The sequence below is a fragment of the Carex rostrata genome, chromosome 1 (assembly GCF_964058835.1).
Source record: "Carex rostrata chromosome 1, lpCarRost1.2, whole genome shotgun sequence".
Classification (NCBI taxonomy): domain Eukaryota; kingdom Viridiplantae; phylum Streptophyta; class Magnoliopsida; order Poales; family Cyperaceae; genus Carex; species Carex rostrata.
Window position 1 is genome coordinate 5519307 of NC_135918.1, and position 72089 is coordinate 5591395.

At 33.2% G+C, this 72089-nt stretch overlaps 4 protein-coding genes across 5 annotated transcripts; 2 read left to right on the forward strand and 2 right to left on the reverse strand.

Moving 5' to 3' along the window:
• Nucleotides 1-10933: 10933 nt before the first annotated feature.
• On the forward strand, nt 10934-14892 carry FRO8 (ferric reduction oxidase 8). 2 transcript variants are annotated; one of them, XM_078302141.1, is made up of 8 exons: nt 10934-11180; nt 11393-11483; nt 11888-12091; nt 12252-12489; nt 12598-12925; nt 13012-13270; nt 13722-14389; nt 14646-14892. In XM_078302141.1, the coding sequence occupies exons 1-8, from the start codon at nt 11021-11023 to the stop codon at nt 14819-14821; spliced, it is 2124 nt and encodes a 707-aa protein (XP_078158267.1). In that variant the 5' UTR covers nt 10934-11020; the 3' UTR covers nt 14822-14892. The 2 variants fall into 2 exon arrangements, with proteins under 2 accessions (XP_078158267.1, XP_078158276.1); XM_078302150.1 differs by having other exon boundaries at nt 10961-11180; nt 11894-12091.
• A 1004-nt stretch (nt 14893-15896) lies between these two features.
• On the reverse strand, nt 15897-18030 carry LOC144553981 (uncharacterized). Its single transcript, XM_078302156.1, has 2 exons — nt 17613-18030; nt 15897-16538 (listed from the first exon to the last, which is right to left on the reverse strand). The coding sequence occupies exons 1-2, from the start codon at nt 17877-17879 to the stop codon at nt 16359-16361; spliced, it is 447 nt and encodes a 148-aa protein (XP_078158282.1). The 5' UTR covers nt 17880-18030; the 3' UTR covers nt 15897-16358.
• Nucleotides 18031-35282: 17252 nt separating this feature from the next.
• On the forward strand, nt 35283-36207 carry LOC144553956 (uncharacterized). The gene has a single exon (XM_078302131.1). The coding sequence runs from the start codon at nt 35460-35462 to the stop codon at nt 36012-36014; it is 555 nt and encodes a 184-aa protein (XP_078158257.1). The 5' UTR covers nt 35283-35459; the 3' UTR covers nt 36015-36207.
• A 20764-nt stretch (nt 36208-56971) lies between these two features.
• On the reverse strand, nt 56972-59547 carry LOC144553991 (uncharacterized). The gene is made up of 2 exons (XM_078302167.1): nt 59133-59547; nt 56972-58351 (listed from the first exon to the last, which is right to left on the reverse strand). Exons 1-2 carry the CDS (start codon nt 59196-59198, stop codon nt 57251-57253), a joined length of 1167 nt encoding a protein of 388 aa, XP_078158293.1. The 5' UTR covers nt 59199-59547; the 3' UTR covers nt 56972-57250.
• Nucleotides 59548-72089: the final 12542 nt, after the last annotated feature.

Here is a 72089-nt window from a genome sequence, read left to right on the forward strand (position 1 = left end):
TCCAATAGTCGTAATATCCAATTGACCTTTCAAATGCATTAACACGTAGGAGAATGCCACCGATCCATAGACGTTACACATGTCACCCACGATTTCCAATCACATCTCATAACATAATCACCCTCCCTCGTCCCAATCGGTACTGGGAATATCGAGGGCCGTTCACCTAAGGCCATTTAGGATCCTGGGAATCCAAGTCAGCATACAGCCCGACTTGGCAAATTCATTGGATCCAAGTGCTTAACTTCGTAAATCCATTCACATACATATCAAATCAAATCGTGGTGACTTTCAATCAAATCAGATCATAATAGATCGACACAACCTACAACCATACCAGCATGCAAATCACTCAAGTCACATCAATTCGAGTTTAATTTGACTGGGCTATGCAAATGCTATACACAATTCAATGATGCAATCAATGATATTCAACATGTCAAACGAAAACACAGTTTAATTCCTGAAAATAAAGTATCAAACAAGTCCAAGAATCCCGCACCTTATTATGACGAGCGTACCGCTTAGTTACGGATCGGGCGTCTCGAATTGCCTTGCTAAGTTTTGCTCGACCGAGCCTACACCTATATTATACGTATACTTGGTTTAACATTGGTTCACTATTGGAAACATTTACTCGAGTTACATCAGGCTTACACCTTAATCAATTTCCTATCCTTTGGTACCAATCCGTTCAATTCCTGATTTCTTACTTACAGCCTTTCAAATCACACCATTTACCTCGGGTTCCTTCAAACCTTACACAATTATAATTAGGTAACCATTCAGTCACAGGTTCACTACTTTGGTTCTCGGTTCATTTCAATTTACCGTTTGGTTAACCCTAATTTGGTCAAAACCTCAAATCAGCCGTTAAATGTTCTAAAAATTCACGATCAGGAGGAAACCCTACCGATTACAAGTCTAATTGGTTGGGTTAAGCAAATCAAATCACGATTATGCCAACTTTCAATTTTGGCACGAAACCCTAGAAATCAGATTTCACAAATCGGAAGAAATCGGGAAAAAGATTGACAAACAAACTAGTAAGGAGTGTAGAGGAACTAGTCCTCGAGAAATTCGAATACAAATCTCGGGTTTAAAACGAGAATCTGAGAAATCGAGAAAATTCGAGGTTTCGAAAGAAAGAAGGAGAGAAAGAAATACCAAATAGGAGGGTTCGGAGAGATCCTCGGCTGCTTTCTCGGTTCCAAACTCGATTTCTCGCAACAACCGGAAGTCTGAAAGAAACGGAAACTCACGCGCTCTTTTTCTTCTCTCTTGGACGAAATCACTTGAAAAATGGTGAAAATATGAAGTGGGAGAGAGAGAGAAATCGGATTTGAGTTTTAGGGTTAAATTACCCTGAATGCGGATGCACCCATCCGCACTGCGGGTGGCTTGACCCGCACTCAGCACTTAGTCGATTTTCAGCATGAATTTTAACACAGAAATCACCCGCACTCGGGACTTAGGCAAGAGGTCAGGAAAAGTTCGAGCGTAGTGCGGATGAACCCCACCCGCAGTGCGGGTCAACCTCATCCGCACTCAGTACTTAGCCGATTTTAGGAAATTCAGTTCAATACAAGAATTCATGAGTGCGGCTGAACCCATCCGCAGTGCGGGTCACTCACCCGCACTCAGTACTTAGCCAATTTTTCAGAATTTCAAATCAACACATGTTTGCATGAGTGCGGACGCACCCACCCGCAGTGCGGGTCAACCCATCCGCACTCAGCCTATAAAATCTCAAAATCTCGAAATTTCAACGCGGTTTTGATTCATACTTAATTTACTTATTTAGGGGAACCTTAATTAAGGTTTAAACTTCTATTTTGTTAACATGATTTATCGATTCTTTCTTTTAAATCATTTGAATTTAATTGTAAAAGTTTCGTGACGTAACACCACTAATGGGTAGTATAAATATTATATTTTTTATTATAATTTTGGATAGATAAAAAATCATTTGATTTAAAATTCTAGACATTTAAAATAGTATTTTCAATCTAAAATAATAGTAAAAAAAATTAAAAAGTGAAAAAATTGATCTCCAAGTACACTTTAATTTTATGATCAAATTAAGCAGTTTTAATTTATTATTTGGACTTAAAAATAAAAATATTAACATTTAATATAGCTTGATCTGCAAATTACAAATTACAATAGTCTCACTCTAATATCTATAGTGACAAATGAATAGTTCGGATTCAGTTCGGCGAGATCAAAAATGCGTGATTCGGATATAAATCGGGAATGATTTGGTATAATAAGAAAGAAAAAAAACAAAAATAAATAAATAAAAGTTCCACGTTTTTTTTTTTGCGTTTTTCTCGCAAATAATTTGTGACTCGCATTTTATTCACGAATAAAACGTATTATACGTTTTTTTTTAATTTTATTCATAGTTCGATTCGAAAACGTGAATTATTCGCGTGCATTGTTACCATGCTAATATCTGATTATTAGTAACTCGTTATACAGTAAACTACATATAAAGAGTGTAATTCCAGTGAAACGGAAAGACCGAGTCCGTCTTTTTGTAATTATGAATATTCCGGTTCAATCTTCCCACGTCCCTGTGTTTATTCTTTTAATTATTTATTTTTATGAGACGAAGTTCAACTTTTCCTTGTCAAGCAAAATTATCCCCGTTAGTTTGAGTGGGTTGTGTTCACAACCAATCAAATTGAAAATTTGACAATTATTAAGAATAATTTAAAGTTTCAAAATCTGAAATTGCATTATGATATAAATAAAGTGAGTTTAAGATTTCTCCGTTTAAGTATCTCTATTATGTTTTTATTTTTAAAATTTGTTGGATTTATTAAATAATACGTCCATTATGGGAAACCCAAATCCAATATCCGACCCATTATGAATAGATGACAACCCTTTATGAAGAGGTGCAGACCATTTATGAATATGTGCATTGGTTTTATATAAACCATCCATATATCTCTCTCTCACATAATCAGTACAAAAACGTATGTATAGTGACTGCCAAAATAGAGAGAAAAGATAGAGAGCATCAAGGAGCACTATGTTAATACTTGAAGGTCTTAGGTCGTGGAAAACGTAGGGCTTCCTGCTTCGGCTTGTGATTCCTTGCAGAACCAATGATACTGCTACGCTTGCAAGATCCGCTTCCGCACGAAGATTAACGGAGTAATTTGTAAGTTCTATCCGTTTATTAACAAAATTTTAATATTAAAATAAAACCATTAGATATTATTTATATTTGTATACAATCCGATAAGTTAATCAAAGAAGCACACATTAGTTTTTAGAAGCGACTCTAACCCATATTTATAATGAGTGTGTTCGTAAATGATAAGATTGGGCATATTAATTATTAAGAGAAAAGGTAATGTCCCCCGGGCTACAGTCCTCCAAAAATATCTGTGTATAAAAGCCTTCCTTTTTTAGCTTAGTTCTGACGCGTTTTTAACTGCCACAACTGTCATAATTTCAACTGCTATAATTTCAAGTACACTATGTATGTTTACAGAATTATATGTGTATGTTTATAGGATGATATGCGTATGTTTACAGGATAATATGTGTATGTTTACATGATATTATGTGTATGTTCACAGAAATAAAAGGTAATGTTTACAGAATTATATGTGTATGTTTATAGGATAACATGTGTATGTTTACAGGATAATATGTGTATGTTTACAGGATATTATGTGTATGTTCACAGAAGGTGGTCCCCAATAGCTGTCACGCGTTTTCAACAGCTGTCACGCGTTTTTAACAACTTTCACGCGTTTTTAACAGCTTTCACGCGTTTTTATGTTTACATGATTTGTTGAATTAGTTTACATGATTTAGTATTAATGTTTACAGAATTAGTTGAAAATTTCCGGAGATTTTTGAAAGACTGTTAGCTGCTTCCAATTCTTAATGAGCTTCAAGTTGGTATTTTTCGTAATTAAGATGCATGTGACTCTACACACATTCTTAGTGGAAACTCATCTATACGAGAATATTTGTATACAGTCACAAACTCGCAATGCAGCTATGGATAAGTCTCTAAAGACTCGTAAGTAAAAAGTTAAGATACTTGTGTAAGATTATTAATCTACAATCCGTGACGAGAACCTTCGTATTGGGTATATAGTGGTACAATTTTGATCAAAGGAACGATTTTTCGTAACAATTATCTTCGTTTTCTTCAAATTAAAGCCATTATTAGTAATTAAGTTCAAACTTTGTAAACCTCTTCATCAATACACAAGATTAACATCTAGTAATTTGATTAAAATTTTAGTACATATTATTTCTTTTCAAAAATAAGAGCATGTCCATTTCATAAACTTTTAATATTTTTAACTTGATGTGGCGATTTCTATTTCAATTTTAGAGATGTGTCCTAATTTTTTTATTTAGAAACTATTCGGCAAAGTTTCTTATTAAGAAATTGTTTCTAATCACCACACTGACCAAACGATTTGCTCAAATTTCATAGATGTATTCCAATTTCTTATTTAGAAACTCTAAAATTTAATTTCAGAGATGTAAATATTTAGAAATTAAGAGATGCTTAAATTTCTAAACAGTGGTTGATAATTATTTAAACATTTATTTTGATTGTGGAATGAAGATGCTCTAAGTACATATTATATTCGAATTATCCCGTTTGTTATATATATTTCGTATCTGAACTTGTGAGATTAAAATGTTTAGTAAGTAAAACTGAAAATTATGTAACTTAATCTGTTTTTCGTTGTTATCATTTAATTCATTCCGTTAAAAAGAAAAGATAAATAGAAATCGCACCAATTCCTTTTCTAAATGTTAATAATGAAATTATATAAAAGAATGAAATTGAAGAGGCGCTCTCGGTCTCTAATTTGTGAAATTCAGATCTAGCAATACCTGACCGAGTAAAATTTTAAAATATATTTATCTAATATCTATCAAAATAAATATCGTATTGCTTTTTATTCAGCAATCAGCATTTGGCTCTCTCATTCAGAATTATTAAATAAAAACTGTTGACCGTTATCTCAAATTCTCTGTTTTGTATCCGAAGTAAAATACAATTTTTCTCTCTGATTCGTACCCGAGAAGAAAAAATATATATTTATTTCCTTTCATTCGCTTCCCCCACAATTTTTTGTTATTTATGTCCATTTGATTAAATTTTAATTAATCATATATTGCAGTGTTACTGCCGCTTTCATTAGTCGTATTCTAAAAAGCGACAACTCTAATTTTATTTTGATAGCGGTTTTAGATATTAGACAATAAAATTAAATACGCTTAAAAACAACAGTATTGCATCCGGATACAATTTCAATTTAATTTATTTACTGTTTCAATTTTCCATAATTTTACCCCCAACAATATATCTCAATTTGTCTGTGGATGCACTAGCCATTAAGTACATGCTGGTGTCTGCAGTGGAATTTGGTTCCATCAACTAGGGGTATTTTTTTTTCCTTTTTAGCTTCTCTAAGCACAGTATAAATTTTTCTTTGAGGAAAAAAACCACAATATAGATTAAATGAAACATATTTAAGATTAAATTAAATTTCCATATTAATTATTATGAGTTTATATGAAGTTGGTGGTGATGTGTACCTGATTTAAGATGCCCAGTTTGACAGCCTCAAGCATCGATAGTCGATGTTAAGGAATTAAGAGTGGTTTGATAGATATTGAATTAAATTTAATCTGATGTCTGATCAAAGTCATCCGATTAGTATCAAGATTTGTGTGGACAATTTTAGAATTCATGCTGATCAAATTCGCACAAATCTGTGTACAAATCAGTCGATTATGTTTAAACATAAAATAATTTGATTCAATTCCCATCAAAATGTCCTCCACTCCCGCGGTTAATTGCATTTATGAGTTTAAAGAGGTCCATGTATTCCATCTCAAACTGAGGCTGTGATCGGAATAAAAATTAACGAGAATAGATTTCAATGGAATAGAAAAGAGAAGAAAAGAATAGAACCAGAATTGAATTTTATTGATTGAAACCAGCCATTAAAACAAAAGAATTCAATGTTGACCAGTAATAAACAGCCCAATTAATAAGCTTAATTTACAAATGATGCCATTGATCTAGATCGAAGAAAAAAAAATAAGAAGAGAGAGGGGCGCACTGAAGTTCCGAAAGGAGGGATAAGCTCCAGCTGAAAAGGAGGAAGGAAATCTTGCACGCTTTCTTTGCTCTAGCGCTGAGAGGCTTGACAGTGAGGCCGAAGAAAAAAAGAAGTTGAGAAAATTTAATTTAATAGTGCACCTAGCGATGTGAAAAAAGAGAGAGACGAGGGTAGATACGTACTTTCACTGTGGAGAAATCGTTTCTCGCCAAATCTCTACTCTTTTGGCATGATTTCTTCGCATGATTTCCGCCTCTTGAAATCGCATTGACTGAAATCGTTTTTTTCACTTTCACTGTTTTCGATCACGAAGACGACACGAATTTTGTTTCCATTTCGCGTTTTAGGTTTTTTGGGTTCTTTCCGATCACAGTATGAATTAGCTCAAATTCTGAATTGGAAGGTTCAGATGTAAACTCAAAATTTGGGTTACTTTAGGGAATCCGGACCCGGGAGGATATGGCCCTTGAGGCGAAGGCCCATGGGCCGAGATATCTGGTTTTCGTGGATCTTGATTTTTTTGTTAGAGAATAAATTTAAAATCTGTCCGAATTATCAATCGAGTCGTTAACATAATTCCTATCATAGTATTATCATCTCATCCGCTCATCGTGAAGATTTGACAGCTGCTGTGAAATATTCTTGTGACAAGCATATAGCCACTTAATTAACAAGTGGAGGAACCCGAATCCAAAATAGACCAGCAGAGTAAATTTATAATCTGATCCGAATTATTCAATTGAAATTTAGTCTTTTGGTAATGAGTAAGGCAATAATATTTTGTAATGTGCAGATTGATATTAAGAATTTATATTTTTTGTCTTACAATTTAAATGTCGATATTTATATGAAAATATACTTACATATTAAATTTTCTATTTTTGTAAGTTTTTTACTATTTATTTAGATATGTAAAATATCGATACTTTCGCATGAGTAATAATTTTAAATAGGATAATTTTTTACTTATTTAAAAAATATATAAAATTTAATTTCCAAGTATATATTTCTATCTAAAGATTATGTTGAATAGTTTGTATTGATTATTTGAATTTTAAAAATAAAAATATAAATTCATAGCGTATACTTATATACGCATTATAAAGTAAGATTCCACACATTTTATAATTCCTCTTTATAGTGCAGCAGAATCCTGGCCATATGATAAGTTGACTATAGGCATTAGGCACTTAACGAGCTAGTGGAGGAAACCAAATCTGGAATGGGATATGTCATATGTAGTGCATGTTGACAGTTGGCACTGTAGATGATCAATCCAAAATTCCAAATCCTCTTTTCATCATTGTTTACAAAAGTTTCTGTTACAAATTACTTAACTGCATGTGTAGATTGGAAAAAAGGGTAACACATGTTAGTTACGTGTCGTGATTCTTGTGTCTGATGTTGTGATTATTCGCGTGTCGTGACTATCTTTTGAAATTTTAGCACAGCACGTCACGTCACGTAAAAAATCTAGTGACAGTACGACACAGCACGTGGTCACACGAGTCACGTGTAATTATGACCATTAGATATTAATTAAATGATGAATTTTGAATAAACTGCCTTAAAATTATGATCAAATAGTCATGCTATACACGTTTAAACACGGCATGTTATCAAATAGTCATGCTAGACACGTTTGAACACGGCACGTTTGAGTACGACGTGATTCACGTGGCGTTACCACCCCTTGACATTTTGGTCACGGCACGGTACGGTACATGAAAAATTAACTTAGTCACGACACGACACGGTACAAAACAAAATTTATAATGTGTTAGTCACAGTACGTTTTTTCCACTCTATGCATGTGTACTCAATATAACTCTACAAAATAATAGAAGTTAGAAAATTGCTTCACTACACTTATAAGTTTTTATTAAAGACCTATTTATGCATATAATATGACCATTTCAATTGTACGAGTCGTTGTTCATATCCTCTGGAATGCCCCATTTACGATACGAGCTCAATTTGAAGAGAAATTTTAGGAGGGACTGTCAGGAAAGTAGTCAGGATTTTTGTTAAGAACAAACAAAAATATATATGATACAGCTTAAAAGAAGAGCATATATAGTTGCCCAAAAAAAAAAAAAAATTGCCAGTACATATCATAATTTAAGAGTTCTCACAAATTTAAAGAAAGACAATAACAAATCAAAACATTTTCTATATTACAAATAACATATTTTAAATTACTAATTGGTACTAAATTAGAGTTACCTTAGCAAATTAAATTATCAAATTATGGTTACCAATTAGCTTAGCACTTGTCATTTCTATTGAACTCTGTTCTTGAGAACTACAGTCTCTCAAAAATTTGGATGTGTTATTCGTAAGAAGAAATCTCTCTCCAATCATAAGATGTTAAAATTTAGACTTCGTTCTAGAAGGAATCACGTGACGGAAAGGAATGAGGGCAAAAGGAAATGATGGCCTCACCAGAGGCTAGAGCCGATTACTTGTTTTAGAATCTTAAATTTCGAAGGAGAGAAAAAACAGGGGACGTGAACTTTGCATAATAATTAAACAACTTAAGCAATTTTGTAACCCTGAAGTAGAATATAAAGGAGAACTCAATGCTTTCCGATTTTTTTAAAAAATACCCATTAAAAAAATTAATTTAATAAAATAACCAGATCTGAACTGAAATTTTAAAACTACCCAAATTGCGTATTTTTTCCGCGACCCAGAATTTTTATTCCGGACCGCGGAAAATATCCGCGCCTCAAATTTTTTATTTTTTATTTTTTATTTTTATTCCGGGGCGCGGATTTTTTCCGCGGCCCAGATTTTTTTTTTTTTTTATAGTGGAGAGAAAGAAAATGTTGTTTTTTTGGCACAACTTTGTACCTCTGGTTAACATATCAAAACACTTTCAAAAATCATGAAAATTTACCGACATGCATTCTTGACTTCATAGAATAAGACTGTGAAGTTTCATACAAAATCTCAAAACAGATCGTGAGATATCGGCTCTCAAAAATTGCTCGAACTGCTGAAGGAGTGCTTATGAGTTCTCTGAGAGCCGATATCTCACGATCTGTTTTGAGATTTTGTATGAAACTTCACAGTCTTATTCTATGAAGTCAAGAATGCATGTCGGTAAATTTTCATGATTTTTGAAGGTGTTTTGATATGTTAATCAGAGGTGCAAATTTGGGCTCAGAAGCACTCCTTCAGCAGTTCGGGCAATTTTTGAGAGCCGATATCTCACGATCTGTTTTGATATTTTGTATGAAACTTCACAGTCTTATTCTATGAAGTCAAGAATGCATGTCGATAAATTTTCATGATTTTTGAAAGTGTTTTGATATGTTAACCAGAGGTGCAAAGTTGGACCAAAAAAATAACATTTTCTTTCTCCAAACTCAAATAAAAAAATAATAAAAAAAAAATTCGAGGCGCGGATATTTTCCGCGGCCCGGAATAAAAATTCTAGGTCGCGGAAAAAATCCGCAATTTGAGTAATTTTAAAATTTCAGTTCAGATCTGATTATTTTTATTAAATTAATTTTTAATGGATATTTTTTAAAAAATCGGCAATGCTTTCTCTCCTCCGGAGTACCGTATGAATAAATTTCTCTCACACATTTCAATTTTTTTTATAGGCCAGAAAACTTTTTTACTTTGTGTAATCTCTCTTCCAAAATCGTGACGAAGCCCAAGGGCTGCATCCGTCAGATGCTACAAATTTAATAACAAACCTCTTGTCAGGACTCTATTTTTTTCCATTTAAAAATATATATATATATACCACAAAACCTGCAACAGAAGATCATGACTGTTGGAAAAGGTCCTTTAAAAGTGGTAGACCCAACTAATACTCCTTTTGCACAATATGATAAGTAAATAAATGATTTGAAGGAGGTCAATGTTCGTCAATTATTTTGTTCTATAATGTTAGATTGCACTATTTATGTTTCTTTGGCATTTAGTACAAAGATGGAAAATATCTCATGCAAAAAAATTATAGGGGAAACAGAGGTTTTATTTTTGAAAAATAAATAAATTACTAAATATATAAATAAATATAGGTCATTTGGTTTCAAATTAATCTACGGGTTTTCTCCACTTTTATCAATAAAAATAAAATAAATAATATAAGGACAGTATATTGTAAGATATTAATACGAGTGTAGGATTTTGGCAGAGTAACTGTACTTGGTTTTATAATTTGCTAAAACTTTTATGGCTTAATATGTTTGTTGAACTTCACCTGATTTATTAGCCTCTAGAGATTTATTTTAGGACGAAGACAAACTGACAACAAATTAATTTGACAATTTTAACAACTGTAAAAAATAATTTTTATTTCAAAAATTCAACAACTACAATATAAATATATTTATAGCACTTCATAATAAAAATATTAAAATAATGCAAGTTTCAATATTCATCAAACATTAACTTCAATTGATTAATTATTAAATGTTATTAAAATTGATACAAGATGTCTATAAATTTTTATCCACTTTTTAATTTTTTTTTACTTGATATAAGAAAGCTTTGTCAAAATAATTAAGTTAATATGTTGTGAATCAACCTCCAACATTTTTTTTTTGAGTAAAGGTTGGATATCAAGTCACCCAACTATTTAATATCCTTGTAATACAATAAAGGATTTCCCCCATCTTTTAGTTACTAATTTTAATTCGCTTCTATAAACACCATTCGTTGGAATTTGATATATCCTCAATATCACCTCATCGATTAAAATGCTGAAAGATTTTGGAGATAAGAGTGACATAGACAGCCACTTTGCTGATGCTGATGATTCCTACAAGCAACCTCACTGCTCTCCTCTATGACCTATAAGAGCTCAAACCATACCATCAAGCAGTGTCTTTGTTAATACACATACTTTACATATCTCATAAATTGGTGAACTCATGGCCCATGATTCTGCTCGCTCGCTTGCTCTGAAGCTCTCTATGGGAATTTTGATCGCGGCATGGATCAGCTTTTGGATTCTCAAGCCAACAAAAATCTGGAAGAAAGCTTGGCATTCTGCTGAAGACTTAGCTAATGCTACCTTTTTGCGTGATTCTGGTAATAGTCGAACCACTTATATCGGACCAACTGAGCAAATTCATTCGAAATAACAGTTGGAAAGGAAAAAAAAAATAAAAAAAATAGAAACTTTATCATAATTAAGTTTGCCTTCTTATAATGGGAACTTTCCCTACATTCTATATGTGCCTTGTTAATGGGAAAAAGAAATGAAAACTTCTTCATCTGATTGAACTGATTTTCTAACGTAGGTCTCAATGTTGTCATCTTTTGTTTCCCGGTAATTGGTTTTGCTATATTGGCACACATCTATATGCATTTCTCTGAGAAGGAAAAGAGAAGGTAAACTCGGTTTTCATTTTGGGATAAAAAAGTTTGTGTTCATTAAAATTTTGGCCAGAAATATTAGTTCATATTTAGATTATACGTAGATGACATGACCAGTATGGTACCACGGTGGTAATTAGAATACCTATGCCGCCCTCACGATTACCCTATTCTCGACTTAAATTAGTAATTTGGTGCTTCAAATAGATTCAATTACACAACAAAATAACCAAGAACAAGGAAACCAATACCAAAATGGCCCGAGTCCTTCACTGTTTGGTATATGCAGTACCTGGTGGACCTCACTGATACAAAAACTGGTATCAAGTTTAGTACAAATCAAGTTGCAAATCCTTTTCAAGCTGTCAATTCTATAATATAACAATACAAATGATGCTTATTCTTGTGGCGGTAACCAGTAACAGGAACATGACAAGTTTGACAACCCACTTGAGAGTTGCTTTTTCAGCACCTATGATTATAAACAGCCCAATTGGTGTTGTTTCTCGCGGTGAACTTTTTGGGTCTTCACTTTTTGTGGCGTTTCTTGTCTGGACCTATTACTCTAATGTTTCAAGTGATTTCAAGAAATTGGCACCTTATGCTTCTCTAAAGCTAAGCAGGTATTTGTAAACGGTAAATTTTTTGTAGTGTCTTCACAACTTCTAAATTCTAATATGGCTTTATCATCCCCCTCTTTAAAATAAATAAATTGCACACATTGTTAGACATGTAAGAGTGTGATCTTAATTTAATACGTAGTATTATTATTTTTTTACATAGGCAGCAGCTGAAAGTTATGCACATGGGTGTACGTGTCGGTTCCTTGAGCGAAATTTGTCTGGCTGTTTTGTTGTTTCCAATTCTGAGAGGAATGTCACTGTTCAGAATATTTGGAATCCAATTTGAGGCAGCGGTTCGGTATCATACCTGGATTGCAAATACGCTTGTTTTGTTTAGCACCTTGCATGGCATAACCATCATGTCAATATGGGGTCAAAAGAAAAGACTTCTAGCAGAGGTAAATTGCAGTAGAAGTTGAGGAAAAAAAGAGCAAAAACAAGTATACACAAAACAAGATGAACAAATAAATGTATAACTTAATTTAAGTCCATTTCATGAATTACAGATTACAAGCTGGCAAAGAATAGGCCGTGTAAATGTTGCAGGTGCAATTGGCCTGATATCTCTACTGATAATCTGGATCAGCTCTCTTCCCGTGATTAGACGGAAGTATTTTCAAACTTTCTATATGACTCACTATCTTTACATAGTTTTCATCACATTTTACCTTTTGCATGTCGGGGACAAACACTTCTATTTGGTGTTATCTGGCATACTTCTTTTTGCACTTGATAAAATTCTTCGATTGATCCAATCAAGAAGAGAGACTTGCATTGTTTCTGCAAGTGTACTTCCATGTAGAGCAGTGGAGCTCATTTTGCCAAAAGATCCTAGTAAGTCCACAGTACTTTAATTTGATTCATTTTAAGCACCTTATCGAAGACTTTTAGATTTTAACCTCAGTCAGTATTACTTGCAGGCTTAAAATATCGACCGATGAGCACAATATTTTTGAAGGTACCAAGCATATCAAGGTTCCAATGGCACCCATTTAGCATTACATCAAGTTGTTACAAGGATGAAGAGCATATATCAGTGCTGATAAAAAGCCAGGGGCAATGGACCAGTGCACTGTACTCCAAGATCAGCTCCATGGGAGATGAAGAAATGGGTCAACTCAAAAGCCTAACAGTTGCAGTAGATGGACCTTATGGACCCGCAAATTTACTGTACCTAAGGTCCGTTCATTTTAATCTAAAATTGTTAATATTGGTATAAAGTCTGTATGCAATGATTGGTATAGGCACTGCACTGGTTTGGATCAGTCAGGTTCAGTCAATTCAATTTCAGCTTGTGTAGGTCAGATTAGGGCGAAATTTGATCTAGGTCAGGTTGGGTTTCAGTTGGTAGTTTTCAGAAAAATCAGGATCAGGACAGGTTTAGTTTTTCTCGCACCATTTATTTTTCATTTCCAGTTGGTTGACTTGGTTCAGATCATATTAGTTCTATATATGTATCAAGTACGGTGTACCTCGTTTTTTAACCACAAAACCGTATTAGAATGTCATTTTTCTGATAAGAACCAATGATAGTGGGCTATTTTTACTCATTGACTTAATTTAAAAGCTGAATAGATTCAAATGTCTACTTGTATATTGTTTTTAACACTATTAATAATTCTTCTACCAGGTATTCCAATTTAGTTTTGATTGCCGGTGGATCTGGAATTACTCCCTTCATGAGCATTCTAAATGAGATATCTTCGAAAAACAATACTTCAAATTGGCATCCTACCAACATACAACTTATATACTGTGCGAAACAGGTACAAGATATCAGCATGCTCACGCCGATCTTGCCAATACTGCATGAACCTACTACTGAGCTCACAAATTTTAAACTGAGAATTTTTGTGACTCAAGAACAAGGATTACCCATCTCGGCATTTGAAGTACTGAACAAACCACCTCGAGTCGTAAAAATGCTGCTGAGCACAAAAAATAGGTCATCAGTTGGTATAACTCAAGAAGGGCTTATTTGGAGAGCCATTATTGCTGCCTTAACATTTGTTGTTTTCCTCATGTCGCTAGTTTTTCTGACTGACATTTTCATACACCAAGTGCAAGGAAAATCCTCTAGAAAAAACAATCCTTCATGGCTCAATGACTTGCTTGTTTTTGCTGCCTTTGTTATTGCTACGAGTTGTTCTGCAGTTGCTACCGTAACTTGTAATCCAAGAAAATTTAGTGACAACAGAGAGAGGAAAATTCCTAAAAAGGTCACGAAGGAAACTAAAAATAAAAATGGTCTCCTATTTGAACCACAGATATACTTTGGAAAGAGACCCAACTTATCAGGTAATAGCATTTTCTTTTTGTTCTCTCTTCCTTTGTTTTTAATGCAATTTATGTAATCATTTGAGCTTCTCTAGTTTTCTTACGTAATATCACCTTAATTCAGTTCTTGACATTATAATTTGGTAAATCCATTTCCAAAGTATGAAAATATTAGCTGCAGTCCGAACTGGTACCAGAAACATTACTACGTTTACTGGCATAGCCTGATTTGAAGCTAATACTAATCTAGTGACAAAATGTGAATTGTTATGTACAGATGTGCTTTCAGACTTAACAAGTGAAACAAGAGATGAACGGGTGGGTGTATTTGTCTGTGGTCCTGAATCGATGAAGGTCTCTGTTGCATCCTTTTGCAAAAACCACACCAATCTCAGTTCTACGAATGGTGTTAATTGTTCGATTGATTTTCATTCAGTTAGTTTTTATCTGTAATGGCAATACTGTGCCCCTATTTATGCTAAGGTTAATATATTATATGCTAAGCTTCTATTGCCTTGTGATAACTTTTGCATTATGCAAGTGTGCATGTTAAACATAATTTAGTGAAGCTTTATTACCAAACTAGAATCTATCCATATATCACAAGTTCATGAAAATGAACTTAAGCTTATTAGCTACTTTGTACTTTATTCTTGATCCATGATCGATGAATATCATACTCTTTAACTGCTTGACAACCTAAGAGGTTAACTCAAAACCTTCAAGAAAACTTTACTGCATGGGTGATTTTAGATGCATGAAAAAAAAAACAGCATATGGTAATAATACGGGCTATGTGAGATAGCATGCTGTATGCTATTGTTGGACTGAACTGGACTCGTCCTGCTAGAAGTCGCAGGCCGAGAGATGATTAACTCGAAGAGATCAAGGAATGATCTCGGATACCAAATATCGGAAGTCGGTAAATTACTTCGGAGATAAGAGAGAGAATCTCGAAGATATCGTACTCTATCCTGCCTGATATCTCGGAGAATGTGTCTGTGTATGTATGAGAATATGAAAGTGTATTTCTCTTGGTTCGCCCTTTCCTTGTGAAAGGAAAGGCAGGCCTTATATAGTAGATCCATGTATCGCCTCCCCCCTGCTAGGGTAAAGCAAAACGTGGATTGGTTATAAAGATATGCGATCATGACCACGCTCAATCGTGTGAACGAAATCGGTAACTGACGTGGTTGCCGGTTACGAGCGGTTAATGACTCGGGGCCGACTTTGGGCCTTACAGCCCCATGCGTAGGCTATTTCGTCGCAATTGGGCCGACTTATCATGGACCCCTGCATTGTATCTCGAATTGGCCTCGCAAAACGAGGTCCTAATTCCGGCCTTGTTTGTGGTTCAGATTGAAGCTATATGGACCGGGAAACATGGCCCTATCAGGTAAAGTCACTCTGTGAAGTACAAATCTAATGGTTATTTACTGTACAAAAGAAGGCAACTTCCTTGAACATTCTTGCAGGAAACAGATACTAAATTTAACTAACTATTATAGTAATGGAACAAAAATGAAAATGAGCTTTAAGAAAATCATTTGAAAAGGTGAGACAATAACAAGAACCAGAAATCTCAAAATTTAAATAATATATACATGAACCACCTCAGCTCTCACAACTACAATAGACGAAGCAACAAACACACATCCATACAAAAAGAAAAATGGAATCTTACCTATATATAGCACTCTTCAATTGAGTTTCTTAAAATTTAAGAACAAAACTAGAATAACAGCGCATAAGCTGGTCGTGTCTAGAACCCCATGCTGATTCACAAAATTTCACAAAATTAGGCTAAAACATATTAGAATCATGGAAAAGGATCAAAAATGACCCAAGAGAAAACTTTTACCATCTTACAAGCAGATTTGACAGGACGAAAGACCAAGAATGCCAAAGTATCCCATATTCATTCAGCACCTGCCTTCATCTGCCAAAACAGTATTACAAGAACACCACTGACATAATATGGTCTTACCGATCAGTCATACTTCTCACGCCATGAGTAGATAAGAAAGAGAACCCAAGAGAGGCCGAGCACAATGTCTCCGGCCAGCTGGCGTGGCCAGTCTCGCGCCAGATCCTCTAGCCGTCGCTCAAAGTAAACCCGCCAAAGGCCCATCATTGCATGAAGCAAGATGCATCCCTTCGCAAAGAAAGACTGCAAGTATTGAAAGCATAAGAGATTGAGAAATAATTTAGGAAAAACTGATCAAAAGGCACAAGTTTGGGTTTTGGTACAGTCCAGCCACAGCCTCACAGGTACTGAAATTGCACAAGTGACCAGGGTCTGAGTTACCACACAAAATCCGAAGAGTGTAAAGCTCAGTTGTAGACTTGTAGTTAATAACCAAGCTTGCAAACACATTTTTTAAGTCTGTTAGATCATTTGGATCAAATGAAATCTTTAATTTTACAACAAATGACTGACATATAACAAATGCAAGATCAGCATGCTTATCCCTTAAAAACTAAAGTATTTATTTTTCCCTGGTTACAGGAATAAGAATAAATTAATTAATAAAGTGAACCAGGTTATTGCTTTTTCAATTGAGCAACAAGCTGGCTAACTTGTGGACCAGTCTTCTTTTGAACTAGAACAACTTTAATTGCGGCTATCAACATTGAATTAAATATCTTTTTTAACAAGGCATTCTCTTAGAGAAGCTTCCTAAGATGCCCAATTCTGCCCTTTTTTTCCCCATTTTCTCCTCAGTGAATTCTCATATCTAAAAAGCTTCCTAGTGAAAACCCGTATCATATGCCTTTCGAGAATTCAAACCTGGTACTAAAGTAGGAAAGTCAGTAGCACTGATTGTCCGTATTAGACACCATGCTACCCCAAATTACAACAAATATGAACACTAATGGTTTATAATTTTATCAGCATATTCCTCGCTCAGTCCCCAAGTACCTAAACTACAAAAAGGAGGGCTTAATATATTCAAACGAAACAAACAGCTCAGATACATAAACCTCAATCCACAGACTTGGATTGCTTATCAAGGACAAGATCAATTCCTTAACCTTGCTTAGCTTATAATCAACTAACCTAATTATTATTATATTTTTTTACTCGACCACTTTACTCTAGGATGTATTCACTTATGTTTTAAAATTTTAACTAATGAATTAGTCGTTCCTTTTCTCCGGCCATGCTTTTCTCTCTTCCAACAGGAACAAAAAAAATATATATTTCTACAGGACAAAGGGTCCCGCTAATATACTAAATTACCTGGAAGTCACGATCTTTCACAAAGGAGACCATGAACAGAAGGAAACCGATTGCAAAAAGGAGCAACCCAGCGAACGAATCAGAGGTCTGGATCAGCAATTGGTCATGAGGCGTCGAGCCCAGGAGCTTGCGCGCCGTTTCCTGGCCCAGACCAAAGACGGCCATCTCGTTCAAATAGAACATCATGAGGGTCCCACATGTCAGCGCTACCAAGGAGTGAACTAGACAGATCGCAAAAAACCCTGACGAAGGGGCAGGAGATGCCATTTACCTTCAAACTTAAGCTTAATAGAGAAGAAAAGGTTGAGGAAATTGGGAGAGCATGGAATTGGGGAGTGATGAGAGGAGCACGAAAAGAGAGGGGTTTGGGAGGGGGTTGGCGGGACTGGAGACGACAAAGGAGAGGCGAGGTGTAATAATGAGGAGAGGAGAGGAGAAGAGGGGGCACGGGTGGGGTCATGAATGGGCAAGAACTCTTACCGAGATAGAATCGGGTCGGGTTCGTTATAGGTTTCTCTCCAGTATTTCATGCCTTGACCCACTTGTCAGTTAAAACGGAGATCTCCTTATTTTGTAAAAATGGAGATAATAAGATGTCGGCTCGGATTTGCTTGATCATCGAGACTGCAGTTTTCTTAAGATAATCTGCCAGCTATCGTGGCAAGTTTTTTTTTAAGTAGACTTGGTCTACCAATTGGAATAGGGGCTTATGAAACGGCTTTGGGAAACATTCGTCTTTTTCACTCTTAAATGCCAAACAACGAGAGTACATAATAATTAATAAAGGCATTTTTTTTTGTTATTTCATTCATATTCTGATTCTTTCCAGAACTTTGCATATATTTGTTCACTTTTCAGAGATTTCTTTACGTATTTTTCAATAAGAGCATCTCCATTTTATTTACAAAATAATCACAGATGTTTATTTGATAATTATAATTTTATTTGCATAAATATATAAAAATTACCAATTTAACAGTCTTACTAAATTAACAATCCGTCTAAAAATATTGGGTCGACTTGGAAGGACTAATTGCAGAGATATAAGACTTAAAATTAAAAAGTTACTATACACAATTGAAATTATATGAATGGAGATGATATAAAATTTATTAAGAGATAATTGCTAACTATTGATGTGTCAAAGATATCACTTTTTGCTATTTTAGAAACGAAGATGCTCTAATTTCAATAAGGTATATTTTATTAATCAAAAGGTTGTATAATTGAAACCATTTTTAACATTTTGCAAGTATTTTCAATAAGGTATATTATTTGTTATTTGGATCTTCTAATGACTAATTTCAATAAGATATATTATTTACCTATTTCCATTTTTACAATGACTAATTTCTCTCAGCTATTTGTTGTATCTCGTATGGTAGCTTTTAAAAATATCAGTGTTTTGTTGTACTTTTTCCTTTTTGGCTATATAGAAAATAGGAAAAAAAAAAAAAGGAAATATCAATTACATTCCAAATTATTTTCTGGCCTAAATAAATTAATAAAAGGTTAACTCAGACGGTAGTTATAGAAATAATTAATGATCATTGATATAGAAAAAACGCATTAAAAAAAAGATGTGGTATCTAGAGAGAATTTAAGCAAGGATAAATTTTATCATACAAGTAAAAATTCTAAAAATTTTGTGTTAATATTTAATAAAAAAAAAACAATTGTTTTAATGTGAGCCTCGTAAAAAGGGATGGATACTAGAAAAAAATAATATGAAAAAAAAACAAAAGAAAGTTAATGTGCATTATTAAAAAATGACAATGAAACTACTGATGAGGGAGTCCAAATATCTTTAATGACAGTACTTTTGTGCAATGATTCACCGCGCTTGATATATTTGTTATTCTAACGACATTTCTTTTATATTCATTGATTTTTTTTTTTCAAATTTGCATATTATATGTTGTTGTGGTATCGCATATTTTGTTATCCGTGACAGAATTTTCTTTTAGTAACAATGGTGCAGAAGCAGCAGAACGTGACTCAATCCTTGTTCTTAGAAAATCATAGACATTTATATGAATATTAGTATCGCGTTGCAACGGAAATATATTATAAAATGAAGAAGTTTAAGAGTTTGATTTACAATTTGAATTTCAAACTTTGATGCAAGTAAAGAGATTTGATTTTAAAAAAAAAAAAGACAAATGGCTTGTAGAAATATGTACATCCCATATGCGAAAGCCAAAAGAAAAAAAAATATTTAATGAAAGTGAATTTCTATTAATAAATTAGCTGCTCTATTTTGTGATACTAATTATAGTTGATGTTACTAAAATCACTCCTTAATATATGTTCTCCATATAATTAACAATTTAAACTAAGAATGAACCTGGATGTACTAATAAAAAATAATATATTTCATCTTATCAAAATTGAAGAAGTAATATTGTAAAAAAAATTACTACAGCTTAAATTGAGTAATGTATTAAATTTGGAGATATCAAATAATTTAATAAGATATCAAATGCTGATAAAATATTGTTAAAAGATGTAAGCATTTTGATATCACTTTATTAGACCTATTATTTCGACTTGTTTCCATACAAAAATCTATGTTTTGAACCAAAAAATGGTGCCTTTTACATTGAATATACATAGAATGTGGTACTGCTATGTTTTGGTTCTTACTTTGCAGGAATCAGGCGAAAACGGGCAAAATCAGGGAAGTTGCTGAATTCTGAGACATCTGATGCGACCCTCATCACATCTGACGCGACCCTCATCAGAGCCGATGCGACCCTCATCAGAGTCGATGCGACCCTCATCAGAGCCGATGCGACCCTCATCAGAGCCGATGCGACCCTCATCAGAGCCGATGCGACCCTCATCAGACCTGATGCAGGTCGCATCGCGAGCTTCCAGAGCAGACAGCAAAGCCCCAAGTCAGATCCGTTGCCTATATAAGTAGGTCCTATGCCAGAATTTCGGGAGCTTTTTCCCCCTTGACATTTCCAGAACACTTAGAGAGCAGAGATCAAGAGAGAAGAAGGAGATTGGAGCTTACTTGAAGAAGAAGAGAAGAGAAGATTGCAAGATTCTCTCCAATCCACCTTGGATCTTCGAGCTTCATCATGATCTGCCTATTCTATCTCTCTTTTATGCTTTGTTTCATCATGACTGAGTAGATCTTTAGTTCCTAGGGTTAGGATGTAGTCTCATAACTTTGTCTTTGAGTTGCATGTTGATTTGATCTAAGTTTGAACTTGTGTGATTCTTTGTTTGAGTATTCATTGATTGCTTGATTTTGATTGCTTGATTGATTCTTGATTGTCTACTGTTAGATGTCTATAGCATCTCTTCTAGTAATTTGACCTTGATGTTTCTTGCAATTGAGATTTAGTATTTGAAGTAGATTTATGATCAATAGTAGACGAGAGGTGAATTTTCCATAATTGAAAGGTTGTGGATACTTCTAGCAAACCAGACAATCGATTTAGGTTAGATACCAGTAGGTGAGAGCCACAGGTCGAAGCCTCGCACAAGAAATCAACTTAGATACAAACACATGTCAGCTCTGCTCGAGGGCCATGCGACCCGCATCAGAGATGATGCGAGTCGCATCATACGGGTCGCATCAGAGATGGTGCGAGTCGCATGATAGGTCCAGAGAAGGCAAGGTTTGGGATGAAACCTGAAACCCTGGGAGCACCTTTTATCATTGTTCAAAACCAAAACCTTTAATTGTTTTCATTCACTATTAATCGAATTGCTACTTGAAATTAGGAAATATAGACAAACCAAACCCAACTCTTCACACTTCTAGTACCTAACTCGGATTTGTAGGAATTTAGAATTGAATTAAACCGTCCCTGAGGATCGATACCTTAATATACTATACGGATAGGGTTGTGCACTTGCAACCCTAGACGAAAGTAGATTCAAGGTTTAAACTGGTATAGCTTGCTGTACCTGAGACTTTGTAGCCTACCTTTGTAAGCGAACACATTTGATATTCTTAAAAATGAATTGATCATCTATCATGATTCTTAAATAAGTAAAATAAGGAATGGGAGATCTATAGCTGGAGAGGAGAAATAATGAAATGAATAAATTAATTTTCTCTATTCAATTTTAATTGTAACATATCGTGTACAGTATGTGTGGCGGTTATACTTCTAACTAAATTTAGACTTTTACACGTAAAAAAGATGCATTTAATCAAAAGAAAACATATTATTCGATTGGAGGGCTGATATTAAATCTAAAATTTCACATAATATCAGAATGGAGATAGCAAATGAAAATTTGTGAAGTTTAGTTATTAATTTATTATAGAGCATTTAAAATAGAGTTTTGATGACGATGATAAGATCTGAAAAGGCAACACTGCATTTTAGTAAATTGATCGGTCATTAATTGAATTTGATAAAGAATGCTGAAATTAGAAACTCGAGCGTTGAGTTATGTTCATGTTATGTTTCTTCATCAGAGATCATATTTTTGATGAAAATATCGTAGTTTTTACTTTATCTAACGTCTTAGACTTTCATATATAGAAGAGATGTCTCAGATAAATACACGTAGATAAAAGATATATTTTAAAAATAAAATAAATGTCTTAGAAAAAATAAATAGAGATGCATTATATCAGGAAGACATTGATCAATGACGTAAATTATTTATTTATTTATTTCATCATACATGGATCATACAAGAAAACCGCATACAATTGTTGAGAAGCATTTATATATGCGCATCCGAAAATACGCTCTAACATTCATACACGATTTTTAATAAAGAATAGTGTACAATTGCGATTGTATAGAGTTCTTTATTAAAAAAATATGTATAAATATTAGAGCACATTTATACATAGTTATTTATTTAAAAAAAAAAATAGATGAGTGTCGGAGCTCATTTTCGGAAATATGCTTTTTTACTGTAGACACATATTTAATAAAAAAATTGAACAAACATGTATGATGTACAATTTATAATTAGTGTTTTTGTAGTAGTGATCGTTTGTTTTTTCTTTTATCATTTATCATTTATCATTATATTATTATTCATGAAATGTTGTACAGTTTTTGTTGTAAATACTTTTGACTAGAAAAAAGATTAAATCTTAATCGTTTAATTGATACTGTATGTAGTGCAGATTAAACAGTGAAGGATAATTATAGGTGAGGGGTGCTGATAAGTTTGAAAACGATATTTAAAAACGACTGAACATACCTAACGGATGAAAAGATTTTTAAAATATATTTCAATTGCCTTGTTCATCCTTTAAATTCGTGAAAGATCTACTCTTAAAATATACAAAGTCCATCTTTTTTTAGCACAAAGTGTATAAATCATGTTTTGAACGAAATTTGAACTATTTTTCTTTGGACGAGCAAAACCGAAATTTTTATTAATACCATTTATAAAAAAAAATAAACCAAAACATCCTCAAATTAGAAAATTCTATAAATATCCGGGCTGCCAATTCAATATGTGGCTCCATTTTTGGAGGCTACAGATTGAATTGGAGGCCTCTCAAAAACCTAAATATCAGTATATTACAGTGCATTTTTTAGGTTTTTTTTTGGGGGGGGGCTCCATTTCAATCTACGGCCCCTCAAGAATGGAGCCGCAGATTGAATTGGCGGCTCTTGTGAAATTTTCCAAAAAACATGATTTTTTTGGTTTATTTTTATTTTTTGGAATATGATATAAATAAAAATTTCGGCGAGCAAAATCAATAATATTTCCTCATAAACCCGTTAGACTCATCAATTACTGCATGTCTGCATGCCATAATTTAAATTACGCGGAAAAGATTTGAAATTAGTGGCTGCAAATGTAAAATAAGATTCTTGAGAAGACGCCTTGAAGGAATGGATCAGGTGATAGATATAGTCTTGAAAACGACTCGGATTCTGTATTATTTTTTTATCACCACTTGTAATCTTTTATACGTCTTGTGTAATTGTGTTATGCTTTTTCTAAGCATCCGCGACCTAGACGCTAGAGTAGATATTTTAAACAACGCCATTCAAGATATTAAGATAAGTTCTAAGAAGTTATCATCAACAAATGGATCTATTCATCCGATTTTTTTAATTTGAAGCATTTAATTTTTTTTTTCTAAAAGTAGCACGTCATTGAAAAAAGTTCGAAACCTAGCTTAATTGCATATTGAGTCTGTGTTTTATCCATAGTTGGAACTAAAACTTAGCATGCATTGCATCAATGATGAAACTCAAAATGAGTCTGCACTTCATCACCATTTGAGATTTTTTTTTTTTACTGATTTTTCTTAATTTGAAAAAATTATGCATTCTTTATCGTTGTAACTAAAACATTTACGTACTAATATTATTGTTTTTAGCCGTTCAAAATGGTCTTAGAGAAAAAAAAAGAGTGTGTTTCTGTTGGGATTTCGAGTAGGTTATAGTGTAATAATTTGAAACAATACAAGATTTGTTCACTATCCGAAAATTAGAATTCATACATAAAATTAATTTCAAGATTAAATAAAGAGTTTACCACTAGACGCGCAGCGAAAACTTCAAATCTAGCAGTAGCCTTCTTCTCTTTTCCTTCCGTCTCCTTTCCTTCTCATGTCAGATTCACGCAACAGTCCAGCAGTCACGTCTCTATCAGTATTCACACGAATAGGCTGACAAACTACTGTAATTCGGTATGCTAGTACCAAACTGACAGCCCCGTCTTTTGTCTTTCTTTCTCTCTTACGTTTTCTGATGTATATAGAACAAAATTTTTGGAACACCCAAAAACCGAACTCTGCATGTATATTTATAACACTATGCACCTGTTCAATTGCACCCATTTAGAAAACGTTATCTGATCTGATCAGATCATATGAGAATAAGAATTTGGGCCTAACCCATTAAGACTTGATCCATATTAATTATTAATATGGCCTATAATATTCTGGCCTATTAATACATTTCTAACAGTTTTACCCTCAAGTGAAACGCAAATGCAGTCTGCATTTCTGTTAGGTCTCTAGTTTTTTTCCAATGGTCTTCACTAGGGCTGCAAACGAATCGAACCGAATCAAACTTATCCCAATTTGAGTTTGATTTGAATTAATTTCAAACTAAGTTTGGTTTGAATTAATTTCGAATCTTTTACGAACTTTTTTACGACAGGGAAGAGTGATCATAGTCGCCGAAAGCGAGAGGTGAAAGTCGTCTAGAGTTTTATAACCGAGAGCGAGAGTTACGACTTACGAGTTATGACTTATGGCTGGACGGCCTTATGTTTTAATTTTTAAGTCATCAGCGAAAATCAACGGTTCATGTTACTTTAAGATTTGAACTAAAATAGTTCGCGAACCTATTTCGAACGAACTAGGTCCAGTTTGAATTTGGTTTGAATTAATTTCAAACTATTTTGAATTGAACTTTTTACAAATTTTTTTGAATCAAACTCGAATCGAATCACGAACTACGAATTTTTTGTGCAGTACGTCCTAGTCTTCACTCCTACTTCTAAAATTTTAGAAGTTTTAAATGCTACGAATAAAAATATCGGTCTATCACCAACTTGCAGGTACGGTCATACATTTCTGAAGCAAGCTTAATCAGAGTATCCTAATCAATGGTGGAGCAAAATAAGACAGGCGAGATGAGAAGTCTCTATCTTCTGTTAATTTATCCTTTAACTGTAGAATTTTGTTTAGACGTCTCATTTTAAAATAAAATAAGGAGACAAGTTATGTATATCTTTCAAAATTTACAAAATTACTTATTTTTCTCTCTAAAATTCACAATAACATACTAATCATTCTGAATTACAAAAACTCACAAATTTATCTAATTTATTGTATTTTTGTCAAAACTCATTTTAAATTTATATTGTTCAAATTTTATCCTTTATATGAAAATAAAATAGGTAGTTTTTGCAAAAAAAAAAAAAGAGTGTTCAGTATTCTACTTGGTTGGTTTATCGATAATAAATAATTTATTTCTCTATTTGTGACACATACAATAAGAAAATAAGCAATTTGTTCTTACAATCAGCCAAGGTTTTAAATAGTGATAATCGCATCTTCGCGGGAAGGCTAAAAAATATTATAGCGCCGAAAATAGCTGATAGCGCTATAGCTTTTAAGTTCTGAAAATATTATAGTGCTGCTATAGCTAGTTAATTAGAACACAACAACCAGCTAATGAAAAGATTAAAAGGTTCTCTTAAACATGTTACATGTTTTGTTATTTTGTAATGGAAGGTAAAATGTGTGTTTATAAATTTAAATTTTACAGAAAAGATAATAAATTGAGTAAATTAGAATTGTAAATATGATATTATGAATTTTAGAGTGAGAAATACGTAATTCTGAAGTTTTTGAAAGAGTATACATTAAATTTTCTCTAAAACAAATATATTGGATTGATCCGGTGACATTACTTGGGGATGAATTTTGCAATGACGTCGGCTAATTAATTCAATACATTTGTTTTAAAAAATTGGATGGTCCAAATTGGAAAAGCAGGTCGTGCAATTCGAGTTAGGAATATTAGCAAAAACAAAGGGGGTTGAATTCCTCTCAAATCTGAATTAGCTTGAGTTAGAATTTTCATTTTCATAAATGAAATTATGATGCCCCCACAACCAATTTTAAAATTTTAGTTATCCCACAAACGAAATTATGATACTCCACAACCAATTTAAAGGAAATATAAGAGGTGTGAGAAATTTAGACAAAAGAGATGGAATGGTAGCACAGTTGATTAGAAAAAAAAGTTTTAAAATTATAATTACTAGGATTAAAAAATTTGCAGCTTCTACGGAAAGGGAAAGGTGTAGGTCTGATGCCCATCGGACCTAGTTTGGTTCCGATGGACAGATCTACCGTCTAATTTGTTTCAAGATTTGTGTGCACGAATATTAAAGCAGATGCGAAGTTCTGGCGCGAATCCTAAAGCCAATCCGACGGTGAGTGAACCGTTGAAACCAAAGTAGATCCGATGCTCATCGGACCTACTCGGTTTCCCTACGGAAAAGAGAAGCTTTGAAAAAAAAAATAGACAAAGAGGGATTTGTTAGTAAAGGAAAGAATAATTGTTGCTGCAGACGATCAGAATTTTAGATTTAGTATTGTGAATTTTTTTTTACTCGATATTTTTAAAGTATCTTTTTCAAAAATGAGAAAGAGACAACTAAATTATGAGCACTCCGATCAGATCCCTAAGAATTTATTTTTTTAAATAGATGAAGTAGCTTACAATTTGAATGTACTAGAAGAACCACGATAATTTTTTTATTTACTAGAACTGACTTTTGAACTGGAATCAATAATTCAAATTCAAAATATTTTTATCTTTTTTTCAGTAACACACAAAGAAATAGTTTAATTTTTTTTACAACCGAGAAAAATACTACCTGAAAAATATTTCAGTTATTCTAGTACATCTAAATTATAAGATGTTTTGTGTATTTTATTTGATGTTCTTTCAAACAAATTCAAATTATTAGTTGTTCTTTCTATTTTTGAAAATTATTAAACAAATCTATTTAGATAAACTGTTTTGGCGTTAGTTTTTTTTTGTTGTTGCTGGGCCGTAACGTGAAAAATAGATGGAGTGTCTTACAATTTGAATGTACTAGAAGGACCACGATAATTTATTTATTTATTTACTAGAAGTGACTTTTGAACCGGAATCAATAATTCATATCCAAAATATTTTTATCATTTTCCAAAGAAATAGTTTAATTTTTTTACAACCAAGAAAAATCATGCCTGAAAAATATTTCGGAGTCCTTCTAGTATCTCTAAATTATAAGATGTTTTATCTATTTTATTTGATGTTTTTTTTAACATATTCAAATTATTAGTTGTTCTTTCTATTTTGAAAATTATTAAATAAATATATTTAGATAAACTGTTTTGGCGTTGGTTTTTGTAGAGCTGCAATGTGAAATGGCGGCCCTCAAAGAACGGGACCACCATTTCATGTTGTGGTTTGAGTAAATTTTGAATTTTTACAAATTGATAGTTTTTTGGGTTTTTTTTTTTGACAGAGGTAATTTTCGGTATAAATTTTACCACTTTATTATGAGGATCCACACCAAAATTTGTATTAATAACATTAAAAATCAATCAGATTAAAAAAAATGACATCACTATTTATTTAATTTGATTGATTTTAATATTAATAAAAATTTCGGCGATCCACGCATATCATCAGATTTTTCACTTGAATATATGCATGCATCTCAATATTAGAAGTTGATAAGGGGATCACAACTTATTTGCTTAAAATAATTTTCTCAATAGCGAACCTGTAACTTTAATCCTTCAACTCAACGAATAAAGTTTGTGAACTTAATTTAATTGCTACCTACCCTGAAGAAGTCATCTTGTTTTCTCTACACCACGCCATCTCATTCTATTGGCATGTATGGTAATTGACACATGTGAACATAATGGGGTGACTGGTGAGTGACAGCCTAACTGTCACACCCCGGAACAGGGGGTCGCGCAGTTTTCACCAGTGTTTTAAAATGCGGTTTTGTTCATGCATGCGGAAGACCACTGCATACCGCATATGCGGTATGCGGATTTATAATATATTGTTATGTTTATGTATGCGGGCCTGATTCTAGGAGTATGCGGGGGGTGGCAGGGGGGCGGCAGCCCCCTGCGAGCGTTGTCTGAGGTTACGAAGCACCTTTAACCGACGGTCCAGATTAGTCCTTTTTCACATAAATTTTAATTAAAATACAATCATACTATCATATGATTTGATTTAAAACAAGTTTGGTTCAAATCCGATTTAATTTGGCTAAGTTATACCCAAAACAGCATTTTTCAGAATCCACATTGCGGCCCGCAATAGGGCTGTTGCGGCCCGCAACAAGTTCCAAAATTTCCAGCCTCTGCAATTCGTCTCTGCCTCCATTCATTGCGGCCCGCAATGCATGTATTGCGGCCCGCAATGACCTGGTTGGTCTCTGCCTCCATTCATTGCGGCCCGCAATGACCTGGTTGGATTTTAATCCGCGATTTTCCCTCTGTCTACTCTCATTGCGGCCCGCAATAGGGTTATTGCGGCCCGCAATAAAAGTACTGTTTTTCATTCCTTTGCCCATTTTCGTGAAATTTCACCTCGTTTTCAAACCCGATCAAATCCCCGTATAATTAAACAATTATTCCCCATTCACTAGAAATTTTAATGACATTTAAACATGCAATTTCAACATTTAAGTCATAACAACAATTTAAAACATACCGTTAGGGTTTTATAACATAATACGGTTCGATAACAACCTATACATCAAAATAACCGACTACAGGTTCAACTACACATTCAAAATGGGCATAAAAGGGGTTTGGCATAACCTATTAGCCCGGCCTATACTCACGCGTCGAGCCCGAGTCCCACTTCACTCGCGTTTACCTACACATATCAATACAAAGGGAAAAATTCCCCGAGGGGAGGGGGTGAGAAAACCTGTCATCCGTTTTCTCAGTGCGGAATTTAAAAGGGCTACTGGATTTGTGAGAAATCCATCACCCAGAACTAAATACACTAGAAAAAGGGTATCTATTTATTTATTCACCAATAATAATAAATGCACATGTACCGGGAATAGATTCAAACGGATTTCAATTCACATCTCATCAACATCAATCAACGAATTTCCAGAAAGATTTGGTTTCACATATATAATATATATAAGTCTGGTTATGAGGTACAGATATCAACTATCGATCACCCCCGGCTTAACAGTTCTATTTTCTGGTTTCACGTCATACAATCTCATCAATTCATCACTTAAAATATACACGGGCATATTCCGCGAATATGCAACAGAATACCACTTTTCTCAAAAAGAAATCACTGACACTTTCACTGAATCACTGAACCACAGTTCTACCTAAAATTACACTGCACTTCCCTTACCCAACCGGTACTGGGTTCACTAGGGCCATTCTCCAGATGCGCATAAGGGTCCTGGATGAAAGTCTAGTAGCTAGCTAGACTTTCCACTATGATACACTGTTCACTTCACACAATCAATCCAAGTCATACTGTGGTTCCACTCACTTATTCAAAACGACAGATCAACAATCGATAAACCGTACCAACATGAGAATCATAACAGTTATACAATTCAATTACTAATATCACAATTAATGCAATGCGGCAACAAATGCTTTCAATGAGAGATTCAACATGCTATGCACAGTTTATTTAAATCAAGCAATCAACATAAATATAATAATATGCACCGTTATTTAGTTCTACGAATAAACCCCAAAACAGATGTAACACTGTGAACTTTTAAAATTCAGATTTAATTAAAATTATAAGTGGTTAAATCGAATAATATATATATACGTATATACGAAAATAGTGACGTGGATGGTGAACAATAATTATACGATTAATTGTGTTAAGAAAGAGGAGCAATAGGTGTTATATAAATCATTTAATCAATATCGAAAAAGTGAAGGGTTTATTTTGCAAAAATACCACTTACAAGTGGGGGCCCTTGTCATTCCCTCCTCTTTCCCTCCTTCCTTTCCTTTCCTGCACCCCCACCCTTCTCTCTTTTTCCTTTGTTTCCGCCAAGAGAGAAAGACAACGAGAGAGTGAGAGAGAGACAACCCCGGTGACCATATTGCCCGAAAACGGAGATTTAGGAAGAGGAGCTCAAACCTCGCACATCCATCCGTTCCATTGGTAATTCCCCTTTCTATTTCTCTCTCATTTCTTGATTCCGTGTTTTTAGGGTTTCGGTGAAAACCCGTAGAATCATACCAAACTGATTATTCCGTGCCTTTGTTGTTTCTATAGTGTAAATTGATTGATTCTGTGTTCCAAAGTGCAACCAAATTTCCAATTTACGGATTTTTCCAAAAATTGATTAGGGTTTAAATTATAAAAGTGCCGGAATTTAATAAATTGACCTATGGATAGATCCTAACGAGCACGGCTAGCGGGATTGACGAGCTTACCGAGTCGCGAGATCGCGGACCCTCTACGTGCCCTACGTAACCAGGTGCGGGGGTTCACGGGATCTGTTTTGGGGTTTATTCGTAGAACTAAATAACGGTGCATATTATTATATTTATGTTGATTGCTTGATTTAAATAAACTGTGCATAGCATGTTGAATCTCTCATTGAAAGCATTTGTTGCCGCATTGCATTAATTGTGATATTAGTGAAATTGAATTGTATAACTGTTATGATTCTCATGTTGGTACGATTTATCGATTGTTGATCTGTCGTTTTGAATAAGTGAGTGGAACCACAGTATGACTTGGATTGATTGTGTGAAGTGAACAGTGTATCATAGTGGAAAGTCTAGCTAGCTACTAGACTTTCATCCAGGACCCTTATGCGCATCTGGAGAATGGCCCTAGTGAACCCAGTACCGGTTGGGTAAGGGAAGTGCAGTGTAATTTTAGGTAGAACTGTGGTTCAGTGATTCAGTGAAAGTGTCAGTGATTTCTTTTTGAGAAAAGTGGTATTCTGTTGCATATTCGCGGAATATGCCCGTGTATATTTTAAGTGATGAATTGATGAGATTGTATGACGTGAAACCAGAAAATAGAACTGTTAAGCCGGGGGTGATCGATAGTTGATATCTGTACCTCATAACCAGACTTATATATATTATATCTGTGAAACCAAATCTTTCTGGAAATTCGTTGATTGATGTTGATGAGATGTGAATTGAAATACGTTTGAATCTATTCCCGGTACATGTGCATTTATTATTATTGGTGAATAAATAAATAGATACCCTTTTTCTAGTGTATTTAGTTCTGGGTGATGGATTTCTCACAAATCCAGTAGCCCTTTTAAATTCCGCACTGAGAAAACGGATGACAGGTTTTCTCACCCCCTCCCCTCGGGGAATTTTTCCCTTTGTATTGATATGTGTAGGTAAACGCGAGTGAAGTGGGACTCGGGCTCGACGCGTAAGTATAGGCCGGGCTAATAGGTTATGCCAAACCCCTTTTATGCCCATTTTGAATGTGTAGTTGAACCTGTAGTCGGTTATTTTGATGTATAGGTTGTTATCGAACCGTATTATGTTATAAAACCCTAACGGTATGTTTTAAATTGTTGTTATGACTTAAATGTTGAAATTGCATGTTTAAATGTCATTAAAATTGCTAGTGAATGGGGAATAATTGTTTAATTATACGGGGATTTGATCGGGTTTGAAAACGAGGTGAAATTTCACGAAAATGGGCAAAGGAATGAAAAACAGTACTTTTATTGCGGGCCGCAATAACCCTATTGCGGGCCGCAATGAGAGTAGACAGAGGGAAAATCGCGGATTAAAATCCAACCAGGTCATTGCAGGCCGCAATAAATTCATTGCGGGTCGCAATGAATGGAGGCAAAGACCAACCAGGTCATTGCGGGCCGCAATACATGCATTGCGGGCCGCAATACATGCATTGCGGGCCGCAATGAATGGAGGCAGAGACGAATTGCAGAGGCTGGAAATTTTGGAACTTGTTGCGGGCCGCAACAGCCCTATTGCGGGCCGCAATGTGGATTCTGAAAAATGCTGTTTTGGGTATAACTTAGCCAAATTAAATCGGATTTGAACCAAACTTGTTTTAAATCAAATCATATGATAGTATGATTGTATTTTAATTAAAATTTATGTGAAAAAGGACTAATCTGGACCGTCGGTTAAAGGTGCTTCGTAACCTCAGACAACGCTCGCAGGGGGCTGCCGCCCCCCTGCCACCCCCCGCATACTCCTAGAATCAGGCCCACATACAAAAACATAACAATATATATATATAAAACCGCATTTTTAAAACAGTGACACAAAACTGCGCGACCCCCTGTTCCGGGGTGTGACAACAGATCCCGTGAACCCCCGCACCTGGTTATGTAGGGCACGTAGAGGGTCCGCGATCTCGAGACTCGGTAAGCTCGTCAATCCCGCTAGCCGTGCTCGTTAGGATCTATCCATAGGTCAATTTATTAAATTCCGGCACTTTTACAATTTAAACCCTAATCAATTTTTGGGAAAATTCGTAAATTGGAAATTTGGTTGCACTTTCGAACACGGAATCAATCAATTTACACTATAGAAACAACAAAGGCACGGAATAATCAGTTTGGTACGATTCTACGGGTTTTCACCGAAACCCTAAAAACACGGAATCAAGAAATGAGAGAGAAATAGAAAGGGGAATTACCAATGGAACGGATGGATGTGCGAGGTTTGAGCTCCTCTTCCTAAATCTCCGTTTTCGGGCAATACGGCCGCCGGGGGAGGGTTTAGGGATGTCTCTCTCTCACTCTCTCGTTGTCTTTCTCTCTTGGCGGAAACAAAAGAAAAGAGAAAAGATGGGGGCGCAGGAAAGGAAAGGAAAGGAAAGGAAAGGAAAGGAAGGGAAAGAGGAAGGAATGACAAGGGCCCCCACTTGTAAGTGGTCTTTTTGCAAAATAAACCCTTCACTTGTTCGATATTGATTAAATTATTTATATAACACCTATTGCTCCTCTTTCTTAACACAATTAATCGTATAATTATTCTTCACCATCCACGTCACTAATTTCGTATATACGTATATATATATTATTCGATTTAACCACTTATAATTTTAATTAAATCTGAATTTTAAAAGTTCACAGTGTTACACTAACTAAAATATTTTATCTGGGACTCTCACCTAGATATATCTTAATTTGTTGCCAGAAGTTCTATGTGCGCCAAGGAATTCCCCCAAATAGTCAAATACTTTCTCATGGCATCATACGTATAATTTTATTTCAGCCTCAGGTTAACTCGATCGCCAGCACGTGCCAATATATTCGCCAAGCATGCACGCATGTTCAACTGAATTCGTATCCTCTGAATTAACTCAAAGAAGAATCTTTTGAGTTAATGCATCCGAACTATTGATTTACTTTAAAATCTGCATTAATATTAAAGAGCTTCAACTTAAAAGGTTGAGGTCAAATTGATTTCATTTATAGTTAGATCCACATTTACTCAAAAGATACTCTATCCCAAATTTATATAGATTAAAATTCATTCTTGTCTTGGCAATTGGACATCCTAGTCTGGTATCAATGGGCGAATTTTAGTGTACTTTAAAAGTAATTAAGCTATCTTATGATTTTAATTTTTTTAATAATAATCTTCATAAAATAATAAATATTTACTTGTAGTTTAATGATTTAAATTTGCTCAATAAGTTGTGAGACTTCTTAGTTTCAAATTCATCTTTTATATTATGTATTTTTATCTAAATTTTCTAGTTTTGTCCTTATCTGACATATATGGGCACATAGAGAAAGAAGGCTCGTAAATGCGGTGCGATTCGGTTCAATGCATGCCCAAACCATTTGATAAAGGAATGTAGTTTAGGTCTGATGTGCTTTAAAATTCGTGTGCACGAATCTCAAATTAGATGCGCACGAATTTTAAAACACATCAAATGGCTCTTATGCTCATCGAACGTAAACTTACGTCCAATAATCATCAAACCTACACTTCTCTCTTTATTAAGTACCTTCACAATATCACCAAGCCAGTAATACACTTGTCATACTTGTCAAATCAGGACAATAGAACTAGTATGTCATTAACTAAACCAACCAACCAAGATAGATAGAAGCGATCGAGTCAAGAACTCAACAAAATAACTTGTTTAGTCCTTATCTCACTAGTTTGCATCAGACAAAAACACTCAAAACAGATAGAGATTGTTGTCATTGTTATTATCAGTGGCGTTGTCATAATTTGAATTAGGAGTGGGCAAAAATATTAACATTCAAATTTTATTAAAATATTAAAGTACAAATTTCGAAAATTAAAAATTGTATCATGCACTGAAAAATAAAAAATCCAGAATAAGGTAGATGTCCGACCCTTGACCATAGTGGCTCCGACACTGGTTATAACGTAAAATCATGGTCCCCTGAGGAACCAAGCCCTTCTCAGGCATTATGTCGGACATCGCCTATCATTCACGCTTTGTGTTCATACATAACATTAATAGAACTATGTAAGTCCATAAGGCAGCACAAACAAAATATATGACATGTGTAGTGAAGTAATCTACTATGCCTGAGAGAGGTCAAAATCTGAAAGAAGATGTCTGTATATGTAAAGAGAGATCGAACCACAAAAAGTCATTTTGTTATAGGATTGAATAATGGTGTTGCGAAATCACGAAGAAAGAGGAATTGAGAAGTTGAAGAATTAACCATAGAAGACAACAAGGCACAACAAAGGGGAGGATTGGTGAAGGCTGGCTATGGTTTTCTTTCTTTTATCACAGGCTATGGATGTTCAATACGAATATAGATTTATTTACCGTGCTATTTTAACTTCATACAACACACATAAAAGTAATATATTTTTCTTATTTTAATTCTATTCCGCAATGTCTAAGTCTTTTGAAGTTTTTACGTTGTTAATATTCTTTCCCTTTATTTTAGGCGGGAAGGATAATATCATAATCAGATCACATGACCGGAATGATGTTAGACACGTGAGCAGATGCAGATCTCAGATTGGCGATCGGTTTGTGGTTTCACCGTTTCAGTTTCATACAAGGGAACACTTTACAGTTTACAAGATGCATGAGTTGTCTTCACGGCTCTATCTTTGGATTCCGTCTCACGACGACTGAAATCACCGACAAATTAATTCTAGCGCAATTATTCGCTAGAGGTTTTTTAACATAAAGTAACGACTTTATACAAGTGAGCCCAGCCCAAGCCCATTTAAGAGCTACAGCAAAGAGTTTAGCTTCTTCCACTCACCTTCACGGCTTCTCCTCCTTTCCCTTTTTCATTCCTCCACAAAATCACTAAATCGGAATCTTGCCTTAATTCAAAGCAAAATAAACAAACAAAACCAAACCCCACACACTAATGGCAGATCCATCACCATCTCCTCCTAGGTCTCCGTCTCCGCCTCCATCTCTCACCTCCTCCTTTCCTCCTTGGAGCCTCCTCCTATTAACAGTTCTCAGCAAGCGGCGGACATGGGTTTGCCTCTTTCTCCTGGTCTACTCGGTTCTCATTCTCTCCTCTTGGCGTCTCCTTCTATCCATCAGATCATGGTACGCCGCCTCTCTCGCCTCCTCCAGCTCGCCTATCCCTGCTCTCTACGCCTCAGTCTTGTACGGGGCAGTGTTCGGCCTCCTCTCCATGGGTGCTGCGCTTGCGGTGGCCGTGCCAGCTACAGTGGTGACGTGGATAACTGTGTTGGTGCTTCTAACCTTCGCTGGGAGGAGGCGTCGTGCGCTGGTCGAGGAGGGGCAACGCGCCACTAAGGATATAGTGGTGCTTGTGGCTAGGGTTTTGTTGAAGGAAGGGAACCTGGCCGCAGCACTGTGTGCTTTGGCGAGTTTCGTTGCGTTGATTGTTAGGAGAAGTGGAGGAGGAGGCAGGGAAGAGGGAACTGGAAGCGGCGTTGATCTATAGTTTGTTTTGGCAAATTTTGATTTGGTCGATTGTTTTGTGTATATTTATTGGCTAAATTAGGGAGGTTTTCTCTTTTTGATTGGTTTATAAGATGTTTTCTTTCTGAATTTTCTTAATTTTGGCGAGCACATGGTTTAGCATACAAATTCTAACCGTGTAAATTATCCAAATCATAACCGATTTATCCTTTCTAGTTAACTGTAAGATCTGAAAGCAAAAATGAAAATGTTAGTCAGATAGTTAAGTTTGTTAGAAGCTGTGTGACAGATTCTTTACTTGTTGGCTAGAACAAGTATATAAAAGCACCTTCATAACAGATTCTTTACTTGTTGGCTAGAACAAGTGTATAAAATAATAAAAATACCTTCATATGTGATTATACTAAATACATTACTTTTGTTGGTTGTGATTAGCTAATAGAATTTTGTAAGTCCCAATCTGGCAATTTCTGTCAGCATACTGACTGTTGAATTCAAATTAGTTTACCTTGATTCTAGATTATATATATGTCCAGAATCCAGATGTCCCGAATGACAAACTATAAACAGAGTAGCTCCAAATTATCCAGGTAATCAAAACCAGTAAGATCATGTCGCTGCGACACTTGCCAGGGCACATGTTTTCATTTTACTCGAAAGGACTTAAAATCTGAAACAGGAGCTACGTGTTTCCATTAGCTCAATAGGACGTAAACAGAGGAATTAAATTCACAGAAAATAACATGGTAGCATCTGTAGAGGCTACGGTGCTTTGTAAAGGACAAAACAGTTGCGGAGATTGTTATGAATACCCCTTAAAAAAAAACAGTTTTTACAAATATGCCCCCAATTTTTTTTTAAATACCCTAACCGCCCAGCAAAGGGGCGGTCCATTATTCCACATGACCGCCCGGGGCACAGGCGGTCCACTGAGGACCTAACTGCCCACAGGCCGGGTGGTCCTCTATTTTATTTTTAGAGATCTCAATATTTTTATTTAAATAATTTTGTAAAGTTTTAGTTTTCTTGTTTATAATGTATGTCAAAAAATAAGACATTTGATATATTTATGAGTGGTGTCGTAACTCTTTATAATTTTAACTTGATTTGTCAGTTGGATATCACAAGTCTAAATATAACACTAATTAAGGACTTGACATTGATTCTTATAATTTATTTTATTTAATATACACAAGGAAATATGGTTAGATTGCCTCGATAATGTCAACTTAGAGAATAATTGGATTATTTGATTATTGTCAATATATACCATTTGCCTGAATAAGCAAACGCACATAATAAATAGTAAATGCATTTTAAAATAATTATATGGATAATTCTTGAATAATCTCTTAGGCGTTTGACTAAATAAAATACTAATCGTTGTATGTCTACCGTTGATACACGCAAATCGTATTTTCCTAGCCAAAGTTATGGTTTTTTAGTCACACGGGTCGCATACGAAAGTAAGCGAATCGCATGGAAGGTCCAAAGAGGCAGAGTCAAAAATGAAATCTGAAACCTTGGAAACTCCTTTTTATAATTGAGTAAAACTAAACTTTTAATTGTTGTCATTTACTGTTATTGAATTTAGGAAACATAAACAAACCAAATCAACATTTTCTCACTTCTAGTACCTAACTAAGCTAAGTAAGAGTCCAGAACTGAACCGTCCCTGTGGATCGATACCTGATTATACTATTCGATAGGGTTGTGCACTTGCAATCTTATTCGGGAGCTAATTCAAGGTTTAAAAGGTACAGCTCGATGTACTAAAACTTTGTGTATACGCTTTGCGTAGAACATGATACATTTTGTTTGTTGGCACATCATCTGTTTTCTCTATTTTGGCACAAGGTTTAATGCTACTGTTACTTTGGGTTTTTAGGGGTAGTTTTATATTTTTCTGGTTTTTACTCAAGACTCTGTATGATTTTTTCTTATAATGGACGGGTTTTTTGCCTATTTTTCCAAAAAAAAATTTAATTGAAAGAAATTGTACAAAAGAAAACGAGTTATGTATAAATTAATTATATATCTTAGAGAAGTACATTGTATTTAATGAATCTTATTTAATTAAAGTTATATGTGTACTAATTTATTTGTCAAAAATGTGTTAAGTTGATGAACAAAAAATTTATTATTTTATAGTACAATTTAAAAAATATTTTATTTAATTATTTTCTAGATTACATATTTTGTTAATTTAGAAAGTTATGTCATTTAAAAAAAATATTGATTCTATAATTGATAAAGTTATAAGTTTCATAAATGAAAAAAAAATTTGCTTATTTTATATTTCTTAAAAAGTGATTAAAAATAATAAAAATCATGAAAAGTTAGACCTTATACTCAATTAAAATTAAACCATCTAGAGAGGTGGTTAGTTTAGGTCAATTTAGTCTGGTCTAAATATCGGCTTATTTCGTTTTAGTTCGACTCAATTAAATCACGATGATGGAATAAGTGAGGCCTAAAGTTCTTATTCCACTGTTTAGTCCACAACCAAACATGACCTAGGTTAACGCAAGGGAACTGGAGAGATTGGTCCAAATCCGAATCCAATTGGCCAGGTTAAGGAAAGAAAGGGAGACCAAATTTTCTGGCTCCCTGGGGGCAGGAATTTTCTGCCCCCAGAGTTACTGTCGGTGGACTCTCAGTTAAAAATTAACAGTAACCGACCCCTTTAACAGTGACTGGCCCCATCCAATAATAACTGAGGGGGCAGGATGCACCGCGTGGGGCAGGTGATATGCTTATGAAAGAAATGATTAATGAAGTAGGCTTGCTGTGAAAATTTATTTAGAACATGATTAAATTTTGGACCGACCCCGAAATACGAACTTATCCTGTTTCCTTGTTTCCAAGGCACAAAAGCTGCAAATGAGACCGAATTGTCTGCCCCCAGAGTCTCTGCGGGTGGGGCCCATTTAAAAACAGTAACAATAGTTAAACCCTTAAACAGTAACCAGTCCCACCCCGCAGAGACTCTGGGGGCAGGAATTTCCTGCCCCCCGGGGGTCTGACGATTCGGTTTCGCTGCGAATAAAGGAAAGGAATCTAGTAGTGGTACTGGTACGAGAGCATTTGCATTTTTGATATGACAGAAAATATGAATCCTGTTTGTTTATTTGATGACAGAAAATATGACTCCTGTTTGTTTACTTGATGTGAGAGTTTTTAATTTAGTTTTAAAAATATAAAAAAAAATTCTATATAGAAATTGTGCATTAAAATTTTTTCATATGAAATTGTTTATAAACTCTGTGTTGATGAAAAAATTAGCTCAAATTTTTTTTTAATTTGTTACTGATGTAATTTAATAAAAATTTTAAAATTAATTTCAGTTGAAAACATTACCGACTTTAATTTTTTAAATATAATTATCAGTTATTTAGAAGTTCATTTGAGTTACCGAGATAGGATGTAGATGCTCTGAGTTTCTTCTCTCTACATAGAGATCGCATGTTCAATTTTTGAAAATAATATTTGATGTTGAGATATAGCAGGAACTCTTTATAAAAAAAATTAAAAAAATTAAAAATTCTAAAGACAGACAATATAACTTATTAAGATGTGATAGTGAGTCGACGGGATTTCTAATCGATTCAATTTTTTTTTTTAAATAACGGTTTGAAATTTTGATTAATTCGATATATTGTACTCCGCTCAGTGACCAGAGGCCCACAAATAAACAGTCCATTCTCTGTCGGGTCATTTCAAATTCTTTCAAATACAATCCGAGGACGGGATTTTCAATGGGCTTAAATATGATAATAAATTATATATCCAGCCTAAATATTGCCTTCATTGTTTCATGGGTTCAGCCCAATAAACAAAATCTGGGTCTCAATGTGTTATTATCATTAGAAGGGGCTTTATTATAATCTTCTGGCTAGAATTAAGTCAAACGGACCTTATGTATAATGTATCACAACTAGGGCTGGCAAAAAAATTCGATGTTCGTGATTCGATTCGGGTTTGATTCGAGTTTAATTCGATTCGAAATGGGTTCGAATTGAAACGAACCAAATCAGGTTCGGTTCGGAATTAATTCAAACCAAACTCAAACCTAGCCTGGTTCGATCGAAATAGGTTCCTGATTTTTTTGTGGTTCGAATCTCATAAAATCACCGGCCATCCATTTACCTGATGAAATTAAAATTCATGCCCCCTGGCAGCCGCTGCCTGGTTCTTTCAAAAAAAAAAAAAGAAATTAAAATTCAAGATAAGTCATAATTTAACTTAGCCGACACTCTCTCGCTCTCAAATCTCAATAACCTAGTTCTCTCTCCACCTCTCCCTAACTCACTCTCCCTCTAGCTCTAAAATCTAGCTGACGCTCTCGGTGACTGGCTGTCTCTCCGGCTGTCACTCCTCTCTCCGGCCTAGATGACTGTCTCTCCTCTCTCTTCGGTCGTCTCTCATAGTTCATACCAAGAAAGCCGTCTCTGATGTATTTTTTGATGAACAATTTTTTCAACTTAAAAACACTTATTTCACAGTTCATACCGGTAAAAGGAAGCCATGTGAATTTTGTCCCGCGAGAAAAAATTAATGTATAAACTACCGGTATAACTAGGGCTGCTAAAAAATAATTTAGTTCGTGATTCGATTCGGGTTCGATTCGAAAAATGTGTAGTTCGCAATTAATTCGATTCGAAATGGGTTCGGTTCGAAACGAATCAAACCATGTTCGGTTCGAAATTAATTCAAACCAAACTCAAACCTAAGATAAGTTCGGTTCGGTTCGGTTCGGTTCGTTGCCACCCCTAATCACAATACTTCTTGTAAGAAAAAAAAAAAAAGGACCGGTGCACTGGACCTATGTATTATAATCTTCATGCTCTTTCCATGCATTAAACGAGAGAGAGTAAAAAAGTAGTAGACTAGTAGGTTTCCGTAAAGCTCACACGAGAAGTCAAAAAGTACACATAAATTAGTTTTTACTTTGCTTGTGAAATTTGCACATAGAACCTCAAATATTATAGATGGTTCAAAAGAATCAATTATTTGTAGTATAAAAATAGGCAAATGCTTCTGTGCATACAAGGACCTATTTGTAAAATGAACATATTTTTACTTTCAAAGTTCAAACAGTCGATCCGAACCGTTCATCTTGTTCTCCATATTAATATGTGCTTGGAGACCAAATTTTACATTTTTCTGAATTTTTTTACTATTTATTAAGATGGGTACAAAATTCAATGGTCTGAATTTGATATTTTTTGTACTCATCTTAATAAATAGTAAAAAATTTCAGAAAAATGTAAAATTTGGTCTCCAAGCACATATTAATATGGAGAACAAGATGAACGGTTCGGATCGACTGTTTGAACTTTGAAAATAAAAATATGTTCATTTTACAAATAGGTCCTTGTATGCACAGAAGCATCACTCATAAAAATATCTATGGTGCATATTTATTTCTTTAAAAAAGACAAATCTTACTATTTTATTATTGATTTTAGTTTTCATAACTTTTTTATCAAAATTGTCTGTGGATAATCAAACTAAAATAAATAAAATTGAATGATTATATTTTTCCCTATAAGAAAAAATATTTGATCTTTTTTAACAAAATATATATTTTCATTATTTATAAATATTAAATTTTAATATATATTTATTATTTCGATTTAATATTACATTCTGAATTACGACAAATGCAATATAAATGATATGATTTATAGCAATTTTCATATCTCATATATGTGTTAGTATTAAAATAAACCAACAATTGAACTAGTTAACCCGTCGGTCCGACAGTAAACTGTTGATTCGAAGATTTACTGAATTGATATCCGGTCCGGTTCTGATACCCTAGGTACCCTGCATCAGAGCCGGGCCTGATTATTTGTGTGATATTATGTGCTTGCGTATCTTAGTTTTATGTTTCTATTAAATAGAGAGTAATCATCTTCAATTTATTTATCTTATCTATTTCCTTGTCATGCCAAGTGCATAGTAAGCTTCGACTTGGATAGATTCCAACAAGCTTACGTGGCTTATGATAAAGAAAAAATCAATTCACGATTTTTTTCTACCGTAAATGTCATAATCTCATTTTTTATTTATTTTTAAATTTTAAAATCCAAATCTTGAATATAAGTTGTGGATATTGTTCCTTTCACGAGCATTTTATCCGCCTAAAATTTAATATCTTCTGAGTTAATTTTATATTATATGAAGTGGTCAAATAAAATATAGCTTTTTTTCTTAAATAAGAATTTTCATTAAATCAGGCATCCATTTCTTAACATATTCATATTGTGAAAATTGAGCATGTGTTCCCTGTACATAGATGAGACCCATAATCTGAGTTAAGCTTGATTTATTTTTAAATTTTCCAATGAATGAACCTAGTTAAAGTACAATACATTAATTTAAGAATGTGAGGATTTTTTTGCATCTCTATTTGGGAACCTAAAAATTATAAAAGTTTACATGGATGCATCTCTCGTGAAAATAAACAAGACTAACATTTTGGTTTGATATTTGGATTTTAAATTCTAAAGTATAAATGGAAACGTAAAGTTGCAATATTTTCTAGAGAAAAAAAAAAGGTTATGGCACCGAAACTCTCATCCTGTCTAGCTATCTAAATTATCAGCGTTAATTTGACTTCATGCAACGTACAAATTATGTATCTTTTTTTTTTTTTATCATTATGCATATGCGCACGAAATCAAAATGACGCTATCAACACTTTTAACATAAAACCAGTTCGAAGATCACCAAACTCATTGGCCCATTTCCAAGCGTTCGTATGTGGAAAATGGGGTCAGGAATCAATAAAGGTGTAAACACAACTATTCATATGTTAGTAGTCAACAATTGAACAAAAGAAAAAAAGAAACAGCAGGCTAAAAACAAACTTTTGATATATTGTTGCAAGTTAGGCAATCTGTTCTCCTTTGGGAGGTGCCTTTATTATATCATTAAATTAAGGGTGAGGCTATGGTATGATGCATACATAATGCACATCAGTGTGTATTATATATTTGTATTCCTATTTTTACAGTTTAAATAATCAATTCAAACAGCTAGATATAAACCTTATATGAAAATGTACTGGATAACATTACATTATTTAGAATTATTATTATTATTTTAGTGGACCATCCGAAAGTAATGAATTTTTTTAAATATCTAAAATATATATATAGAGTACGGCTAACGCGCTTCCTCTAGCATATGGGCCGAAATGCTTCCGGTAGAAATTTGAAATTTCAAAATCCAAAAAATCGATCTGAATCGTTCATCTTCTTCTCCATATTAATATCTGCTTGGAGACCAAATTTTACATTTTTTTGAATTTTTTTACTATTTATTAAGCCATTTTGAAAATCGCTGATCCAACGGTAGCTTCTGATTTTTACTGTATATATAACTTGACATTCTATTACATTTTCATGTACTAATTGAATGGTTTAAGTCACTATTTTAACTTTAAAAATTAAAAAAAAAAATCTATAGTACAAACTAATAATGTGGGTTGTACTTGTGCATGATACCATGGATCCGTATCCTCCCAGGTACCTGACACAACACAATTGAAACGAATGGCCCAGATTTACTCTCACCGGTGCTTGCTCGGGATGGCACAAGGGGCAGTACTATTTGTGCTTTGAGATTCGTGCCAAGTTAAGAATAATATTGAAATGTCCGATTCAATTATACTCAGTCTGGTAACATGAGGGGATGTGAATTCTGATACCATGGCCTAACATTTAAATTAATACAGAATATATGTTGGTATGCTATTGACAGCCAGATGATGCTTAGTTTTGAACTTTGGGTAGCTGTCGCATAAGTCTATGTCAAGTTTTCCAAGCTTGGCAGTAAACAATGGCATATAGAATTTTAGAATCTCTACTTTTATTGTGTTTCTAATTCTAAAGTTTAACGTCATTCCATGAAAAAGGGAGTTGGAAGGATTTGATAACCAAAAAGATGCGAAAAGCAAAGTAGCCAGGAAAGTAGAAGCAAAAGGTGGACATGTGTATCACAAAACCAAAGAATTCACGCCGAGCGGAGCTACTGATAATCTATCACGTGATAACATGTCAACATGTTTGGTTTGGTCCGCTTAATTGGATCAAATTTGACATGATGTTTAGCTAGAATTGTTTGATTATGTTAAGATTTGTGTATGAAGAATCAGTCTTTAATTTAGTGACAAACACACATAGTCTCTATACGAGAGGTTATGAGTTCAAAATTATGATAACAAAAATTCTTTTTTTGTAATACCTACTAAAAAAAAAAAGATTTATGTGTATAAAATTTATATGAATAAAGTTGTTTATGTATATTTTGATGCTAATTAAGTGGGTTAGATTGAATATTAAAATGAATTTGATTCAGTGTCCATCGAACCGCCTCTATTTCTAATGTTTCTAGTTTAAAAGAAATTGACAACCGAAAACCTACAAATGAAATTGGATGTTCTTTCTTCAGCATGTTATTAGATTATTCTTTTAAAAGCCTAAACGAAAATTTTTAAGCAACTTTTTTTAGTGAAGAAAGTGCTTAGACTTCCTTTGTTTACATATCCCATTCAAAATTACGTGTTAATTCTCCATAAGAAGATAATAACGAAGACTAATTATCACAAACGTGGTTATCAATTACAAGAAGAAACAATCTTTTCAGACACACACACACAAAATTTCACTGATTGTCTCTGTTTTGTGGGAAAAATGTAGGCTCAATGCCTATCAGATTCAAATTTGAATTTAATGGGTAACATTTCAGTCCAATTTGTTCCAAAATTTATACACTCCACTTTAATATTCGTGCAGATCAAACACATGAACTTTAAGGAAAATCAAACGGAAGTATCATCCATCAAACTTAAATTTGAGGAAGATAAACATAAGACCTACCTTTTTTTTTCTCTGTTTTGCATGCTGTTCCCGTACTATATTAAGGAAGCAGCTAACAGTCCCCCAACTCCAGTCTCCCAAAAATTCCCGGAGATTTTCAATTAATTCTGTAAACATCAATACTAAATCCTGTAAACTAATTCAACAAATCCTGTAAACATAAAAACGCGTGAAAGCTGTTAAAAACGCGTGAAAGTTGTTGAAAATGCGTGACAGCTGTTGGGGACCACCTTCTGTGAACATACACATAATATCATGTAAACATACACATATTATTCTGTAAACATACACATGTTATCCTATAAACATACACATATAATTCTGTAAACATTACCTTTTATTTCTGTGAACATACACATAATATCCTGTAAACATACACATATTATCCTGTAAACATACACATATTATCCTATAAACATACACATATAATTCTGTAAACATATATAGTGTACTTGAAATTATAGCAGTTGAAATTATGACAGTTGTGGTAGTTAAAAACGCGTCAGAACTAAACTAAAAAAGAAAGGCTTTTATACACGGAGATTTTTCGAGAACTGTAGCCCGGGGAACATTACCTTTTCTCCTATATTAAAGCCCTGCTTTTCTTATTGACGTAGTTAAGAAACCACTCTGAAAAGGCATCAGCGAATTGGTATAATCAATTTAACTTAAATCGGACATATCAAACTTTAAAAAAATAGAATCGCACAACTATATTCGAGAATAAAAATAAATAAAAAATACAAACTCCTCACCCACCAACATGTATTATGAACTTCCAAACAATGGAGGACCCCACAAAGCATAGGGGGCACCATCCATTTTTTTCTTGATAAGATTTGTTAGGCTGCGAAACAAAGTAATTTTTTTTTTTTTTTTTGAAAACCAAAACAAACAAAGTAAATTTAGCTATCACCTTTTTCTTGAAAGAAAATTTTAAATAAAAAAAATGTAAATATTCACGTTCACTAAATTCACAAGGTTTATATTCAAGGAATCCGGGGCAGTCCTGATCCGATGAACATTAAATCAAAATTGATATGATATTTAGTCAGAATCATTTGATTTACATCAAGATTTTAACATTATTACATATCACGTACAACGAATTTCAATACAGATCAGACATCATACCGAATTTAATCTTATGTTCATCAGACCAACGCACTCCAATTTTTATATCTATGGATATGATATGATCTAATATAGTAATTATGCAGTCGGTCTTTGTAGAAATGTCTTTTTTTTTTAACTTTGACAGTGACTGCTAAGTATAATTTTCATTAATCAAGCATAAATTACATCAATCATTCTATATCCAGAACGTTATCTCCATCGAACTCCATCAACATTAACATTAACATTAACATCAAACAACTAAAATAACAAAATAAAATAAACTTCTGGAGTTGATATGTGTTTGCAGAAATGTCAAAATTTAATTTTATGACCAGATTGAGACATATCAAGTTGCATAACCAGGTCCACAATTTCCAAGATTTTAAAAGAAAAGTTAAAATATGAGTATATGACCAATAAATGTAGACATTTTAACAGAAACAAATTGTTTAGGCTCTGGTAGTGTTTGGTAAAAACTCGTGGGGGCTCAATCCGGACCGGACCGTGCCCGTGCCACGGGTATGCACGGATACACGGGTACGAATATTAAACGAGCCAGACCCCCATATCTTTGAACCCATACCCGTGAGTCCGTGCTCGTTAACCCGTGTGCCCGTGCCCTTGGCCCTGTGCCCGTGGCAGAATTTTTTTTTTTTTTTTGCTTTTGGTTTAAAATTCAAATTTTAAACCCCCCCCCCCCCCCCCCCCCCCCCCCCCCCATTGCCCCATCTTCTACTTGGACCCCTACCTGTTTATTTTTTTTTCAGTTTAAAAAAAAAATCAAATTTTAATCTCTCCAAACAAGATTCTATAAATATACACCCATAACTCATTCCTTACAAATTTTCACATCTCTCTCAATATTTTCATCTCTAATTCTCTCAATCTCAATCTCAATATTTTTATTATTCTCCAATTTTAATTTTATTGTTAAAAAAAAATATAGTTGTTAATTTAACAAATACGCAAACGCAAACACGCAAACGGAAACAGAATTACGAAGGTCTTCTCGAAAATTTTCCCGCGATATTAAAAAGGTAACATTTATTTCATGTTACATTAAATTTTGTTAGATTAAATTTTGGTAGATTAAATTTTGTTAGATTAAATTTTGCTAGATTAAATTTTGTTAGATTGAAATATTGAATGTTAGATTTATTTTTGTAGAGTAATTTAAAAATTAAATTTGATGTTAGATTTATTTTTGTAGAGAAATTTAAAATTTAAATTGAATGTTAGATTTAGTTTATGTTAGATTTATTGAATGTTAAGCAAAGATTTAAATAGCGCTTATCGCGTCATAGCGGCATGGTTAAAAAAACGGCGCTATGGCCATATAGCGCAAAATAGCGCGTTATAGCGCTGATAGCGCCATAGCTTTTATGGTCCGAAATCTCTATAGCGCCGCTATTGCGCGCTATTTAGAACCTTGATGTTAAGTAATTAGATTTGTTATATTTATTGAATGTTAGATTTATTAAATTTGTTAAGTAATTAGATTTATTTTATATTAGTTTTGTTAGATTTATTTAGTTTATCTTAGATTTGATAGATGTGAAATAATTAGATTTGTTTTGAATAGGTTAGATTTTATTTTTAAAATTCGGATTTATTTTTAATAGGTTAAATAAAGATGTTAGATTTTTTTTTTTTGAATATGTGAAATAATTATATTTGTTTTGAACAGGTTAATAAAAGATGTTAAATTTATTTTTTTGAATATGTGAAGTAATTAGATTTGTTTTGAATAGGTTAGATTTTATTTTTGAAATTCGGATTTATTTTTAATAGATTAAAAAAATAGGTTAGTTTTTTTTTGAATATGTGAAGTAATTATATTTGTTTTGAATAGGTTAAATTTATTTTTCAAAATGTTGGATTTATTTTTTAATAGGTTAAAAAAATTGGTTAGATTTTTTTGTTTTGAATAGGTTAGATTTTATTTTTGAAATTTGGATTTATTTTTAATAGGTTAAATAAAGATGTTAGATTTATTTTTTTGAATATGTGAAGTCATTTGATTTGTTTTGAATAGGTTAGATTTATTCTATTAAGAAAGAGTGCCAACACAACGGAATCTCGTACGCGAGCTTTCAGTCAGATTGCAGAGCCCTCAGCGGAATTTCGTACACGAGCCCTCCCCTACTTCCGCTCAAGAGATCTCGAGGAACTTATGAAAGAAGAAAATCCTGAGAACCTTCATGAAAAGTTCCAACAACGTACAAACAAAGAACCGGTGGATTTTTGCAATCCCTGTCACCAATATGGGAAGAGGAGCGAGATGTTCTGTTGCGCGGAATGTTTGCAAGCTCTCCACCCTTCTTGCATTAGCGCCTACCCGACACGCACAAGGGAGGATATAAGGTTCAAGCATTTTATATGCCCACCCTGCGCCTTAGACAAGTCTAAGCGAAGCAGGCAAAAGAGAAAACGGAAGAAGCAGTGGAACTCTGATTCCAATTAGGATTATCTCGACGTTGTACTATTTTTACTTTCAAACGCGAGCTATCAGTTGCTAGTTGTAATTTTCTTTACTTCAATGTTATTTTTCCTTCATTTATCTCAATTAATTTTTTTACTTTCAAAATTGAGTATTTATGACTTTAATTCACAACAAATGAAATTTTTATCTTTTGATTTTCTTATTTTGTTTTGTATATATGTATTATTTATTTTTACATAAGCAATTAAAATGTATTAATTATAACAAAAATTATTGAGTTCAAAAACAAGAGATGGGCTATGGTGCATTGCAATGCATGAACCCCCTTATGCATTGCACTATAATCACGGATTTAAAGTCCAAACGACCGATCCAAACCGTTAGATGTTTAATCCATATTGAAATGTGCTTGGAGACCAAATTTTATATTTTTTGGAATTTTTTAACTATTTATTAAGCATTTTTGAAAATTGCTGTTTTGCTGTGAACAGTAAAAAATAGTAAAATTTTCTGGACCATCAGATCAGCGACTTTCAAAATTGCTTAATAAATAGTAAAAAAATTCCAAAAAATGTAAAATTTGGTCCCCAAGCACATATTAATATGAAGAACAAGATGAACGGTTCATATTGGTCGTTTGGACTTTAAATCCATGATTAATAGTGCAATGCATAAGAGGGTTCATGCATTGCAATGCACCATAGCCCATCTCCAAAAACAAATATAATTACTTATATTTCAAATGGAGAGTGAACAAATAAATCTGAATTTTTATAGGTTATATTATATTTTTAACAAATATAATTATCATGTCAAATGAATTTTAATAGGTATGAATTTAGATTTATAATTTATTGGTTTTCAAAGAAAAATAAAACATAAAATAAAACATAAAAGAAAACATAAAAAAACAGAAAAAAAAAAACCGGATCCGGACCGCCCAGCCCCCCGTACCCGAACTGTCCTGCCTCCGAACCCATGACGGGCACGGAAATTAAACGGGCAGGGCAGGATTTTTGAAAAAAAAAAACCGTGATGCCCGGCCCGTTGTACCCGTGTGCCTGTGACGCCCGTGATCGTGGTTGCCTGTGCCCATACTCGGGTTTTGCCTGGATCGCTTGGCCCAGACCGTTTACCAAACACTAGGCTCTGGTCAATGGCTCATGAGTCAAGTCAAAGGCAAAAAGACGGTCATGTCCGTAGCACCGTCTCGGAAATTGTAAGGCACGGATCTATTGACTTGACCCAACACAACGCCTAAATCCTAATGAACCAAGTCCTCCTCGGGGGATGGGATTGGGTCAATTTATTACTTTTAGAAATTAAAAAAATTAAATTATTGGAACAAAATGAATTATCTTATTTGGTTTTATAGATGGACGGAATCAATAATTCAGTCCGATAAGAAATTTTTTGGAACATAATTATGGGTGGGTCTTATTATTTTTTGTGGCGTGTCTTTACTGCATGAAACTTGAAAACTATTAGAATCTAAATATTGATTCGATTATAAAATCTACTGACCCTCTTGTGTTCTTTATTTATTTTTCTTTCACTTGGACCACATTGCGAAGAGACTAATGTGACAATATCAATAGTTCAGTCCTCATTAATTTACTTATGGACCTCTCCTTAATAATTAAGACCGAACCATAATGGTTCAGTATGATTCGGTTTCATTCATTTATTGAGAAAAAAAACAATTTATTTTATTTTTCGGTAATTTGACTTTTTTATTTCCAAAAAAATTGTTGGGCGTGGATGCCTATAGTTTAGTATAATTCGGTTCCATTTATTATTTATTGAAAAAAGAAAACAAATCAGTTGGTTGCAGATAATTTGATTTTTTTTTTAATTTCTAATAAAATAATTGGGGGTAGATGCTCCCATCCCATGTGTACCGTTTAATTGTTCACTTAATATTATGACGGTTCAACTAGTGCGATCATCAATTTGTATGAAATATTTCTATAAAATAAAGATGTGGTATCGCAGTTTTTTTTTCTAAAATATAAAATAAAATATACCACTAGTGGAGAGCCGGATTTTACACAGAAATTTGTATTCATAGTAAACAGAAAAAAATGAAAAATGAAAAAAATTGAATGATATTTTTAAAAATGAGAAGACAGATACAGAGTGTAACGTTTCACTCAGACGTCATACTATACCGTAGTTCCACTTCAAAAAAGAAAATTAAGTGGAACGCTAATCAACTTTCAAAATCGAAAAGAAAAACAAATAAATAAATAATTGGAACGCTATATCAACATCCGTATAAATCGAAAAAAATTAAGTTAGTACAATAGGTCCCATAAAAGCAAAGACAATCTAAAATAATTAAAATATTATTATCTTGTCTTTAGCTTAAGTGGCAATTCATATTGATTAAATTATTATCTACTTGTGTCGACTCAAATTAGTTTGACAAAAGGGAATTTCAAATTGGAAAATATCTTCTTAAAGCATGATTATATTATAATCATGTGATGTGATATGTGACTTCTTAGATTAGAATAAAGTTCATGAGTAAAGTCTCAATTGTCGTCCTAATGAATGATTTATTTATTTTTCTATTTTTTCCGGTCTTGAATGTTCCACTTATGTTTCTTTTTTTTGGAGTGGGGTTGCGATCCGGTACGCTATACTATGTTCTTACCTTTATTATGGAGAGGAAAATATGTAGTCGGTATATGTTTGAACTTTGAAAAATAAAATTAAAGAGGAAAATATGTAGTCGGTACTATGTTCTTACCTCCATACTAAAATATGTTTGGAGACCAAATTTTATATTTTTAGGAATTTTTTTATTATTTTTTTAGATAGGTACAAAAATACTGTTTTTAGATGGTTCAGATTTACTGATTTTGTACCTATCTAAAAAAAATAGTAAAAAAATTCCTAAAAATATAAAATTTGGTCTCCAAACATATTTTAGTATGGAGGTTAGGTTGAGCGGTTCGGATCGACTGTTTGAACTTTGAAAATGATAGAGAGAGATGGAGGCATGATGGAGGCACAAAAACATGGAGACATTTGAACCCTCCTCATTTTTAAAAATACCGACTACATATTTTCCTCTTTAATTTTATTTTTTTCTTCTATTTATTATGAATAAAAGAATTAGGATTTTAAGTGAACTCGAGAGCTGAAATATTATTTAATTTCAAGTTCTTAAACTTAACTGTAACTCATCCAATTGGATTAAATTTCAAGTGACAATGATAATTTTTTGCAAGTTCGTTTTATAATTAAAAAGCTAATTATATGATGTATATGTCTCTTACTTTCAAGAAGATGTAATACATAATTTTAATACCTAATCTTGTATCAGACTCATATATTTAAATAGCATTTGAATCTTATTCTTTACACTTCAAAATCATTTTTGTTGAATTTTCACTTAGTAATTTCTGTTCTAGTTTTTAATAAAACCAAATGTAATTTTTGGTCTATTCTATTGTCAGAGTAGAACAAAAGTTGAATTTTTCTCTACTATAGAAATGTATTTGAGTTGGGACTATTTTTTTCATATTTAAATTAGAACTAATTGAATACACTGAAAATCTGAACAATCAAATTAAGTGTGCACCAATGGATGCACCAAGTTCCTCCCTCAAGACACCAATTCGGTCAAGATAAGTTGGCACGCGGTTCAATTAATTAATTTGTTCTTTCCAATTTTTCACCTGTCTAGTCATCCTTTCTTAAAAAGGAAATTCAAAGTTGCAAACACTTAGTAAAGAAAATTCGTAGTCATTGCTTACTGTCGTATTGTATGCACCTATAATTGTGTGTGAACCAGTAGTGTTGCGTGAATGATATCAAGTCCTATATTATTTTTTATTTATATAGATTTATACTTAACTGAAGTTTTATACATGATTTGCACGTATAACGTGCTCTTACTTGTGGATAAATTTGGAATAATTTTACTTAAAAAAATACTTTTCACTATTTTATTACCTCACAACTTGATGTAATAATAATGAATTTGACTAGTATAACATTAGTGTCATTTTAGCCTATATAACACCAACTCTAAAACCTATCAAATCGACTTCGAACGACTAATCCAAACCGTTCAAACCAATTTACATTATGTGTGATGCGTTTACATACAAATTTTTTATATTTTCAAGTTATTTTAGTATCAAATCAAGCGGAAAGAATATTGAAAAATTAATGTATTAAAATTATCTTAAAAACTCACATATTTGACCGCTTGACTTAATACTAAATAAATTCGAAAAGTTATAAATTTTGTATTTAAACGCACAACTAATGAAGTAGATCGGTTTGAACGGTTTGGATTTACTGTTTGAAGTCGATTTGATAGGTTTTAGAATTGGTGTTATATAGGTTGAAATGACACTAACGTTATACTAGCCAAACTCAATAATAATTATTTCATCTATCTAAACATTACCTTACAAATTATTTTGGAAGTGATGCATCTATATTTTCTTTTTAGAAATTACGGATGGAACATAATTAGTTCTTTAGTCTTTTCCACACAAGCAAGATCTCCGTCAAGAAGACCTCTGTCCCCAATGTTTTTATTTAACTTGATCGTCGATTCACTGAACATGTTCCTATGAACAAATAATGCTTGCGCCCGCCTGCCTATCACCAAAGACAATTTAGTTTGCGGATGATACGGTTATCATCACGAAATCACATCCCACCACTCTGCGCATTATATGCATGATTCTCGAGGTCTATGAGGAGTTGACGGGTTGAAAATAAACAGATTCAAGAGTGTCTTTGTAGTTTGTTCCAATAGCTATCCATGTGCATCTAACTCATGTAATAAACAACATTCTTGACTCTCCGGAGGAAAGACTGTTGATTAAATACCTAGGTCCAAGAGGCAGATCCAGGATTTTAGGTCAGGGGACAAAAAAAATATCGAATTGGATTTAAATCTATTAACTAATTAAGTACTCGGTAAAAAATTAATTATCTAGCTTATATATTTTTCAATGCACTGACTTGTAATTTCTAATCCTCTAACTTATAATTATAATTGTTAAACTAAGTGCACCTCTAATTGAAAAAAAAACTGAAATTAAATTGCAATTAAAAATAAATAGATGAGTTTAGAGAAATTTGACACGCGGGATGTTAACGGAGTTCGGCAAAATAAAAGCCTACGTCTCTGGGGCTTCGCAACCTCAAGTGGTTCGCCTTTCTATTACCCAATACAAAAAGATTACAACTTGTGAACCGTTGAGTCCTTACACACCAAGCGGGAAATCAAACGGCCAACTCAAAGAGATGAGAACAAGGTCTCTTAGTTCAAGCTACTCAAGAGAAACATTCAATAGATTACTCTAATCTAATCTAATTCGAGATTAGTGAAGTGAGTTTGAGGTTGCTTGAGGGATTTTGAAGTTTTAAGCTCTCATAACAATGGAGCAAGATAAGCTCTCAGAAAATCACTTTTTATATGTTTAGGGTCGGCTAAGAGTATTTGGAAAGAAAGCCCTATTTATCGAAACAGATAAAAAATGAGCTAAAACGTTACCAACATTTTAGTTCAAAGTGCGATTTTGGGTTTTAATTTTTTGACAGCTTAGTAAATCGTTACAACGTTTGTAAAATATTGTGTAACGTTTTCTACTGTAAAAACTTTGATAAAAAAACAGGAATTTCTGAAGTTCATATTTAATTAAAAACGTTACAACATTTGTAACCTAAATTTTGAATTTGATACAGCTGTACTTAACGTTCTGATATTCCTAAAATGTTACAACGTTTGTGAAACGTTACAAGTTTCAAGTTGATTATGTACAGCTGTGCTTCAGCAGTTCTGTCAGTCCTATAACGTTACAACGTTTTAAGGTATTTCTGAGTTTGATCAAATTGCTATTTCTGACTAGCATAAAACGTAACAACGTTTTATCCCTGTTTAAACAGCCTTAAACATACTTTACCAAGTTTCTGATTTTACAATTTGTATTCTTGATAAGTGTCTTTATGATTTCTTCCGTCCAAGTATTCCATAATGCAATTCTATTTGACTTGAACCTACATATCTTTAAAAAAAATAGAAAACGTCGTAAAATTCAATAATTGTATGTTTTTGCAAATTAGTCAAATAGACGAAAAAGATTATTGCTCAAACAACACTAATAACCAATTACAATTCAAGAAATTTATTTTAATTTAAACCCTAAATTTAACATGAATTACAAATCAAATATCCAGAAAGGAGCCTAAAAAATTTCAGGGGAAAAAGTCGATCGGGACCGATAGATCTCCACTAAATTTTAAAATCCAAGAGGGGCAGCTGCCCCCTGGTACCATGTGGGTCCCCCCTACCTAGGTCTTCCACTATCAATCAAGAAATCGAGAAAAATTGATTTCCAACCAATGATGCAAACCGTACAATGCAGGATAGAGGGGTGGAAGTCAAACTTCCTATCTTATGTGGGAAGACTCACTATAATCAAAGCAGTTTGATCAGCAATTCCGATACAATTCATGCATGCAACCAGATTGCCCAAAAGGGTTACGAAACATATAAACATGATGTTGAATGGTTTGGATTGACTGTTTAAACTTTGAAAATATAAAAACCGAAATATTTATTCCACAGCGTAGAAACAAACGTTTTGATATTAGCCAACCCCCCCCCCCCCCCCCCCCCCCCCCCGCGCTCTCTCTTTATATATATATAGAGAGAGAGAGATGGGCCACGTGCATTGTAATCTATAGGTTCCTTTGTACATTGTATTCGAAATTCAAACAGATGATCTAAAGGGCACAATATGTTCTATATATTGAAATGTGCTTGGAGATCAAATTTTATATTTTTTGGAATCGTTATTTTTCAGAAATGTTTGGACCATAGAAAACAACGACTTTCAAAAAATTTTAAAAAAACAAACAATTTTAAAAAACGTAAAATTTGATCTCCAAGTACATTTTAACATAAATATCAAATTGAACGGTTTGAATTGGTTGTTTAAAAATCAAAATCAACAATTTATAATCTAATGTACAAAATGACTTATACATTGCAATGCATCATAGCCCAACTCTATTAACAACATTGTTTCGCACAAAAAAAATGAACTTAAAATAAAATTATTTATTAAGTTAAAACAACATTATCAGTATCTTTATTTTAAAATATAATTAATTTTAGAATAAATTAAGAACTGACATCTCCACAGTCAAAAGCCTACAATAGGAAAATGCCAAGTGAATAATATATGTAAAAACGGGTATGAAACTATGAAATGATAGAGGTTGGTTGATCGAATAGGTGAGAATTTTACACAAATATAGATCAGGCTTTAATCGGAACCGTATCTAATAAGATTTCCATTAATTTAATAAATAAAAAAGGGTATGATTCGGGATTAAACTATGTTGACCGAAAATCACTATACCGCTGAAAATAGTTAGAAAATATCTAAATTATTATATTAGTTTGAGGAGGGTTCAAATGCACCCAAATTTTTGTGCACCCAAATGCACCCTATTTTTTTTCTCCGTTTTCAAAGTCCGAATAGTCAATCCGAACCGTTAGATGCGATCTACATATTAAGATATGCTTGGAGACCAAATTTTACATTTTTTGGAATTTTTTTACTATCTATTAAGCCACTTTGAAAATCGCTGATCCAATGGTCCAGAAAATGTAAAATCAGCGATTTTCAAAGTGGCTTAATAAATAGTAAAAAAATTCCAAAAAATGTAAAATTTGGTCTCCGAGCACATCTTAATATATAGATCGCATCTAACGGTTCGGATTGACTATTTGGACTTTGAAAACGGAGAAAAAAGATTTAAAAAATAAGGTGCATTTGGGTGCACAAAAATATAGATTGATCACTCAATTTCTATCCAGCGTCTCATGGTCCAGATGTCTGTATTTTTTTTGTTTGCATCATGGCCATACCTTCTAATTTTCTTGTAATAATTTTGTTAAAATTTATATATAATAATAAAAACTGCTAGATGTAATTTGAATTATTACTTTTGAAATTATTTACATGAGTATATTTTTATAACGATCAAAACAAAATTAAAATGTCTTAATTTTTTCTCTATGTACGAAAATGATGAAAAATATATCTAACAATTTTATTTTGACATTTAAGTTTTAAAATTGGAAGTTATTAAAATTTAAAATATTTACTTACAACGAAGATATGAAAAATGAAAACATTTAAACACGGTGGTCAGGATTAGATATTTTTAGCTTATTAGAAAGATTGATCACGATTAGATGAATTTGTTAGGCAATCAAATGGAAGTTTAGTAATATAATTTGTTAGGCATTGAAATGGAATCTAGTACACCCCGAGTATACCAACTTGAATTAGCATTTTTAAGTACAGAATTGACCACTAAAGTCAATTACAAACAACCATTTGCAATTCAAGTAGGCAATTCTGTAACTTGTAAGATAGAGACTCTCAACTATGATAGGTCTAGACTCTAGATGGTACCACTGCCGCAATTAATAAATTCATATCCAAACAGATATTTTTCAAATGAATCAAATGATACAAGCCAATAAAAAATACCATCACAAATGGAAGCATCAGAATGCTCCAATTTTTCATCAAATCATACAACAGTCCATGCCATCCACCTCAAACACCAATAACAAAAGAATAAACAAAGAAAACCTCTCTGGTGGAAATGCCTCTTTTGGTCACAAAATAAATGGCCAAATTGATATTAATCCAATATGTTTCTAATGTGAAAGATCCAAGGGCAATAATTTCTATCAGTTCACCCCAGTAAGATAAAAGAAGGAAAAATACTATTAACAACAATCTATTACCCACTATCTCTCCTACAGTTACCACTACCTGGTAACAAGTACTTGTATTGATTAGCATTTTGCAAGAGATAACTCGGTAAATGCACCGCAGAGTGAGATTTTGGTATTGGCCCCAATTTTGCAATAATTTCTTGAAAAGTGTACTCTTCAGGAAACATGTCGAACAAATCAGCTCCATTACAGATCACCTCTTGGATCCTTACCGGGTTGAGAAAGTATGCAAATCGGACCCGATCCACATGGCTGTAGGCTTTCATCTTAAACACAAAATCATCAATGTGGCGGAAGCAGAAGCTACAATGCCAACCAGAGTCAGCCAACAAATCATCTGTCTGGCGGAAATGCGCATAACGGGTCTTACCAGACTGGTACCGGTGCACTGAGGCCCGCCAACTCTTATCATCCATATAAAATTCAAAGGAATATAAATAATTCCTCAATTGTAAATGCAACTTGTCAGGTATACCGTCACACCACCTCAGCAAATCAATTACATGGCCACTCGGTATTTCATCTACATCTGACATGATCAACAAGTCATCATCTTTAATACCAGCAATTTTGATCAGCTGATCCAATGCTACTCTCTGGTACGACTCCTCAACAAATGGGTTCTCTCCTTTCACAAATCTACCACCAACTGTACCATATGTCAATCTTGACTCGGCAAATGCAAACTGAGCCCGATTTTCACCAAAAAAAAGCGGCTTCACCGACCCAGTAAAGGTAGAATTGGACTCAAGCAATACAAACTCTGACACATATGGACTGAGTTCATTCCAGCGAACAGATAAGATATCGAGCTCATTGCTAAAGAGCACCGCATCGAACACTCGGCGTGGCGATTCACGCATGCGCCAGCCGTGGAGGCGACACTGGTTTTCCATGGAAATGTTGGGGTGATAATAGTGAGGAATTGTGTTGAAAGATTTCGGAGGCGAATCCCATAGAGGTCGAAGAAAATAGGTTATTTTCTGTCCATGAATATGTATGAATAGTACCAGAAGCGGTACACCGATGAAGAGGAGGATAAGAGCCTTTATGTCGAAGCCGCGCAATGCACATTTCAGCCGGGAACTAAGGGCTGATCTGGAATCCTGCAAGAGCAAAAGAAAAAAAGATTAGGGATTAAGACAAATAACATTGGCTGTGAAAAAATTGACTCCATGTAATTTTCCAATTTCAGAATTCGAATTCTTCCCAAATTTTCAAATTTGCGAAAATAGTGATTTGGAGAGCCAAAAAGAACTGGTGGTTCAATCGAAGAAAAAATAACGGAATTGGCGTAATATTTGCACTGTTCGAAGTTCCCGAAAGAATTTCAACTTTTTGCAAACTTTCAATGTAAAATTGGATACTGCTAAAGTCGACGCTCCAAAAAGTTATTGCGTCGCATGCAAAAGAAAAGAAAAGAAAAGAAAAGAAAAGAAAAGAAATTCGCTACTCCAATATTATTCAAAATGTCATCAAAACGGGACTTTAGTTTACCATTGGAGAGAACAACACCACGAGCGAGATCAATAATAATGTTGCAATTATTTTTAAAAATGTGCACAGAAAGTAATATTTACCAGTTTGCATTTTATAATTTAAATTCAGACCATATTTACCTTTTATGTAGAAAAGGAAAAATTGAAACAATAAATTAAAATTTAACATGAGAAGAAGAGATTCCTTCAGAAAAAATACAACATTGTAACCCCTCGACGAATAAAATACGAAACCCAACAAAACACAAATTACAATAAAAACAAAGGTTCCCCATTGGGCGAACCACCGCACATGCAAAAACGGTAAAAATCGAATCAATACAAAACAAAATAATTAGATCTACCAGGGTCAATCCAAAATTAAAGAAATAATGAAAAATATTCTCACCTCTCCACAGAAATCCTCGCATATTTCATCGCTTTTCTTCGAATTGTAATACCCGGACTCTGGCATCGCAAAATCGCCTAACAATCGCGCCTTTTCTACCCCTAATCTCCGCAAAATCAAACAAAAATCTCTCGACGAGTGTCTCCTTCCCCTTTCGCTTCGCCTATTCTCAATCTCCCCGCTTATCCCTCTCTCTCAGAATTCCAGTTTCTATTGGAACTCGTCTACAAATAGCCGTTTAGAAAAACCAAGGGGTGTGTGTGTGTCTGTCTCTCTGTCTAATCCCAAGCCTTTATATTGTCTTTTATTGTATGGCCACAGGTCACTTGTTTTACCGTTTATCTCAATTCTCAAACAAAGCGCTCCCTTTTCTGTTCAGCGAACTCTTTTAAATATACAGGTGGAATTTGTAATAATTATTTAATTAATTCGCAGTACTGCGATTAATTAACAATTAATTTTTGAAAGATATAGTCATATAGACATATAGTTGTTTTAGTGGAGAGTAAATTTCTTCAAATCAACACACCGCCTTTTCAAGGAAGTGGGCATAGACGTGTTTGGAAAAGACATAAGGTAGAACCGGTCCACGGAAAGACCAGGTCGACGGGATTTTAATTTCCGAATTGGACCCACGTGTCAGTTATTGTAGACTGAAATAGACCTGGTCCTTGACGCGGCTAAGCAACTTTTATGCGGCCCTTCGTGAGGATACATGCCAGATTGCCAGTTCTCTTAAGTCTTAACCGTGTACAAGGAGTCAAGGATTCCTTATTGGATCGGATCCTGGTTTTATTCTATCTAGATCCACTTCAAGTTTATGATTTATCTGAAATTACAGGTAGTGTTCGGCTGTCTAAATGATAATATAATCATATTGAATACATATTTTCAAATATTTCTATGGCTTGGTCAGTATTAGCTAATTTCCTTTTCTTTTCTTTTTTCTTTAGCAACAAACTAGAATTAGAAATCATATATTAAAAAATGTCATATTGTCTCAATGAATTGACTTCATGACATTTCTCAGGTCAAGTCAATAACACACATATCATTGTTCTTACAAATTAGTGGACGACAGACTTGTGTAAAAAGTGATATTTGATATTTTATTACAGATTATTAAATATGATTCTTTATGAATTTATAATTATTTGATAATAGATAGAAAATAAATAAAAATCTTATTTTTTTCACGTATGAAATATCCATAAAGTGTAGATCACATTTTGTCATTGAGTTTTAAAATTATAAATTATTTGTTTGTAAAAATTGTCAATAACAACAACATCAAGTCTTTAGTTCCGATCAAATTGTGCAAGCTACAAATGAGAGTAGATGATGATGATAATAACAATAACAACAGTACTAATAGTAATAGTAATAAGGTATCAATAATAATAATAATAATAATAATAATAGCAACAATACTAATTGTATTATGCTTATACTATAGATCGTCGGGTTGAAGTTTTAAGCCCTACGTTTTTAAACCTGAATCAGTCTTATGACCTGAAGCCTGTAACATTACTCTTAAATAATATTTCTTACATTATGATTATGATATGTTGTTTGCTAATTTCTATGCATTACTGTTCAAAACTAACATTTTGGGTACATTATATTCTTTCAAGTCCTTCTTACTGTTTGCTCTCATGTTAATTTTGAGTTTTTGACCGATCTCTGATTCTAGCTCCTTATGCTTCGATACGGCTTATTGTTTATTAAAAATAAATAAAGACCCGTTAAATTAAATTATCCGATACGATGCACTTGAGTTATTGCATGTTGGGTGAATAGTGAAATTGAATTATTTTTCTTTTTTGATGAGAAAATTTAAATTAAAGTAGCCAACTATTAGCATTAGACATGCCACGTGGTGCGAAATCTTGTTTTCTTTTGTAACTATACGGCGATGTTACTTTAAGAGGTTCCATTTCCAAGTTCCAACCCTCAAAATCCGGGTGTCATCTATAATTAATATAATATGAAAAAACTATGAACATAAATTGATTGAAATTTTGACAGATATGTTGTAGTTTTTTAAACGTCTGTCGCAGATTTTTTATGGAAGTCGACCACTTCCTTCTATTTATTTGAAAATGTCAACTTTGTAATTCTGAAAGCAGGTTTATGTGTTTCAGTTTATTTAAAATGATTGAGATAATGTAGTACAACTCTACAAGTCTACAACCAGGGGAGCAAGTGAGCAACTAACGACCAAATTAGCCACATGGCCAAGATACCTCTGACATTTGACTTGGTACAACTTTCTTATCTTTCATTTTTTCAAAGTCTCAAAGAAAATGGCATGCTGGTAAAATGCGGCGGTAGTCGTGTGGAGGATACATTGCATCTTGATTAAAACCTCTCTTGAAAGCATTACAATGGTCATTTTTATTTTTATTCAAATCTTAGATAATTTCATTAATTTCATTAATTTTCATTGATTTAAAACTGATTTTTTTAAAAGACTGTAAATTTGTAATAATCCTGCACCCATATTTAATAGTGTTTTTAATGTTACATAAACAGAGGACATTGCCACTGTGCCACAAAGCTGAACCAACTCGATAAGACAAGTAGCGAGTCTGGTTCAAGGATCGGATCTTACGGTTGTTAAAAAAATAAAGGTAAACTACGGATTTCGACTGAAAGAAATATAAAAAGTATGTGATTACTCTTATTGAAGATCAAACTGCAAACTTGGACTTCTGGCAAACATCATTTATTAGATATAGATCAGTTATAGGAATTTTGTTTTGATATTTGATCTAACTATTTTTAATTTATTATAGTTTTGAAGATAAAGACATAGAAACACTAATAATAAAACCATTTGAAACCTCTCATAATTTTTTTTTAAAGAATGAAACCTCTTATAAATTTATTCTCCATAATTTATTAAAGCACACAAAGTCAGGTTTACAATTTTTATTTTTATTTTGAGAAAATAAATGTCAACTTTATTTGACATTTTCAAAAGTATATGTCAAAATAATCTCTTATAAATTTATTAGTGATGACAATTATCTCTTATATACATTATATGCTTTTAAAAAAATATTAGTGGATGTATTCCAACCCTGTTTTAATTATTTTATGTGAAATACAGATTTATAAAGGATACATAGTAGTTTTACAAGTTCTACTTACTTTTGAGAAATTTCCAATTTGCATTTAAAAAATATACATTTGTAACTAATCCCTTGTTATGGCCATTAAAGAAATATATATTACATAATCAGTTTTTGGTCTAGTGGTAAAGATACACAATTATCATGTGAAAGGTTATGGATTCGAAACTCACAAAATGAAAAAAATTATTTGTAGTATAAATAGAAATTTAAAAAAAAATTGTAAGCTAGATCTCTACCTTTCATTTAAAAAAAAATCTATATATGTATTACATGCATTCCATTTTCTTGAATCATTATTTTTCAATTCAACTTGCTGCATCAAAGCGGCATTGAGACATGAACTTCCTGTGCAATAACAGCACAGAAGATCAAAATACAATTCGCTGGCTAGTGCCACCAACGCGCCTGGCCATTGACGGAGTCTTCCCCATATAATATCTCAAAGACAATTTCAATTTAACCCTTCAATAATTCAGTAGTGTGAGAGATACCTTTGCAGTGCCAATAAAATACAGTAAATACTAAATACCACCATCACAGCGAATGTTTACTTTATACACAAAAATTTGGTTCATCTTTTCAAATAGTTCCATGTTTGTTTCTTCTTCTTGAAAGAAACAATAGTTATGTGCTTTTGGTTAACAACATATGGTGTTATCTAGTATTATTTTTAAGTAGGATAATATTAACTTATTTCAGTATAAATCGTTCGATCTACAATAAAACATGTCCGAGATTTTTAGAGATGGAAGTTTTTATTACATCAGCAAACCAATATGTTGTATGACTGTTTGAACTCGAAATATTTTTTATGAAAGTTGGCAAAAAAAATTTATATTATATAAAACAATGTATATTTATGTAGAGTAAAGTTAGTGTATTTTTAAGTCTCCTAATTATTTTGATGAAATTAACTCTAAAATTTATTGAATTAGCATCAAACGATATCTTCAAAAATTGAAAGTGATCTATTTTATGAGTAACCTATATACATGTAAACTTTATAAATATTTGAATTATTTAGTATAAGTTAAAGCAACAAATAAAAATGAAGGTTTATATAAGTAATTCAATGCATTCGTTTTTTTTCATATTTTTACCGTCTTATTTTATACCAAATGAATTTTAAATTTTAAACTTTTTGCGTGATAATGCTTACTCATAGATCGATAAATTTCAACAATTTAAATTTTTGTTTAAAACAAATTTAATAAATTTTGAAATTAAACTGACGAATTTTCTTTTATAAATTTAAAAACACATGAACTTTATTTTCTCTCAACCAATTAAATGTCTACTCTTAGACAACTAATATTAATTTAGTTACCATTTTTGTAAAATGAATAAACGGAGGTGCCATCATTTTTGGAGAAATTTTATTTTTACCAGCTACTCAGATAATAGATGTCTACCTTCAAAAAAAGGTGCACAACTATTATCAACAAAACTATTTAATTTACAATTAATATTATTTGGTTGCACAGGTAATAGCCGCTCCAATAGAGGATGCGTAGGTATTATTTACTCTCTCTCTGTTTTTTTTTTTTTGAAGTAGTAATTTGGGGATCAAGCTCCTCAGATTCCATTGAAATGGACACCAGTAGTGTCAAATTACAAAATGTTAAGAAAATAAAAATGAAGAAAGAAAAACTATATACATATATTAATTACTCGTTTATTCATTTCACATAATTGAGATTAAATTTTGTGAAAGCGGTACCAACTCAATATTGAGTTCCTTCCAAGAGCGTACTTGCTTCCAATGTAATTTTTAGTTTATATCTAGATCAATTAACATAGGGGCAGTTTAGAAGAGTTATTATTTATTCACTTCAGCTTGTAATGTTTTTATTAGTAATGAAATCTGCCTACAAGCTTTAAAAAAAAAAAAAAAAAAAAAAAAAAAAAATAATAATAATAATAAAGATACCTATGGTGCCTTTCTCTCACGTGTAAAATCCATACTTCTTTTGGCTTTTTCTTTATCGTACTAATTAAATCGCACTTCGGATATATTCGGATAACACTTTTTCTTTCATTAGCAGTGTATTAACAACTAATTTAGTCATAAACAAAAAAAATCTCATCTACTGCAATTTATTGAAAAAATTGTCTTTGTAAGAGTTTGCATGACAAAATTAATATCCACACCGTAGAAATTTATTTTTAAATTTTAAATTTTTATCTCATTAAACAAAATAATTACTTGCAAGAGATGGACAAATAATCAAGGATAATATTATTCTATAAAATATATTTTTAAACACTTGAATATGAGCGTTAGAAATAAAAGTTAGATATTAAATGCTTGAGGGGCGCGCTCGGAAATTTGTTTGAGGGGCAATTATTAGGCTCCTATTGAAAAAAAATGTCTTTGTAAGAGATTGCATGACAAAATGTATATCCTCACTGGAGGTATTTTTTAAAAAATTTAAATTTTTATCTCATCAAACAAAATAATTATTTGCAAGAGATAAACAAATAATCAAGGATACTATTATTCTTTATTCTGAGCATCAATTGCCACTTTTACTAAGTCACTACCCAAATTATTGTGTATACATATAAATATTATTGTGGTGCTTTTGCCAATGTACACCATTACAAGGATAGTGATTACTTGTGGTTCTCCTATAAATTAGAAAGAGACTCCAATTAGAATTGATGTGCCCCAATCAAGAAAAGCAATAACTTTTTTATGCGGATAGTTTCAGGTCTTCCTTTAATGAAATAGAAGTGTTTTTATTTATTGGTTTAACATTAAATTTTGAGAAAAGATTGGTCAATTTTAGTACGAGTTGTCCAACTTAAAACTTTAATATACCGTGTCTATATCTACTATGTCATTCTCTAATTAGATTGTAATTTTTTTTTATGATTATGACTGACCAATTGAAAACATAAGTGCATGTCTCCATGTGAGATATTATAGGTATGAAATTTAGATATGAGAAATTCTTTGTTGTAATAACAATGGTATGAAATTTGGAGATTTGACATTTATTTTTTTATTTTTAAAGAAAAAAAAAACATAAACTCATGTCGAGCAACCAACAAAATTGTATTGGTGGGGTTCGATGACATCGCACGGTAAATTAATGAGATGTGTTCGTTTCATAAAAGAAGTGTCATGTAATGTAATTCAAAAGTAACATTAAAAATTGAAACCTAAGTAATATAATGCTTGACAAGTGCTTTGTGAAGTCAAAAAGTTGTATATAAAACACAACCTTGTATAATTTTTGTATAGAAGCCAAGGTCACCTAGAAAGCTTATTAATAAGCAAGTTGAAATTATACAAGATGGATTCTGAAAAATGCATTTTGGAGTTAATATGAATAGTCAAATATAGGAGCAAGATATAAGTTGTTCTTACAATCATTACCAAGTCCGGCTAGTATGACATTGATGTCATATGACATTAACTTTAAAATTTATTAGATAGACTTCAAATAACGAATACAAATCATTTAAACTGTTTTACTCTATGAGTGATCCGTTTAAATGCAAAATTTATATTTGTTTTCTCTATGATTTATCGTTTGAAGACGATTCGATAGGTTTTGGAGTTAGTGTTATATAGACTAAAATGATACCAATGTCACACCAGCCAGGCTCATCATTATCAAATCTATAATGTGCAAAAACTCAACTCCATAAAAATTTATTCTATTACTTTCCTAGATTTATGTTATAACATTTTATGTGGAGGAGTTTTGTACCCATATTTTAGTAACTTAGTATTCTTAAGCAATTAGTCAATTATCATGTAACGTGCACAAAAAGTCGGTCAATTAGCTTGTAATTGTACAAGTCAAAGCGTGCTTGGTCTATTAAGTACATTTTTGTGCTTGTACTTTATTGTGTAGTTATCTTTACCTGTTTTATTCTGAATTTTTTTAGTGTAATCAGAAAAGGATCTACATCTTATGGCATGGGTCAATTAACTTAATTTTTTTTTTTCAAATTGCATTATTTCGTGCATAGTTTTTTTTTTCTTTTTTTAATACAATATAAAGAACATTCAAAATTAACCCTCATTTTTTTAATAAAAATATAACTTTATTACCCTCACATTTTAAAAACACTGTAGATGCTCTTCACAACCATGGCATACAAATATCTAGTTTATATTGTTGAACCCATTAAAAAGTTTCTACCTCCGTCTCCAAACATATAATTTCATTTGTTATTACAAATTTACAACAGTTATAATTTGTAAATTTAATATCGAAATAGATACAAACAAATATTCATTTCCTTCCGGATATAAAGTAGCACAGAAAAAATTGTAATCTCCATTTTCTGATGCATTTTTCCTACAACACAAAAATACGATCTATGGAGACACAAGGACAATTTTGAAATAATAAAAAAAATACAGAAAGGTACCGGATGTGTCGCTCTCCTGTCAACTTTATGATTTTGTGGACACAAGCGAGAGACATCAATCCGAAATTGTGAACAACAAATATGCGCTTTGGGGATATCTCAATGTGCGGTTCTTGAAATCCATTCAGCCAAATTGGAGAGCGCTCGGCTCCCACTTTGGTTTGTCCATTTAACCAGTGCTACACACAAAAAAATTCAGACCAAAAATTGTAATCTCCATTTTTTGATGCATTTTTCCTACAACACAAAAATACGATCTATGGAGACACAAGGACAATTTCAAATAATAAAAAAAATACAGAAAGGTACCAGATGTGTCGCTCTCCTGTCAACTTTATGATTTTGTGGGCACAAGTGAGAGACATCAATCCGAAATTGTGAACAACAAATATGCGCTTTGGAGATATCTCAATGTGCGGTTCTTGAAACCCATTCAGCCAAATTGGAGAGCGCTCGGCTCCCACTTTGGTTTGTCCATTTAACCTGTGCTGCAAATTTCTGTGGCATTTCTTTGAACAGCAAACTGTGTTGCCAGTCGCAAATAAGCACAGTGCAATTGTAGATGAAATCCGAGGCGGTCTGATGGGCCTAAGATCAAATTTGGTCCGATAACAAGTCAAAACCGTCCGATTCACATTATAATTCACATTCAAAACTTTAAATTTCACATAAAGTAGCTGAAAATTAAAATACACAATATGTGATGAGTGAGACTTGAACCCATGTCATTTCAACTACAAAATAGAACTATACTACAATTAAACATTTGTTATTAATTGAGGGAGGTTGGACTATATAAAAACTTTAAAAAAAATGTTCCATAAAATTTTCATGTAGTTAATTAAAAATTTAAAATCAGAGTTGGCTTAGCCACCTTTGATCAAGCCTGAGATCCGTCCTTGAGTGGACGCTAATCTTGATGCATTAGACTGCCCTCATAATTGTAAGAAATATATCACTGTACGCAATTCCAGCTGAGTGATGGTTTTTTCGAATCAATCGCAGATTTACGTGGGTCTTTAAGATCCGTGTCAGGTTGTTGGATATTCGTGCAGGTTAAAACAGACGGTAAAAGTTTCTCATTCTACACGGTAGAGTACCCTACTAGATATTAATCTCATAATTTTGAACTACTCAACAATCTGTCAGCCTCTTCTAGTATATTAATTTTCATTATTTAACAAGTCTAGTGTCTGAATAAACCTTAAGGGTGTGCTCCATAACAGAGAAGGAAAACCCTCATTAAAGGAAAGAAAGGGGATAGCAATGAGAGGTGACCAACTCTCCGCACAATAAATTTATACCCCAAATCAGGAGGTACAGATCTCGCCAAAATAAAGCTTCGCGCTCTCCTCTCTTCTCCTCCGCACAGTAGCACGTACCCTCCGCTTTCTCTCCAATTCTCCTTATCTGAAGCAGGTGTGGACCCTCCGTCAGATACGGTCTGGCGATGTCGTAACCTCCGCACAGTGTTTTATTCTTCTCTTTCCTCCGCGTACCCTCTTCTGGAGCTTAGCCTAATGCTCTTTCAGTGCGTAATCGGATATATTTCAAGTTATGAAAATAGATGAACGTGTATTAGTTAACAATTATCATAACTATTGCAAGAGGTAATACTAATTAAACTAAGCCTTTTTTCAACATTACTTTCCCATTTTTTTGAATGTACCAGCAGTTATAGCTTATTGCCACATGAAATCCAAAATTTCGACCTGAGCATATTCCTCCTGTTATTCCTATCACAGTCAGGTACCTCGGTGATCAAGTTCCATGATTAGCTATTGGATTAGAGGAATATCATAACATGGTCACAGATTGTCTCTTTATCTAATTTCTGTTCATTTTTTTTTCTATTTCTTTCGAGATATTTGATCACGATGCTTATTTTGGAGCGATCAGCTCGAGTTTCTCAGTAAAATGCCAAAAAGATTTTTTGATCTAGTCATGCTTCTTGCATTAATTCGACGGAAATTCTTCAATATTTATTGGATAGGCAACAAAAAAAAACGCAGGGTCAATTTTTTTTGGATATTACATTTAAACGAAAACAAGAACTTTATGTACAATTACAACATCGGCATGGCCCCACAAGGTCACAATCTTTGAACAAGTATTGGATGGCCCCATGACCTCAACTTTAAATTAACCCTTCATGTTTAATTTCTTAATAATAAAAATGCTGCGGCTATATATATCTATGGGTGTATAGTTACATAAATTTATTGAACGACTTGCAACGTGGATATAACTATTGGCAAATTAATTTAGATGGAATTAGGTACATGCACAATATTTAATATAATATTATACCACTTCTTAATCTTATCCATATTTAAGCAATAAGTCATAGGAATGACTTTTAATAAATCATTAATCCAATGAAATAATATAGTAAGAAATAATTGGTCAGAAAGAACAAGATAGCAACATATACCTGAATGCGTCAAGTCGTGAATTTTGTTTATAAACCATATAGAAAAAAATGCCGAAAACCGGGTTAATTGCTTATTTTTTTTACAAAAATTATCAATATCAAAAATTAATTTCGGTATATATTTTCAGATTCGAAATTTGAATTTCAATATGTATTTTTCCTACTTAGTTATATCTAATTTTTCCAGCCGGCCACAAAAAATCATATGAGGAGAAACTGAAAATCAAATTCAATATGAAATTTTGACTTTCGAAATTTTTTTTCGGTCTCAACTTGTCCCAAAATATATTTTCTTCGAACTCGGGACAATATACGAGGAACATGACAACTTCGTTTTTTTTTTAATTTCTTTGCACCTTCATCTATCAAATATAAAAATAAAACAATTTGATTCAGAAACACAAACGGATCAAAGTAAAATACAAACCGAAAATGAATTTCGGTTTGATATAGAAAGACTAATTTATCTGATTGGTTTGCTTTCATATATGAATATTCTAATACATAAAGTAACATGCCTTGATTGCTTCAAATGCAAATCGAAAATGAATTTCGGTTTGAACTTAGAAAGAGTTGTACTAGTCGCTTAATGTGGCCACTTGTGCAAAGTTCTATATCAAAATCCATTTTCGGTAAGAGAATTGAAAATCGGAAATCGAAAATGTTTTTTGTAAAAAAAAAAATCAATCAATCTGGTTTTCTATTTTTATAATGGTTGACAAAAAATTATCAAGTCGTCGTATATAAAATGAAAAACTAATATATCTAACACAACATGCTTTATTTGAATCATACAACTATACAGGGTATAAGAAAATAGGGACTTGATATTCGTAAACATGAAGAATTTTTTTTAGAAACCATAAATAATTTTTTTTTACCAAACTAACTGAATTGGTTTCGTTTTTACAAAAATCATAAGAATCAAAATGACATTTCGGTCCAAAGAGTTGTTTTTTACGTAGCGAATTGCCATTTTAGCCCGAGATAGTTTCACAGATTTTGGAGAAAAAAATTTTGGTTGTGGGCTGAAAACTTGTGTGAAACTACCACAGGCCAAAAATGACAATTCAGTACAGAGAAAAAGTGTCTGGATTGAATGCCATTTTGATTCTTATGGTTTTTTTAAAAACGAAACCAATCAAATTGATTTGATAATTTTTTTTTATTTATGGTTTCTAAAATGATTTCAAACATGGAAATCAGTGTATGCTTGTACAATGGCGCAGTTGAGAACACACGCATAACTCAACAAAAATTTTATATTCAGAAATTGAAAATCAAATTTTCTCAAACAAGACGTATTGTTTTTCTATATTAAATTCACATTTTTTTAATAAAATCTAAATCAAATGTAAATTAATTTATACACTAAATTCATATTTTTACAGAGACCGAACTAGTCTCAAGACTTTTCGAATTTTATAAAGTCAAGACGCGGTAACTTTTAAAAACTACTAAAATTCAGCCTCACTAGATCCCCAATGGATAATGAGAACTAGAGTTCGGTCCCACCCAGCATCTCACATAAAAAAAACAATCCATCTCCTCTCCTCATAATTTAATTTTCAATTTATAAAAGTAAAAAAATTTGAACCTTCGTCCTTCGGGGACAATATATTTATTTATTTATTTTTACATGAAACATTAGTTGTTGCGATGTGCAATGTATTTCTTGTGCTTCGAGTCTCGGCCCAAGGACACCGAGAAAGGAATCGGAGATTCAAGAAAGGGCCGGGATGGGCCTGTTCTGGGCTCAAGAGAGGATCTCAGTCGTGTGGTTAGTTCGTCGGACCCGATAATTCTATGCTCTGAGCTCAACAGAGGAATCGCGGTCTGGATCTAAGCTCAAATATTGGGTTACTTTAGGGGGAACCCATGGACTAATGTGCAGGCTGTCCAGGCAATTGGACAGGCGATCTGTTGTATCGCGAGGGCAGCATAAGAAGACTCAACTCGAATCTTACAGCTAGTCAGAGACGGAGAGATATATCTGTCATCACAGCTGATCGATGCCTTGAATGCCGATAACGTGGCCATTGGGCTCTCTTTCGTTCCTGCTTCGGCGGTTAAGTAGGTCAGCTGCTTTCTTGTTCAATAATGAGATCTGAGCTCGTATGCAAGGAGAAATTTCTAGCACGGATTATTAATTGCTTTTTTTTTAGAATTTTTTTTTAATAACCGAAAAAGATGTTGAAATTTTTCTATGACAAGGATGGAAGTAGCTAAGTAGGGGTGGTAACGAGTTGGCTTGTTATGAATTGGGTTCAGCTCAAACTCGTCACGAGTTGGCTCGTTTTCAGTTACGAGCGAGCTGATTTTAGAGGTCCAAGTTGAAATTTAAAGTTGAAATTGTTACGAGTTGGCAAGTTGGCGAGTTCGCTCGCTGGATTTGGTTGGACCTTGTTTTAGGAAGAAAATAAATTTTACAAACTTTTTGAACGGAATTGGACTATATAAAATACACACAAATTCATATAAATTCACAAATTAATGTCTAGCTCAGCGAATTGGCGAGCGAATTAGGCCCCAGCTTGAACTTGTTAATTCTGAATTGAGCTAGTGGCGAGCGGGTTAAGTTTCAGCTCGGTCCAGTAATGAGTGAGCCAGTCAGCTATGAGTTACAATCGAGCTACGATTTTTTACTAGTCCAAAAACAATGTGAGTAAAGTTTTCCTTAACAGAGTACCATTTTCATTCATCTCTTCTTTGATTTTTTTCGCTTCTGGAGTGAGTGAAGGTTGCGAGCAGCTCCAGTCTAAAGCTGACTCTTAAGAAACTTTTTAAAGGAATTACAATAGCTTATAGTAATTATAATTTTAAATATATTGTTTATCAATTTAATCCCTTGTATTGCAGGAATTTGAGATGCTCAGCTCGTTCTCACTAGGAGATTCTGGTAATATCCTCAGAAATGACTGTGTGTGTAAATTCTGTGTATCACATTATAATGGTTGGTTTAAAAATAACAGTGGCTGAATTAATTTTTTT

Bases quoted from the DNA above. Each gene is read 5' to 3' on its own strand.
- FRO8 (XM_078302141.1), top strand. From the start codon at position 11,021: ATGGCCCATGATTCTGCTCGCTCGCTTGCTCTGAAGCTCTCTATGGGA. The intron at 11,484-11,887 runs GTAAACTCGGTT...GGCGGTAACCAG, and splicing joins TCTGAGAAGGAAAAGAGAAG to TAACAGGAACATGACAAGTT. The intron at 12,926-13,011 runs GTAAGTCCACAG...TATTACTTGCAG, and splicing joins CATTTTGCCAAAAGATCCTA to GCTTAAAATATCGACCGATG.
- LOC144553991 (XM_078302167.1), bottom strand. From the start codon at position 59,198: ATGCCAGAGTCCGGGTATTACAATTCGAAGAAAAGCGATGAAATATGC. The intron at 58,352-59,132 runs GTGAGAATATTT...TTGCTCTTGCAG, and splicing joins GCGAGGATTTCTGTGGAGAG to GATTCCAGATCAGCCCTTAG.
- LOC144553981 (XM_078302156.1), bottom strand. From the start codon at position 17,879: ATGGCATCTCCTGCCCCTTCGTCAGGGTTTTTTGCGATCTGTCTAGTT. The intron at 16,539-17,612 runs GTAATTTAGTAT...CAATACTTGCAG, and splicing joins TGAAAGATCGTGACTTCCAG to TCTTTCTTTGCGAAGGGATG.
- LOC144553956 (XM_078302131.1), top strand. From the start codon at position 35,460: ATGGCAGATCCATCACCATCTCCTCCTAGGTCTCCGTCTCCGCCTCCA.